This window comes from Pongo abelii, chromosome 21, assembly GCF_028885655.2.
Source record: "Pongo abelii isolate AG06213 chromosome 21, NHGRI_mPonAbe1-v2.0_pri, whole genome shotgun sequence".
Taxonomy (NCBI): Eukaryota; Metazoa; Chordata; class Mammalia; order Primates; family Hominidae; genus Pongo; species Pongo abelii.
The window spans coordinates 817169-889257 of record NC_072006.2 but is presented as its reverse complement, the minus strand read 5'-3'; positions in this window follow the sequence as shown (position 1 = coordinate 889257).

Sequence of the window (72089 nt, the reverse complement as noted above, 5' to 3'; positions counted from 1 at the left end):
AATATGAATTGTAAAAAATAATAATAATAATATATTATGGTATCTGTATTAGGCTGTTCTTGCATTGCTATAAAAAAATACCAGAGACTGGGGTAATCTATAAGAAAAGAAGTTTAATTGGCTCATGGTTCTAACAGGCTGTACAAGAAGCATAGCAGCATCTGCTACAGAGGAGGCCTCAGAGAGCTTTTACTCATGGTGAGAGGCAAAGTGGCAACAAATGCTTAACTTGACGAAAGCAGGAGCAAGGGGGATGGGGAGGTGCCACACACTTTTAAAGGATCAGATCTTGTGTGAACACAGACAGCTCACTTATCACCAAGGGGATGGCCCAAGCCATTCATGAGGGATCTGCCCCATGACAGAAATACCTCCCACCCCAGGCCCCACCTCCAACATTGGGGACTACATTTCAACATGATATGTGGGTGGGAATACCAAACTATATCAGTATAATTTTATTAAAATAAATGAAAATAAATTGTACCATTTTCCATTCCCACCATGTATGAATGTTCCAGTTGCTACATATTCCCATAAAAACTTGTCATTTTTATTTTTTAATTTTAGCCTTTCAAATGTATATATGTGTCTAATATAGCATGATTTTAATTTGCAATTTTTCATTGACTAAAATTATTATTTGTACATGCTTATTTCCATCCACATGTTTTCTTTGAAGTTTCTGTTCAAATCATTTGCCCATTTTAAAGTGAGTTGTTTATTTTCTTATTTTTGAATGGTGCAGTGCTTTCTTCATTCTGGATATAACATTTTTATCAGATATGTGTTTTGCAAGAGAAACAAAAACATATGTCTGGCTGGGCACGGTGGTTCATGCCAGTAATCCCAGAACTTTGGGAGGCCGAGGTGGGCAGATCCCCTGAGGTCAGAAGTTTGAGACCAGCCTGGCCAACATGGTGAAACCCTGTCTCTACTAAAAATGCAAAAATTAGCCAGGCATGGTAGCGGGTGCCTGTAATCCTAGCTACACAGGAGGCTGAGGCAAGAGAATCACTTGAACCTGGGAGGCGGAGGTTGCAGGAGCCGAGATTGTACCACTGCATTCTAGCCTGGGCAATGGAGCGAGACTGCATCTCAAAAAAAAAAAAAAAAGTCTATAAAAGATCTCTACAGAAAGTTTATAGCAGCTTTACTAATAATCAACAAAAACTTTAAACAATGTCTATCAACCAGCGAGTGAATAAACAAAATGAGATGCATCCACATAACGGAATCCTGCTGTGTCCTAATAAGGAATGAACTACTGAGACATGAAACAACATGCACGAATCCAAAAACTGCATTATGTATGTGGAGGAAATATTTTACTGTGTAACTTCTGTAACTGTTCGATTCTGCCTACGTGACAATCTGGAAAAAGCAAAACTTAAAAATTATATCAGAGGTTGCCAGGCTGGGATGAGAAAGAATGTTAATCATAAGAGGACACGGAAAACACCTAAGGTATTTAGGGTGATGGCAATATTCTATATCTTGATGTGGGTGGTTAAATGACTATTTTTGTCAAACTTATACAACTGTGCACCTTAAAACAGCAAATTTTACTGCATGTAAAATATATGTCTTTTTTTTTTTTTTTTTTTTTGAGACAGAGTCTTACTCCATCCCCCAGGCTGGAGTGCAGTGGCACAATCTTGGTTCACTGCAACCTCCGCCTCCTGGGTTCCAGCAATTCTTCTCCCTCAACCTCCCTAGTAGCTGGGATTACAGGTGCCCACCACCATGCCCAGCTGATTTTTTATATTTTTAGTGCAAACAAGGTTCTCCATGTTGGTCAGGCTAGTCTTCAACTCCTGGCCTCAAGTGATCCACCTGCCTCGGTCTCCCAAAGTGCTGGGATTACAGGCATGAATGAGCCACTGCACCTGGCTTAAAGTATACTTCAATAAACATGGTATTAAAAAAGAGAATAATATAAAACATGACAGTGGTAAATGATCGGGGAAGTGGTAAAATATGAATTCATATTATATGTAATTTATATCAGTACATAATTTATATTAGACACTAATAAGTCACAGATTTAGATATTACAAATATTCAGGGAACTACAAATATTACTGAGTGAAATTAAATAATACAAAATAAAAAGTGAGATAGACCTGGTTCATGGATTGGAAAACACAATACAGTAAGATATAAATTCTCTCCAAACGATGTATAGTCAGTGCAATTTCAATTATAGTTCTTAGCAGGTTTTTTTGTGGAATTTGGCATGCTGATTCTAAAATGGAGAAGAAAATGGAAAAGACCAAAAATGCTAAAAGAAATCCTGAGAATAAAGTTGGAGGACATAGATAGATATAGACTAGATAAAGATATAGGAGATATAGATATAGATGTAGATTATAGGCCTAAATGTGAAAGATAAAACAGTAAAATTTCTTGAAGCTAACAGAAAAACATTTATTTTCTTGGGGTGGGCACAAAAAGCTCAAACCACAAAGTAAAAGATCGATAAATCAGACTTCATTAAAATTAAAAACGTGTCACCAAAAGATAAACATTAAGACAAGTAAAGGAAAGACATGAACTAGAAAAAGACATTTTCAATATATATATGAGATAGGACTACTCTATAATATATAAAGAACTCCAAATCAACTAGTAAAAGATAATACAATTTCTAAAAATGAAAAAGTAGACTTGAACAGATATTTATAAAAGAGAATATCCAAACCACCAATATTTATACGAAGATTTGCTAAGCATCACTTGACATCAGAGAATTGCAAATTAAAGCCACAGTAAGATATTATTGCATACCCACCAGTGTAAATAAAGGTACTCAGTGTTGATGAGGATGTGGAGCAATAGGAAGCCTTATACAATGCGGGAGGAACTGTAAATTAGAACAGCCACTCTGAAAAATTCTTTTCTTTTTTACTAAAGGTAAATACACACATACTCTATGACCCAGAAATTCCACTCCTAGGTTTATACTCAACAGAAATGAGTATAACAAAATATATGTGCAAGAATACTGGCAGAAACTTTATTCATAATAGCCCCAAACTAGAAACAACCCAAATATTCATCAGCAGTAGAATGAATAACTGTGCTGTATTAAAATACTATGCAGCAATGACAAAGGATGTACTATTGATACATACAACATCATAGATGAAACTCACAAACAGGATAGGAAACCAAACACAAAACAGTATTATTATACGGTTTCATTTATATGAGGTTCATAATAAGGCAAAATGAATCTATGTGGATAAGTGGCAGAGTATCAGTCACCTTTCCTTGAAGCAATGGCTAGGGTAGGGCAGGAGAGAGGCTAACAGGGACCTAGGCAATGCTTTTTATCTTGATCTTGGTATTGTTTTCATGGGAGTGGTCACTTTGTAGAAATTTATGAAGGTGTACACTTAGGATTTACACTCTTTTCTGTGTGTATCTTATATTTCAATAATAACAAGTTTACCATAAAATAAAATCCTATGTGTTCCTGGAGGATAAATTGCAGTGCTGTGGAGGATGACCATTGGCCAAACCAACTTCCTACAAAGGCACAATTAGGGTTGCAGATATGGTATTATCAAAGCAACATTGTTTTGTAAGGTAAATCCTTTTCCCTGCATGTGTGTGGCAGCCTCAGAAACAGTGTCTCTTCACATGTTGAAGGACTTTAATTAGTATTATGTACGCAGTATTATTCACAAAAGGATTACCAACTTTTCATTAAAGATACGTTTCTTTTATCAGGGGACTCCCACCAGTAGAATAATGGTAGTTTACTGCTAGTGCCTGAGGACAACCCCACAAATTCTCAAACCTGTTGCTCTTTTCTTTCTACACAATCTCCCTGCCTAGTGTACTAGAACTCCCCCCTCAGAATATGGCTAGTTGGTTTTTATATCTGTTGGCCATTCTTTTTGACATTTTTGGTGTCTGACCATTACTTAACATTGCCTTTGTGTCTTGCTTCCTTCCAAAAATGCCTCTTTACAGACCAGGAATGGACACCTCACCACAAACAAATTGGTTATGTCCCTCAAAGTAGCTCCCTGGGCTGAGCCTTGGATGCTCAAGTCAAATGATTCATTCATCAGGACTCAGGAAAGTACAAGAAGTGAAGGTTTAGTGGCAGCTCACCCAAGGGTGGTTCACACCTGTTTCCATGGTTTGCAAACAACTTTTAAAGGGGTGGTCACAATCTTTAAAGAATCCAAATGCCAAACTTTAAGAGCAGAGCTGAGCTTGCTAACAAACTACAATTAGAAAAATTTCTGGTCTAGGAAGGACATGGAGAGATAGATCATTCAAGTCAGAAGTTCACAATCTCGTTACAGTCACGTAGCCTTTGAAAATCGAAGAAAACCTGTGGATTCTCTTGCCTCAAAACTGCATTTAAGATTTTGCATGGAACTTTAGGGTGTGTGTGTGTGTGTGTCTTCCAAAAATCTGTTCAACATCCAGACGTTCCACATGAAAAAGCCCCAACGTAATCAAGGCAGGTAAAGAAGGTCTGAAGAGGTTAAGTAGTTTACCTAAAGTGACAAGGGCGATGGCCTCAGAACAGGACCTAGAACGTGCATACCCTGGCTTACAGTCCACTACCCACACCACTACTCCAGAGTAAATAAAAACCTATATTTTTAAAGATATGGTTATTCTGGGGCAGGTTGTGCTGTCTTGAAATACATATTGATTAGGAAGTTGCAGCGGGGAGAAATGGTCTTAAATATAATGAAAGACAGTCATATTTTCTATTTGGAGTCTAGATTAGTTGCTTTTTTTCATCGTTTTTGTACTAGCTAGGTGAATGGGTGATTGGAAATATAAAATTCCTAAGGATGGGCACTATGTTAATCATTTCCTTCCAGTGTATCCAGATTAATATGAAAAAGAATAGAAGCCCAAATTTTGAGGACGCCATTATCTGTTCTGAAGTCTTTAATAGAAATAGATAGTAGAAACCAATTTTATTTATTTGATCATCTCATGCAGTTAGACCACCATGCATTCTTTGCAACTTTAAGCATCATATCCTTTTTATTGCTAGCAAAATGTTGGATATACTCATACCAGAATTGTTGGACATGTCTGTCATTCATATCCTACAATAAAGTAGCAACCTCTTAGTTTATTTTCAAGGAAGTACCCTTACATGGGGGCTATGAGATATCCTGTCTTGGGCACCCCTTCCTCCCTCTGTTCACATACAAAGTGGTCATGTTAATAAGAGTTCCTGGTAATGATATCATATTACCTGTGTTTAAAGTGCTTCTGTCTCTCCCTAACCATGTAACGCTGGGCAAGTTAGTTATCCTCTTTGAACCATGGTATCTTCATGGATGAATCAGGAATAATAAACAGACCTACAACATTGCTGAAGAAAAAATGCAATCAGGTGTGTGAAGCAATTAACCCAATGCCTGGGACACAGTAAGGCTGGGTCCATATTAGTTAGTGGTAGTATTAGGAACATCTCAGGTAAAGGCACAGAACCAGAGAGAGAAGGGGAGAAGTAACCAATGCCTGAAGCTGAAGACATTTTAAAGCAGCTTGGCTTGATCTTGATTCAAAATAAACAATGGAGACTCCTTAACCCAAATCCTCTAACTCTATTTACTTGCAAACAGAATGCATGGGCAACTTTCTACCAAAAAGTCTTAATTAAATGCAGTTTCCAAAGGACCTCATTAGAAGAAATCCATTATGCAGCATTAGCAATGGTCATAAGGAAGGATTCCAGTGTCATCCAACCCCTGCGATAATGATTTTCTTCTCTGCTGTAGGGGGTGATCCCTCCGGGGCTCTACCTATGGACCCAGCAGAGAGCTGAAGCTCAGCTGTTTGTCCAGCCTCCAGCTTCTGAGAAGAAAGGAGCTGGAGCTCATGACTGGACAGGAGAGTCCACGTTTTATAAGCAGAGAACATAGGGGCTTTCTCTGGAGAGACATTAGTTCTCTTTCATGGTCATTGTTTTGGGTTTTATGTCATTTATTTTTCATTCATGCAGTGGATTTCAGTCTTTTTCAGTCTTGCTAGTCATGGCTTAGACAGTGTTTTTTATTTTTTGCTATAATAAGAGGCTTGATAGGCACCAATTCTCTTCCCATTATTTTAAAAAATAAAACAAGTACTGTAATTCTTCTGTGGATGCTTTTGCTGCTTCCTTTGTGCTGCAGGAAATCTACAGTGACTGAGCTTAAATGTCTAGGCCTGGGAGACTCCCTAGAGACATCTGGAGGCTGACTCCACTTCTGGTTTCTTGACTCTTCAATGGTATTCCAGATGGGGGAGCAAACTATCTGCAGATTGGGTCACAAAATTCCACTCCAAAAATAAACAAAAGGCATCTTGCTTCCTACCTTGAAGTTGAGGCTCAAATTGCTTCAAACAGCCTGTTTACAGATGTGATTCCTTCCCTGATAAGAGCCTCAGAATGTTTTCTGTCCAAGCTGTTTGGGTTCAAGTACAGGGCAAGGCCCAGAAAAGGAAAGCTCACTACATCCCTGTGACCACAGCAAGAAGCTGTTTTTCCAGGAGCAGCCACCCTGCAATCCCCACCCAGCAGCTTCCCCAGTCCCCAGCACGACTGGAAAAAAGCACACACCCAGATCAATGGACTGCAAAACAGTGTTCGCATTTTCAACCCCTGTGAGCAATTGTCATCAGCTGTCACCAACCTTCCTTCCACTTCTTGGCTTACAAAAATATGTTAAGACGCCCTCACCCTAAAAAAAAAAATTAGGTCACAAGTTAAATTTAAAACTTTAAACCTTTGCCTAGATTCTGCAAACCCTACAAGCTATCCTACATGTTCTTCCTCCTCTTGAGAGTAGTCATCTACCTGCAAAGAACTATACTTTGAACCTTAGGTAGAAAATAGCCAAAATTTAACTGGCTTTCACCAGGTACTGTTAACCTAACACCACAATACATTACCAGTGTTTATTTGGAGGCAATGGAGGAGGGATGAAAGAATCTTAAGTGATCATAATTTTCTACTTTGTACTCCTCTATATTTTCCAAATTTATTCTACCAGGTTAGATTAGTGTTGAAAACATCATTTAAAAAAATAAATGGTTGAAATCTCCATCTTCACTTCCTCAAGACACTTTGATTCCTCAGGTCCTTACCCTCTGCTCATTGTGCCTGCCTTCATTGCATCCCTCACTGAGGCTAGCAAAGCAGTCCTGTGACCAGATTCAGCCAATGTCCCAGATGAACCTGTTGTGACACTTGACGCTTTCTCATTTGTACATTCTCTCTTCCATACAGCCTTTGTTTTCCTGGTTCTCCAGCCTTCTGTCCACTCTATTCAGTTCCCTTTTCTGGTTCAGTCACTGAACAAATATTTACTGAGCATTACTATATAACCAGGCACTCCTTAGGGCTAACAAAATTATCATGAACATGACACAATTTTTGCCTTTGCCCACCTCTAAAATGTTGGTATTCCCCAAGGTTCTATCCACCTCTCTTCTTATTTTGTATCCTCTCCCTAGGCCATTGCTTCCCTTGCTTGATTTCATTCTCTTCCTCAACCTTTATGGTTGAGGAAGTCCCCACTTCTCCTCATCATTCTGCTTCAGCTAAATATTCCAAAGACACCCCAAATTCAATGTATTCTGAACAAACTTCAACTGCCACCCTCCTACTCTTCCCCTACTTTGTTCTTCCTCCAACATTTGTTAGGCAGAGCCTGCCCAGCCTATTAGTCCAGCCATGCATTCTAGAGTTATCCTTTAATCCTCCAGCTTTGGTAGGTCCTTCCAAAAGCAGAACCTGAGACCAGAAAATGAGTACAAAGAGCTTACTTGGAAAGCAAACCTAGGAAGCAGGCATGGGAAAGCAAGGAGCATGAGGCAGGGAAAGAGAAAGAACCAATAAAGGGAGCGTGATTGAGTGGGTTCCTATTGTGGGTGACTGAAGTGTACCTCCACATAGGACTTTATAAGGAACTATGTGGAATAAGCTTCCAGATGTTCCCACTAAAGGGTGAGAGGCTGCAGCCTTTTTACAGATTCTTATTTCCCAGTGGCTAAGAGTTGCTGGAAGTAGGACAGGAGCTGGGTGTTCTCTGCACTTGCAGTGTGCACAGAAACCATCTACCCACCACAGCTGCAGCTGAAATCAGAAATGAGGCAAGGAAATAGTATAAGAAATGTCACATCTGCCACTTCCCTTTGTCTCACATTTGGTTTCCAACTCCTAATAATTCAACTTCTTAAATATTGTTTGTGTCTTTCTCTCCATCACTTCTTAGTTCAGACTCTCACATATTATCTGAACAACTGGAAGGACCATCTGACTGCTGCCAAATAAATCTGTCTAAAACCAAGTCTGGCCATGTAGATTCCTGTTTAGCAAGGTCATTAGCTACCTAATGCATGGACAGCCTACACAAATGGAGTCCAAATTTCTTTTGATGACATAGCTGGCCCTCCACATTCTGTCCCATAATTCTTGTTCCTGTTTACTTCCTTCAATTTCACATATACACACCCTTTACCTCAGCTATATTAACCTGTCACTCTTTTTTAAATGTGTCAGGACATTCCAGTTATTTTTCTTTGCACATGTTATTTGTACTGTGCAGTACAGAGACCTTTTATCCTTCTCCCCGGTGTCTTGTGAAGTCTTTTATGATCCAATTCAGCATCACCTCCTGGAATAGTCATCTCCAACTTTCTCAGGTGGCTTCTAGCCCTGTTTTCTCAAATACACTCTAAGTTTCCCCGTGACTTTTTTGTTTGTTTGCTTGATTTTAGGGATAGGTTTCACTCCGTTACCCAGGCTGGAGTGCAGTGGTGTGATCATAGCTCACTGTAACCTCAGACCCCTGGGAGCAAGCAAACCTCCCACCCCAGCCTCCCAAATAGCTCATGCCACCATGCTTAGCTAATTTTTTTTTTTTTTAGAGATGGGGTCTCACTATGTTGCCCAAGCTGGTCTTGAACTTCTGGCCTCAAGCAATCCTCCCTCCTTGGCCTGCCAAAACACTGGGATTGTAGGCATGAGCCACCATGCCCAGCCTCCAGTGATCATTCTTAATGTTTAATTATTAGGGTATGTCTTTCTCCTTGGCTAGACTGTACACTCCTCGGGGCAAGTTCCAGTTTAATTATCTTTGCATCCCCAGAATCTAGTTCAGTATCCATGGCAGATGTTCAATAATCATTAGCTGAATGAATAAATAAAGCACATATACCTCTTAGATGTGGCCAATCTGAGAAAAAAAAAAAAGGTGATTATGTATCCTGGTCATCACCTTGTAATCCTCTGAGGGGTGCTAATTATGCCTCATAATTTGAGCATTCTACTTCTTCATAATGTTCAGAAGATGCTGTGCTTTATGAAATGCTATAGGTTCAAATGATATAAATTTTTAAATAAGATTTGAGAGATTTTAATATTTAATGAAATACAGCCCAATTAATTTTTAAACATGCTTAGATGAAACCCATCATTATTCTCATATACTAGATAAATAAGCATTTCCCTACTTTTCCTTATACATTTGTTTCTAAAGGTTACAAAGTTTAACTAAGTAAATGGGGAACAGAAAGATAATTAATAACTAGAAAGAAAATGCAGTTCCCAATAGGAAAAAGCAAATGAAGGTTGCTTCTCAGCCTTATTTTACTCACTATACCAAAATATTCATATCATCTACATAAGTTTCCAAAAAATTCCCGTGATATAATAATCTCAATGTCACACCAAAGTGGGAGGAGTTTCCCCCATTTCTTTACTGGATATTTAAGATATAACTTTCCAGTTGGAAAGAATAAGGGCAATTTGAATGAGATGTTGTAAGAAATACTAAAGCCCGAAGCCCAATTTTTTTCTGACTATACTGTTTTAATTTGACTCTGGGGAAAGTTTTGCTGGTTGGAGACATATAACCCCAAATGTGTTGGTCAACTTTATTAAGATTTTTGAGTCATCTAAATATAAGGCCCTTGTCCCAGGACCTCAGAAACATTTCTCCAAAACATGCATATCTCAATTAGTCTCCTGTTGAGTCATGAATTTGTGAATTCTAGTAAACTGCCAAAGTGGAGTGAATCACCCTTGCCGAATCCATATCTGAATCCCAGAAAGGAGACTCAATATAGAAGTCAAGAAAATATGAAGGGGAGGGTTACATTCCTGCTAAACAACGCTTGATGTAGAGTATTGTGACAACTACTAAAATAAGAGTTTAGGAAAAACAGCAGGAATATAGAAAACTCAACTGTCCTTAATTCTCCATCGTCTTAAATAATGACATGGCCAGTCTCCAACCCAGGACTTGAGACCGTCTACAAGGTGAAAGCACTAAGCTGCCCTGGAGTTGGTACAAATGGTTTTCCTCCATGTGCCAGCCAATAGAAAAGCACCACTCACAAGGAAAACTCTGGTGGCTCACAGAGGAGTCCCATGGAAAAGATTTATTCCAAAAGTTCCTCCTATGACCATCGGGTACAAAAGAGTCACAGATCCTTCCCTGCTGTTTCCAAAGATTGAGGTAGTTTTGACTAATCAGGCTAAGAGAAGTTTAGACTAGGTCTTGGACCTTGAAGACCAGGAAAGGATGATCATCTTTAGCATGTAGGAAACAGGTAAGACTGTCTTTCCAAATCCCCACCAAAGTATAGTAAAGGATGTTTTAAATAGATAAACCCAAATAAGGGGAGACAATAGTAAATGAAATATTTTAACAAATTTTTGGAAGACAGAAGCAGGTGAAAGATGATAACTGACTTCACAGAGCTGAGAAAAATCACAACTAAATTGCCTATAAAAAGGAATACCAGAGAGAAGGGAGCAATTCACCCCCACTGAACTGTAAGACGCATAGCACATAGTGATATGGAAGGTGGGGTTCAGATGCAGGCCCAAATGCAGGAGGCATAGGTTTGAATTTGTCTATAGAAAGATGGAAATTTGCCCCATACCTGATCCCCTCATTCATTCAAAGCAGCTAAGGGATCTACCTCCCTCCTAAACCCCTAGAGGAGCAAGATGCAATAGTCTGGATAAAGAGAAGCCTGAGAGGAGAACAGAAGAGAGGAGCTGGGTTTATAGATAAGGACATGGAAGCAAATGAGCCATGTGCCCCACAGCCCCTTCCCACCCTGCTCACAGAATGCCAGTCACCAAGTGTTACACCACCAACTCTACCTGCAACCTCAGGACAGAACACTGGGATTCTCATTTGGAAAGGCTGAACAGTCCCCAGGAATAATAGCTTCATAGAGATACTTGAGGATCCCCTGGTGGAAAAGCTAACTCACCTGGTTACCTTAAAGTGAATCTCACTAGTCAACAAGCCTGCCCCGACTCCTCACCTACAAAATAGCAATCCGCTTTTTAGAGCACCACTTACATATGAATAGATATGCAAAGGTGATCAGAGAATTGACAAAATTGAGAAAACCTAACAGAAACAAGGATTCTAAAAAATAAACTGGAGAAAAAAATACCAAAAAAGCCATACTTAAATCTTCAGAGAGATGAGACATTATTGTATCTATTAAAATGTAGATACTATATAATAATGAAATGATCAAACAAGAAAGATATCTTGATTTTTTAAAGATAATTGAAGAAAATAAAATGATTATAACACAAAAATCCCCCAGAAAGCATTTTTTTAAGTCAAAGATATGAGAAAAGAGAGAATATATAAGAAAATAAGATCAGTCTAGAACTTGCTACCCAAAGAGCGGTCCACAAACCAACAACGTTGGTAACCCCAATGGCCAAAGTGGAGCAAGTGGAGTAGGAACTAGTTAGAAATACAGATTCTAAGGTGCCACCCAGCTCTATTAAATCAGAATCTGAATCTTAGCAAGATCTCATAATAGTGTCCTCCATATACCTTCTTAAGAAAGACAGTGGAAGATGTACTTCATTAAAATGAGATAATAAATCAAGAAAGAGAAAAACATAACGCTAGGCAATAATTGGTAAGGCATTATATTGGACACCTGTAAAATTAGGCAAATGATAAAAGAAAAAGAGAGATAATTATTTATTCTACAGAGAAAAGTTTGATGTGAAAGGAAATATAAACACCGTACACTTATTGCCTCAGCAGTAAATAATATTAACATAGTAAAAATCCTGATTTAACAAATCCACCAACATTTGTAAAACCATAATGGGAAGATCCTGCCCAAAGAAATGGATATGATGGTGTCAAGAAGAAGAAAATATCAGCCTCCATAATAGGTAGCCAACAGAAACAGCCTAAAATTAAGAGATCCAGAAATAGCACTAAAAGCGTATTATTTTACAATATAGCATTGAATAGCAGATAAAATAGTATTAAAGAGCAGAAAAAAGCTTTCTCTGTACTAGGACTACAAGCAAAGGTAAATTTGCTAGTTCTTCAAAATCAGGCTTTTAGAATTCAAATATTATTTCATTATTTACTATATACATTACTTACATCAAAATATATTCTTTCAATCTATTTAGGACAAGATCATTCAGGTAAAGCTACTTTTGCTAAAAGAAAAAATTAATAATAGGTCTAAAGTCAGCAAGCTTCCTACTTAATCACCAAAAAATTATCTGGCAACTAGAACCTGCTTTTGTCTTTTAGTAAACAGCTCAATAAGCTACCACCTGGGGTGATGCAGGAAGACAGAAATGTGCTCTATTTTGTGTAATTGCCATGGACATAGGTTAAGGAAGAAGACTAGAAGAGAAATACTGTGTTGACTCATTCAACAAATATTTATTTTGAATTCTGATGGTGAACCACAAAATATAATGCAAGATCCCTGCTTTCAAGGAACACATATTCAATTTCAAATTCAGTATACCCAGATAATCATAAGCAAAGTGGCACATGGTGTGTAATACAGAGAAAGATTGTATATGCAATGAGGACTATCTGTATTTTAAGACAGGATGTGTGGTGTTGCACAGTCTTTGGTCTCATAACGCCACAGTTTTCATCTCAGGTCTATCAGTTAGCTAAAAGACCCTTAAGCAAGTCATTTAACTTCTCTGAATTTCAGTCACTTTATTGGCATAATAGGATTAATAATACCATCCCCATAAAGTTTTGTAAGAGTTAAATGAGATGATACATTTAAAGGCACGCTGTAAATTCTAAAATGCTAGACATTTGCTGGGTTTATTATTCTACGCTCAAGCATATAGAGAAGGAATTGTGTCCCTTTCCCACTATTATTTGTATTCTTTAAATGTTTTATACTTTTATTTAAATTGTGAAACAAAAAAATCCTAAATCATGGCACCTGCCATTCTGATTACAGTAGAAAATAGATGAATATATCAGTAGAATTTTTATTTTAACCTGTGCACTCCTTAAGCTCATACAAGATTGACTCTAAGGATACTTGCATACATGGAAAAAGCAGGAAATTTGAAAAGCCCAAATAAAAGTTTATGTTTAAAGGAAAAACTATTTTAGGTCAAAATAAGCTATTAAAATAGAGCATCCTGAGCTTTGACAGAGTGTGCCAAGGTGCCCACTTTTTTATGCACACAGATGGGTTGGTTTGATCCAATTTTGGTTTTCAGAGTGTCTGGGAGTCAGCTTGCTCCCTCATACCTCTTCTTTACAGACTTGTAATTAATACCCTTGAAAGGATATATCCAGAGATTACACACTGTATAATTACACAAAAAGAACAACAAAATTTCTTCTTCATTACAAACCCAGCCTTCCAAAAGACAATAAATTTCTGATGCCTTTTGAGCCCCAGCACTCCCAGGCACAGGAAAGCTAAAGGGCGGTGGACTACTTACAGGGTGGTCTTCCATCCTCTGGAGATCACTTTCCAGAGTTAGGGAACCTCATCCAATCAGGTCAAACTGCCAGGATGCGGACCATCTCACGCTATTGCTGCCCCTGCTCCAGCCAAAAGAATGCAGACAGCCTGGTCCACCAGGCAAGTAAGAGTGTGCTGCCCCATAGGCCAAGCCAGGCCCTGCTTGTGTGACCAAATTGACTTATGTTTTCAGAAAAGTCCTGAGCTAGCTAATTTGGAGGAAGTCTGTTCCTTCAAATCATATTCTGTGCTTTATCTTGTTAATGGCTAATCCTACAAGTAATGGCACAAGCCATTAACAATGGCTACCCCCACACAGCAACCCAATCTCCTTAGTGACTGGAGCTGCCCACTGGCTCAGGGAGGCAAGAAGGAAAAAAAGGAACTGAAAGCTAAATTGGGATACTCCTTTCTAATATAATCATGGGCATGCGAAACTTCCCACAGAGATATTATGTTGAGCAAAAAATACCAGACTTGGCTGGGGGCAGTGGCTCACGCCTGCTATCCCAGCACTTTGGGAGGCCGAGTTGGGCAGATTGCCTGAGCTTGGGAGTTCGAAACCAGCCTGGGAAATATGGTGAAACCCCCGTCTCTACTAAAAATACAAAAAAATTTGCTGGGCGTGGTGGCGGACACCTGTAATCCCAGCTACATGGGAGGCTGAGGCAGAAGAATTGCTTGAACCTGCGAGGCGGAGTTTGCAGTGAGCCGAAATCATGCCACTGCACTCCAGCCTGGGTGACAGAGCAAGACTCTGTCTAAAAAAAAAATAGAAAAAAAAAAAAAAACAGGCTCAAAAAAACAGCACATACTAAATATTCCATTTATGTTAAGTTCAAAAGCAGACAAAGCTAATCTATGGTGAAGGAAGTAGGAACGCAGGCTACCTTTGGAGAGAGGAGCATTAGTGGGCATGATACATGTCTCCTTCTCTCTCCAGCCTTGTTAAGTAGATACAAGACATCTGGAGTGAGCAATAAGTAATAAATAAGACCAAAATACACAATGCAAACAAGGATAACTTATAATAAATAAGACCAAAATACACAATGCAAACAAGGATAACTTATACATCACAGGGATTCTCAAACTTTTCCACCTCAAATACCTCAAACAAGTATTTGAATGAGAATCCTCACATGGTATACAGAGATTGTGGGATACAGCCACACCCAAATAAGAAGCTTGAGTTTTTCATATTTCCCCAAGTTAAAGCTACAATTTAACTTCCTTCTCGTAACTAATCATAACACATCAGCATGTCAGATACTTGGTCAAGGATGTTCAGAGAAACACTGCACCACCTGCCATCACCTTACGAAGTATATAATGAAAAGGTGGCTTTCTTTTAAAGTGGATTTATTCCATGGCCTTGTCTTCAATGGTAGCAACCAAGGAAACTCTTCTGAAAATCTTTAATCCTAATAAGTCAGCCAAAACTGGGCTATTGCTTTTGTTGCCTGTGATGGTTAATACTGAGCATCAACTTGATTGGATTGAAGGATGCATAGTATTGATCCTGGGTGTGTCTGTGAGGGTGTTGCGAAAGGTGATTAACATTTGAATCAGTGGGCTGGAAAAGGCAGACCCACCCTTAATCTGGCTGTGTACCATCTAATCAGCTACCAGTGTGGCTAGAATATAAAGCAGGCAGAAAACGTGAACAGGCTAGACCAGCTTAGCCTCCCAGCCTACATCTTTCTCCCATTCTGGATGCTTCCTGCTCTTAAACATCGAAATCCAAGTTCTTCAGCTTTGGGACTCAGACTGGCTTCCTTGCTCCTCAGCTTGCAGATGGCCTATTGTGGGACTTTGTGATCGTGTGAGTTAATACTACTTAATAAACTCATGTATATCTCCTACTAGTTCTGTTACTCTACGGAACTCCAAAAATTGCCTAAATATAATATGGTATGGCCAAAAAGACATGCAGAAAATGTCCAAAAACCTCCCTGTAGCTCTTTTCCAATTCAAATTAGAACTAGCCCAAATCCACTATCATGGTACTGTCCAATTATCCTCTAACATCTAATGTAATTCCCCCTGCTCTAGTAATTCTATAGATAGAATTTTTGATAGGTAGGTAGGTAGGTAGGTAGGTAGGTAAATAGATAGAGGAAATGGCTTTTTCTTAAGCTCAAAAAGTGATTCTCATTTCAGCCTTCCATTTATGAGCAATCTAAGAAGTGAAGAAATTCACTATAGCCGGTACTCTAGAATGTGATCTGGACCCACTTATGTGTTCTATCATCCTAGATGAGGTTTAAATAACATCTTGTACACATACATGTGACTTGAGTTTCCTCATAGGATGGTGGCCTCAGAGTTGCACAGCTCTCCAAAAGAGAGCATTCCTAGAAACCAAAATGAAAATTTTATAGCCTTTTGTGACCTAGCCTCAAAAGTACAATATTGTTACTTTTCTGTACTCTGTTAATTAAAGAAGTCACAGCTCACCCAGATTAAAGGGGAGGAGAAATAGATTCCACCTCTTAATGGGAGAAATGCCAAAGGAGTGGCGAATTTAACACTGACACATGGAGGGAAGAGAAAGCATGTTCTAGACCACATTCAGGAGGTATGGCTTAGACACATAAGTTATCCTCTCTCTTGTCCCCAATCCTGAGATTATCACAAACTCAAGGCTGGTGAATCTCCTACTTCTGCCATTGAGACTCTTTGTGTAGCTGAAAAATTAAGGAAAGAAGGCAGAAGAGATCTTGTCACAAGTGGCACTGTTATTTATCTTATGGAATTTATTTTGGTGATAGAGAAAAGGACCTGAATCTACAGAAAGATATTTCCCCAAACATTCAGGTGAAACCTGAAGTACTCTTGTTAAAGCTTAAACCCTTACATTCAAAACCCTTCCACTCCTCCTCACCCCACTGCCCAGAAATATGGTGGTCAACGTTTCCTATTTTAGTACTTACTTTATTGGCATAATAGGATTAATAATACCATCCCCATAAAGTTTTGTAAGAGTTAAATGAAATGATACATTTAAAGGCACCCTGTAAATTCTAAAATGCTAGCCATTTGCTGGGTTTATTATTTATTATTAACTGAGCCCTACAAAAAGATGTGATAAATGGCTGAGGTAATAGGGTCATCTGCCTAAAGCAGGGTCCAGAAGCAGAGAGTATCAGAAACACTATACCTTCTACTTGGTTTTGTCTACAATAGCTCTGAGGAAAGAAATAAGGCAATGAAGCAGAACCATATAACTATGTTTCAGCCTTGTCAGTTCATGCCATTTCCAATGCTTTGAAGTGGCTTGTCGTAACCTAAACTTACAAATAAGCTTAAGAGTCGAATTTCCCCCTTAGAATAGAAGAATCCTGGGGATCTTTTTGTATTGGGCTTTTCTGAATTATAAAGGTGAATTGAGGGCATATAATTTAATCTTAAACCATGGCTGAAAAAATGCTTTTCTCCCAAAACATGAAACTCAGGAGGTCAGGGAAGGATGGAAGGAAGAATTGGCTTTAAAATACAATTTTCTTTATCTGGTTACTTCTTTAGAAAAAGCCATAAGTATGAGACTAGGTAGAGAGAGGAGGATCAAAGAGAAGTCAGAAATATTATTGTACCAAGCAACCGCCCAAGTGCAAGATGGAATTACACAAACATTAACAGTTGCATTCTTTCTTCAACATTGACAACTTTCCTAACACTGAAGCAATATCCACATTTAATGGTCGCAGGCCTATGCTTTGGGACTGTGAATTGATGAGTAATATGGAGGGGGAGAGGGAGAGAGGGGAAGGAGAAACGTAACAGCAAAAATAACTTATTTTTCTCTTCCTGTCTATTCTTTTACATTAACAAAACTGAAAAATGGGGAAGGGAGGAAAGGGGCTCAAAAGAAAAACAAAAAACAGCTTCACAGATAGCATCTACCTTATTGAAGTTTCCAGACCTAAGATGCAATCCATTGAAGACATTTTATTCCTTCATTTTTTTTTTTTTTTTTTTTTTTTTTTTGAGATGGAGTCTCGCTCTGTCGCCCAGACTGGAGTGCAGTGGCACGATCTCGGCTCACTGCAAGCTCCGCCTCCCGGGTTCACGCCATTCTCCTGCCTCAGCCTCCCGAGTAGCTGGGACTACAGGCGTGCGCCACCTCGCCCGGCTAATCTTTTGTATTTTTAGTAGAGACGGGGTTTCACCGCATTAGCCAGGATGGTCTCGGTCTCCTGACCTCGTGATCCGCCCACCTCGGCCTCCCAAAGTGCTGGGATTACAGGTGTGAGCCACCACGCCCCGCCTATTCCTCCATTCTTAAAATGTCCTGAGTCTTAAAGCCAATTTGCAGAGTGGCTTAGCAGGACCTAGGAATTCTCCTCCCAGGATTGATTTGCAAAGAATGCCTGTCAGTGGAATCAGTCACTAATGTCTAGTTTCTCATTCAGATTCAGATACTTGGACGTCCCAAATTAGCTCCCACAACGGCCATTGGGTGCTTGACAATCTCACAATCCAATGGCCGAATTCCCCATGGATTGATTCCAACCGGAGATCCTACACGTGATTCTCTGATAAAGGAAGCTGAACCACCAGGAGATAGCTAATAAGGGATTTATTACAGAGATTTGATTTACACAATGGTGGGAGCTGGTTAAACAGCCTATACAAGCCTATACTTTCTGCACCTGGTGCTGACATCTAAAGTCAGCAGGATCAGCAATCAGAAAGAAAGCATGGATGTGGAGTGGGGAGAGCAAAGACAAACTGGAACCAGCAAGGATGGGCTAGAATCCTCAGAGATAGATCAAACCTATATTACTCTCTCAACTCTTTCAAACCTCCACCTTTGATGACAGTGTGTCCTGCCGGACTTCACTCATTATGGAACTGGACTCTCACTGGGCCCAGGAGGTGGGGCAGCTGAGGGAGGATCCACAGGAGCCATAGGAGCTGCAGGACCAGCCATGAGGATGAGCCTGTGGATAAATGATGGCATGCATGAGTGGCAACTGCTCCAGGTGCCATCCACAGACCTCCCAAGGATAAAAATAATTTGGCTGTTGCTTCACTTCTGCCTTCCAAATCTTTCACAAAATGTCTCTTGTGTCTCATTTTAACTCAGAACCATGCAAGGAAGGGAATTCTGAGGAATGCAATTTCAGTCATGCCAAGTTGACACAGTACAAATCCACCCCAACTTGATTGATTTTCTAGTATCCACCTGTCACCCACCAAGCTGGCTTCACTTAATTGTCTTCTGTGCCATATGACAGGCAGATAACTTTAGGAGCAATGAGAGTAGAAAAACACAAAGACTGGCAGGAAACAGAGAGTGACGATAGAAGAGATGGGAGCAAGAATTAAGAAGGAAGTGACTACCCAGTGTATTAGAAACAAGAAGAAAGAGGAAGAGTCTCTTGGCTTCTCACAGCACAAAAAAATGATAAAATAATCATAGCTAATTAGTTGTCTGGGCTTGGAACAAACATCAATGCACAGAACATCTTAACTAAAAGGTTGCTACAATGCCTACAAATCTCCACTCCCAATCTACTATACCATGCCCATTAAACTAAGGTCATCCAGTGAGAAATAGAGGATCCTAGGGTCCTAGTTTCCTGCCTTATCATATTTACTGAGACTGGAGATCTTATAATGTCACCCAAAACCACATGCCAAGTAAGTATATGATAAAATTTTAGCCTGGGCTCGAGGAAACCATTTAAAACAATTAAACTGAAAAATAAAAATTCTTCTCTAATATTTTGAGTATTTGATCTCATCTTAAAGTATAGTCACCAGCTGTATCTACTCCAGTCCCCCAAGTCCAACATTCCCATAATGGATCCCATAGTTAAATTCTGCCTGGATTCCCTGGGGAGCTGAGTCAGCAATCCAGGAAGCCTTAAAAGATAATAGAAGCAAAGCAGAAAGCATCAATGACTGCATTTAGGCTGTGTACAACAACCACTTGGTCCTCATTAGCCTGGGTCCAATTACTCTCAAGATATGGGTCACAGCTTATTTTCATATGTCCATGACACTGTGACTCATGCTCTTGTTGAATTTTTAGGCAGGAAATCACTATCGGTGGTAAATTACTACCAAGTGTCTTCCACTTTATTACCTCATGACAAAAATAGGCAGAAAAGGAGCATCATTGTTCACATTTACTGGCTACTGGCTGTGGTGGGAAAATGGAATTAAAGAAACATGAAGGAAAATAAACCTGGACATCTCTGCTCCAAAAGAAATATGGCTTCCCACAAAAATTAGTAAAATATGCATACTGCAAGATGTAGCCCTCAGGGTGTGTGTGTGTATGTGGAAGGAGTGGGAGAGAGAAAAAAAGATAATGTATAAGTGTGCAACAAAGGAGTTAGAGAACACCCAACACTCTTCTGAGGCAGATAGATAGACTGGAAGTAATTTCAGAGATGCAGGTCTAAGGTGCAATTGTAACGTGGTCAAGAGAAAATAATCCATTATACTGACTCAATGTAGAGGTTTGGAGAAAGGTAATGGAATTACAAGCTAGTAAATCTTAGATCACATGAAAAAATAGTTCAAAGTTGACAAGGTCCATCAGGAATACCCAGAGGAAAGGGGATGATATTGGCTTTGTACGTACAAGCACTATGTTTCCCTATAATGAAAGAGAGCAATGCTTCTCAAAGTGTAACCCCAGACCAGCAGCAACAGCATCGTCTGGGAACTTCTTATAAATGCTAATTCTTATCCTTCTCAAACACACACACACACCCCACACACACATGATACACTCTGGGAGTGGGACCCAAATCAACATGATTGTGACCTAAACTAAGGTTTGAGGATCACTAGTTTAGAGTGTGTGGATTTACGTTGGCTCAGAAACATTGCTAAGTCTAAATGACACCTGGTTCTGTTTCTATGGTCTCCAACAAATACCCAGGAGATCATTTGACTTCCCAGATAGTTAGCTTGCTTTCAGGGAGCAAGTGCCCTAGCCAGGCTGACTCAGGCATTCCATTCCTCTTGGTGTTATATTTCCCAAGCTAAATTAATGAATTAGCATTCTGATTTTTATAGATCAGTCACCTGTGGCATGTTTCTGGCCTGAGCCAACACCTCTATCCAAAACCTGATGTTCAGGAGCCCTAGTGACACCACCACCCCCTGGTGCATACACAACATCAAAATGAAAAATGGGGAGCTTTTCTGAAGCAGAGTTCCTATGCATCAAACAGAAAAACTATGGCTGCTCTAGTGTCGGCTGGAGTGAAAAGCAAGGACTCTGCTCCCACTGTCTCCCCGTCTTCTAAGACACACTCCCCAGAAACCTCAAACTCCAGGGCCATTTGAAAACTAAGTATCCAAGAAAGGAGAATCTCTCAGGATGGCTTACCAGACCAAACAGGACTTAGGTCGGGCCTGGAAGGATGAGGAGGATATAGAGAGTCAAAGCGGACTTTATGGAGGGGTGTTGCAGAGGAAGTAAGGATTCTACCTGTTCAGAATAGAGGGCAACCATTGGGCAGTGAAGGAAATCAAAATATTTCACCCCAAAATATATTTCCTTGACATATTTTGAAATGGCTGCTGCAGGGCCAGCAGACTGAGGTGGGGAAAATTTGTATTCATAGAGAATCCTCATTAGTGCAGCCAGGCCTTCTCTTTCTCAGACTTTCCCAGATCTAGGAACGATTGAGAGTCTGACACCTTTAAGTCTGAAAAGAAGAGTTTTCCATCTATTCTCTCTAAGGAATTCTACCTGTGAGGCTTCATCTATATAACAAGACCACCTTTGCTAGCCAAGCCTCTCTCTTTTTCCTTCCTGTATTAGTTCATTCTCATGTTGCTAATAAAGACATATCTGAGACTGAGTAATTTATAAAGGAAAGAGGTTTAATTGACTCACAGTTCCACAGGGCTGGGGAGGCCTCAGGAAACTTACAATCATGGCAGAAGGCAAAGCAAACATATCCTTCTTCACATGGCAGCAGCAAGGAGAAGTGCTGAGCAAAAGGGGAAAAAGCCCCTTATAAAACCATCACATCTCATGAGAACTCATTCACTTTCACAAGAACAGCAGCATGGGGGTAACCACCACCATGATTCAATTACCTCCCACCGGGTCCCTCCCATAAAACAGGAGGATTTGGGGAACTACAGTTCAAGATGAGATTTGGGTGGGGATACAGTCAAACCATGTCACTTTCCTTAACCTGCCTTGCCACTAAAACATGTTTTGGGCCACGTTCTGAGCCCACATTCTTTCTATAACCTCAAGGTGGTAGATAAAGTTCTATACTTTATTGGGAGGTTGGGTCTTCATTCTGAAGCCTCCTGTGTATACACATTCAAAAAATTAGTATGTCTTTTATTAATCAATCTGCCTCACATCAGTGATTTTTTTTTCTTTTTTTTTTTTTTTTTCCTGAGATGGAGTCTTGCTCTGTCTCCTGGGCTAGAATGCAGTTGCATGATCTCAGCTCACTGCAACCTCTGGGTTCAAGTGATTCTCCTGCCTCAGCCTCCTGAGTAGCTGGGATTACAGGCATGCGCTACCACGCCTGGCTAATTTTTTTTATTTTTAGTAGAGACGGGGTTTCACCATGTTGGCCAGGCTGGTCTCTAACTCCTGACCTCAGGATACACCCTCTTCAGCCTCCCAAAGCATTGGGATTATAAGCATGAGCCGCCATCCCTGGCCACATCAGTGATTTTTTCAGTGAACCTTCAGAGGGTCAAGTGGAAAGCTCTCCCTTGGACACAGCAGGGACCAGACACAGAGTTGAAGGAAAAGTGAGGCAAAGGTTTGAAGGATCTTAAACTCTGGATGGGAGAGTTCAGGTTTGAATCAGTTATCAGGGGAAGCCCATGTAAATGTCTGAGGGGACAGGCGAGGGGCAGGCAGACAGGCTTCATCACTTAGTAATCCCCACGAAGTTCCGAGGATGCCATGATGCTGGTTAGCAAAAAAACATCTCACCACATGATTGCAGGAAGTTCTTGTTGGGATGTCTTGAACCTGAGCATCCCCCTAAAAATGTATTTAGTATTTATGCTAGTAACTCCATCATGACCTTGTTAACAAAAACCACCAAAAAAGAGTTGACTTTTTTTAATCTAAAAAGGAAAGTTAGAAAACTTTGAAAGGGCTATTGCTAGCCTCTGGCAGTGGCCTCATTCACAGGTCATGTGGAGGTTTTGAGTTCCTCACGCTACCGCAGGCTGTTTGGCATTGGGCAAGTTACTGAACCTTTCTTTGTCTGATTTTCATCAACAAAATAGAAACAATATCATGTCACAAGGCTGTTGAGTTACTGGAAAGGGGTCCCGATCCAGACCCCAAGAGAGGGTTCTTGGATCTGGGCAAGAAGGAATTTGGGGCAAGTCGACAGAGTAAAGTGAAAGCAAGTTTATTACAAAAGTAAAGGAATAAAAGAATGGCTACTCCATAGACAGAACAGCCCCGAGGGCTGCTGTTAGCTATTTTTATTGTTATTTCTTGATTATACGCTAAACAAGGGGTGGATTATTCATGTGTTTTCTGGTAAAGGTGTGGGGAACTCCCAGAACTGAGGGTTCCTCCCACTTTGAGACTATATAGGGTAACTTCCAGACATTGCCATAGCATTTGTAAACTGTCATGCCACTGGTGGGAATATCAGTTAGCATGCTAATGCATTGTAAAAATGTAATGAGCAGTGGGGAGGACCAGAGGTGACTTTCGTCGCCATCTTGGTGTTGCCAGGTTTTGACTGGCTTCTTTATTGCATCCTGTTGCAACAGCAGGGTCTTCATGACCTGTATCTTATGCTGACTTCCTATCTCATCCTGTGACTAGGAATGCCTAACTTCCTGGGAATCCAGCATAGCAGATCTCAGCCTCATTTTACTCAGCTAAAGATGGAGCTGCTCTGGTTCAAACACCTTTGACAGTTGTGAAGATTAAATGAGAAAGGAAACACAAAACATCTAGCTTGATACCTAGTAGAGATTCAATAAATGTCATCTAAATCTAAATATGAAAATTCTAGAGACAAAATACAAGATACGTCACACCCGAAATTTTCACAATTCTGAAGAAAAGAGAAAAAAGGTCAGCATTCACTGCCACATTATGGCATGGAAATTATATCATGCTTAACCATAGATATTGAAAAACATCTGGGGAGCCTGATCATTTCTCCAAAAATTATCATTTTTATGGGCATACTCAGCTACCAAAAGAACAGTGAAGTCCATAGCAGAGCAGTGGTGACTTCACCTCCACTTGAGCTGGGTGCGTCCACAATGAAGGAACACTGACCAGTGCCAAGTCAATGCAAAGCCCAGTCCCACAGGAGCAGGTTTGTTGCCTTCAGGTTCCCGTGGCAATTATCTGTGATTGGCTTTCTTGGGTGGCTTGCTTTGTACTGCCAGGATGAGCTCATGGAAGAGGGAGGTCATTTGAATGTACCCAGCACCCCTAGGTAATTAAAATCCCAAAGCAGATGAGAGTGCTCCATTCCACAGACACTAGTCAGCACACCGTGCCTTCATCAAGGAGTTCTTAGTTTTTTTTCTTAAAACGGTTGGTGGAATGCTAACAAAACTGAGCAGTCCCCCTAAGCATCCGAAGCTGAATTGATTCAGGTGATGTCCATATCAGGAGAGATGCAAACACATGACGAAATCCAATAGAAGTGGGGCCAAAGGCAGCTTAATGAGACACATGAAATGAAATGGTAACCTTACTGTGCAGAAAAATATGAGGAGTAGCTACTGTTTGGGGCACTTTTATAGAACATGAGCACCATTCATCAGAGGTCACAGGCTGGCATGGCTGCAAAGATCCTGGCAAACACTTGACCGCATGGCTCATCGAAGTCCATCTTCTCTGCATGTACGTTTACTCCACCTACTCCTTTCTTCTCTATTTGTTTAAATTGCCAAAATGGCAAAACCATAAATTGTCAAACATATTTTTAAACGCTTTTTTGGTGCTGAAATTATGTTATATGTATTTCCACAAAAGTTACTTGTATAATGAACAAAACTACTACTTTTCAAAATACCAATCTTATGTACGGTGACATTTATCCCCTTTGTTTTAAAAAAGATTTAATTATTTCATTTCTCCTCCAATGACTCTGAGCCAATATTGTTTCCCTATCTGACATGTCTACTTCCTTCTTTTCTGCTAGATTCTCCCACATATCAATGCCCAGTAAAAATTCACAATTAAAGCCTTTGTTGACTTTTCTTATATTCATAAATATTGCCTTTCTCTGAATCCCTTACCCATTTTCCAAAGTGTGTTCCACAGCACATTAATTTAATCCCCTAGTTTAATTTTCCTGTTTAATTCTCTAGAAGAGTTTTTTAAAGAAATATGCTTGATAAATGCTTCCCATTATCACCTTTAGACAGCCACAATTCACAGTTGCACATTAAGGTCTCTGAAATTCCTTTTCTCATTCTCCCCCTTCTTATTTGACATGATACACAATACTCAGTACCATCCAAAGAGTAAACTAACAAAACTCTCTTTAAAGAAGAGCAACACAGTTGAAACTCATTCCTCTAATAAATCCACTTTGGCAGATACATTTGTTAGAAATTAGCGGATCTTTGACTTACTGAAAAGTCTAGCAGGACAAAGAGGTTGTTAGTGCAAAATAAAATGTATAGAAAATTACAAATTTGTTTTCTATCACTGTGAACACATCAAGAACCCTGGGGGATGTTGTGATGTAAGGAAAAGCTTCATCCTTATTCTGTTTGCAGAGCATAATCACATATTAGCTTATATAGTTAACTGTCTTTTCATGGATATGTTAGAAAAAAAATTTTCTCCCATTTTTACTTTGGTTGATAAAAGAGGAAATTGGAGTCATGAGAGGTAATGGGAAGATAGTTTCTTCACTCCCTCTACTCCCGCTCACTTCTCTTCCAAGGGAAACAGAGTGACCATCTATCTCAATAATGAGACTCAAAGACTTGTGATCCCTTCTGAGATCTCCTTCTGGGACCAACCTACTTACATTATGTGTGCTCCCAGTGGAGAGTAATCTCACTGAGATAGGGCTTCTGTGTCTGCCACTTGTGTCTACTGAGTAAGGCTATGAGTAAAATCAGGGAGCTAGATTGTGTTAATAACTACATGGAGCCATGTAGTTACAGCCTGGACAGCAACAAAACTGATATATTTTATCCTAAACTTAATTCTGCATTTATTTCTCAACTAGTTCAGAATCTCAAGGAGGAATGTATACAGTTAAAATCGCTGAAATAAACCCCAACAAATATAAGAGCACAGATCTTCTTACATCTCTCTATCCCCTCACAGAACATGGCCCAGTGTCTTCCACCAAGACGGCGCTCAATACGTATTTATTAAGCCAATGAATGAGTAGTTAAAAAAAATAGTATTTCTTATTAATGTCCACCCCTCACCACATCTGCGAAATGGTACCTGCTTCTCAGTGGCCCCAAAATGTCATGAAGTGGCAAAGAATGGAACAAAGACACAACTTCAAGTATTTAAAGACATGACCAGCAGAGAGAGGTTCACAGTGAAAGCTAAAAGAACTTTCAATTTTCTATGAAATTTATTTTCTGACTTTCTTTCTCTGGCTAGATTTCTAAACAAGTTAGAGATCTGCTAATGATTGATAAATGTGTGTGGCAGGCCAACTGGAGGATTTGGGTATCTTTGCCAATCCTAAAATCCGAGACCTTCAATTCAACTGGGTAGTTGGCCCAGAACAAGCTTGAAGACAATGAAAGGACAATTTTTCCCTAAAACATCTAATCCTACTCCACCATAGTGCCGGAAATTCCTACCACTAGGGACAGTGTGCTAGGTTAAAGCATCACCAGTGTATCCACATAGATTACAGATAAATGAGCCAGCACTTAGCTGGTAGTATACTCTGAAAGAAAGGAATGTAACTGAAAAGGGAAAGGTTTTCAGAGCATAGAAAGAGTCAGTGGTAGATACAGTACAATGTTAGGTGCTCTGGAGCCAGACTACTTTAGCTCAAATCCCAGCTCTATCAACTACTAGCTCTGTGACTTGGGGCAAGACATGAATCTCTCTTCACTCACTTTGCTTATCAGTAAATTGGGGCTTGGTGAAAAATAAATGCAGCAGAGCAGAGCCAGAACAGAACAGAACATGCATGTGCTGTGTGTTATTAGAAAGGAGACAAGGCAGCACATGAGTTACTCTTAGCAACAGCAGATCAGGGTGGCATCCTAAGACACTGAAAGCCAGGAGAGGAGGCAGGTGACTCCTGGGAAATTCACTAGAAAGAAGAAAAACATAATAAAAAAATATCAAAGACCTCTGCCATCTTTTTGTCAATTGCAATCTGTCGAAGCTTTTCTGTTGTCAGAAAATAAAGAAAAACTGGAGACTAGTCCACTGGCTTTCCAGAACTTTATTTCAGCTTCTTTGTTGTAGATAAGAATTTAGATATCATGCACTCCATCCAAAGAGATTTGATTCTTAAGAAATCATCATGAACTCATTTATAAGCCAGCCCCATTGAACAAAAATTTGAGCACTTAACATGTGCAAGACAGTTTTCTAGCTTTAAGAGAGACAAGGCAGATCCCGTATCAGTAATAAGTCAATTATGAGTGAGGTCCAGAAAAGAATAAGGAAAATATATCCAGAACTAAAAAACAGAAAATTATAACAATAGCAAAAGTTAAACTAAATATCTAAGTGAATAAAATAATTTCGCAAGGGTTGACAGCTCAAAAAAAGGAATATACATTTCCTAGAAGCACAATATGCTTTCTTGCAAAGAATATGCCCAGCTCTAGAACAGCACAGTTAATGGAGTATTGTCATAAAGCTGAATGAATAAAATTGAATCCCAATGCCAAGCACAGCACCCGGTATTGAGAAGGTGCTCAATAAATCTTTGCTTAAAATTGGCACAAATAATATATATGTGTGTGTGTGTTAAGTGTCAAATAATATTTAGTCTACAATGATTAGACATAATGTCATAAGATCTTAGACTTCCAAGCAAGACAATAGCTGGCATTAGGAACAGAATCCAGTCTGTGCCTCTAACAAAATAAACATAATGTTCCAAAGACAAAAATTGTAATTGGACTTATTGTTCAGGAGGTAAAAAGGATTTGCAGAAATTCTTACTCATAGTACCCTAGTTTGGCTTCACTTGAAGGCAGACCTTGAGACAAAGACTTCGGTTCAGTTAGTTTACATGGGAGGTGATCCCAGGAACTAGAACAGAGGAAGTGGAGAAAACGAAAAAGGAAGGAAGAAATGCTGATAAAGGAGGCATTGTTGAAGTTACTGCTATAGGTAAGGGAAGTGATGCCACTAGGACCTCCCAAGAAGCATCCCAAATGCTTCCAAGGATTGTTTACCTAAGAGATGGAAAGCCGGGGCATTAATCCTCCTGCCACCCTCCCCATTGGCTAAGGTTTGACCCCAAGGGCACTAACTCCACATGCTGGGGCTTCGCTTGGAGCTGCCAGGTGTGGGAGAAGGTACTGGGATAGTAATCAGCTACACACCTTGAAGGAGAACACTGACAGCTGGAGGAAGGGCCTGCCACAGCTGCAGCTAAAATTCAAGGCAAGCTAAAGGGATGTGATGCAAGCAACAAGGGTGGTCTCCTATAGTACCTTTTCTGTATAGCTTTATCAATAATCTAGGTTATTCCACAGATAATAATCAAAGGTCATTGGATCTTTGATGTCAAAAACGTCAAAACTCCACCCTCTGCAAATGCCCTTTCTTCCTTCTTAGTGTAATAGTCCTTTCTCTCTTCAATATGCTGCTTATGACTCTTATTTTCCTTTTTTTAACAAAAATAAGCCTATTATATGCTAACATGAACATATGCTTAATAAAAAATGAACATTTTTTTTAAATCTGTGAGAAGAGTGGCACTGTTTTACCTTTATTGTAAAACTCTTCAGTGTTTTTCTTTTTTCAACTTGTATTTTAGGTTCAAGGGATGTATGTGCAGGTTTGTTACATGAGTAAACTGCATGTCTTTGAGGTTTGGGTTACAAATGATCCCAACACCCAGGTAGTGAACATACTATCCAACAAGTATTTTTTCAGCCCTCAACCACCTACCACCTTCCCTATCTGGTAGTCCCCAGTGCCCAGTGTCTATGGTTCCTATCTTTACATGCATGTGTATACAATGTTTAGCTCCACTTATAAGTGAGAAAATGTGGTATTTGGTTTCCTGTTCTTGCATTAGGTTGCTTAGGATAGTGGCCTCCAGCTACATCCATATTGCTGCAAAGGATGTGATTTCATCCTTTTTAATGGCTGCATGGTATTCCATGCTATATATGCACCACATTTTCTTTATCCAACCCACTGTTGATGGGCACCTAGGTTGATTCATGTATTTGCTATTGTGATTAGAGTTTCAATGAACATACAGGTGCATGTGTTTTTTCAGTAGAGCTAATTATTTTCCCTTGGATAGATATCCAGTAGTGGGATTGCTGGATCAAATGGTAGTTATATTTTAAGTTCTTTGAGAAATCTCCAAACTGATTTTCACAGTGCCTGGACTATTTTGCATTCCCACCAATAGTATATAAGTGTTCCCTTTTCTGAACAGCCTTCCCAATATCTGCTGTTTTTTGACTTTGTAGTAATATCCACTCTGATTGGTATGAGATTACATCTCACTGTGGTTTTCATTTGCATTTCTTTAGTAATTAGTGAAGTAAGAATTTTTTCATCTTTGTTGGCCACTTGTATATCTTCTTTGAGGAGTGTCATTTCATGTACTTTGCCCATTTTTAATTTTTTTTGGCTTGTTAAGTTCCTTATAGATTCTGAGTATTAGACCTTTGTCAGATGCATGGCTTGACAATATGTTCTCCCATTCTGTAGGCTGTCTGTTTACTCTGCTGGTAATTTCTGTTGCTGATGATTCACATTTTCTAAAGAGCTTTCCAAACTAAGTTCACCCAGAGCAACCCATCTGCTTCTAGAACATCTCTGCATCTACTTTGTGTATGTTGTAGTTTACTTAAATAATATGGGTTGTTGTTACCTGGTTTGAATTTAGGGGAGTCAAAGTATATCCCCTAACACAATATCTGTAACAAAAGCATCTTCCAGCAATGCCAGCCAGCATGGCAGATTTTAGTACAATTTTATTCCATCAGTATATTAGTTAAGTTAGCATTATATGTCACAATGAACAAATGCACTATGGCTTAAACATGACAGAAGTTTATTTCTCGCTCATGTTAAGCGCAAAATGACATGCAGGCAGCATGCTTCTAAGACATGCTGGGTTCTGGGCAACCAGGGACCCAGCTACTTCTATAATATTGCTCTGCCATCTTCAACATGTGGCTTCCAACATCAGAGGACTCCACTGCATACAGAAGAAGGCAAAAGAGTCCAAGAGGATGACACGGAGGAGGTTTTGGTGGACCTGTTCATTCCATTGGCTAAAATTCAGTCAAAGGGTCTCATAAAACTACAAAGACGGCGGAGAAATAGAAAGCAAATGGTCTTCATCAACAATGGGCTGTGGTCAGTCTTAGCCACAGTACGGTTTTCTGACTTTTTGTCAGAACTCAATGTATGTTTTCTTTATGTGCTTGATTTTACTTTTGCTTCATTTGAATGCAACTCTGAAACTCTGAGACTGGAATACTCTCCAGACCCTTTCAATCAGGGCTAAGGACGACAGGGCCCTAGTTAAGCCTCTGTTAACACACTTTTCACATCTTGTATGACTGCACCACTGGACTGTGAGCTCTTTGGTTACTTCAACCACATCATTTTCATTTTTGAAATGTTAACCATGCCAGGCATGCAGAAACACTTATTAAAAGTTTATGAATAATTGAATGAAAGAATTTTGTCTGTCACTCTCTGGAGTTATTTGTACAGCCCACTGCTGATATCTATTGAATGTTACTTGTTCTAAGTAAGACATCGTCATATCGGTATTATCAAGTAAGAATTCATGTCCTTTGTAGGGACATGAAGCTGGAAACCATCACTCTGAGCAAACTATCACAAGGACAGAAAACCAAACACCACATGTTCTCACTCACAGGTGGGAACTGAACAATGAGAACACTTGGGCACAGGGCAGGGAACATCACGCACCGGAGCCTGTCATGGGGTCGGGGGAGGGGAGAGGGATAGCATTAGGAGATATACCTAATGTATATGATAAGTTAATGGGTGCAGCACACCAACACGGCCATGTATACACATGTAACAAACCTGCACGTTGTGCACATGTACCCTAGAACTTAAAGTATAATTTTTTAAAAAGTATTTTTTATTTCTTCAGTAATAAAAAAAAAAGCAAGAGAAAAATTGAAAGTAAGACCACATCTGAGTTCTTCCACTGGGCCTTTCCATATTAGTGTACCCTTGGCTTCCAGCTCAGGCCATCTTTTGTTTTCTCTGTATGCGCAGTCTCCCTGTGTAATCTCATTTGCTCTTTTATCAGTTATTTATTGCCACAAGAATGCACCCATCACTCAAAGGCATATGACAATAAGCATTTTTTTTTCACTGCTCTATAGGTTGTCTGAGCAATTCTGCTAACCTGGGCCAGGACTATTTATTATCCAGTGGATTTACTCCTGTCTTAGATGGAAAGTCAGCTGCAGGCTAGCTGGTCTGGAAAGGTCTCAGCTGGGATGACTCCTCTCTGCTCCACTTGGTCTTTCATCATCCAGAAGGCAACGTAGGTTTGAGTTGGTTCTCAGAGAGAACAAACAGAGGCAGGGATTTGAGAAAGAGAGGAAATACCAAAGCTTGTTTTTAAAGGATATGAGCTAGTTCTAATCACCATGTGAAAAAATTTTATAAAGCAAAAATAGCCAGAAAATTTTATTCTAAAAAGAAAGTGCTGAGGGGAAACTAGCCCTCTCAGAAATTAAAACATAGTGTAAAGCTAGAATCATCAAAAGAGTGAGGATCAAGTGAACAAAATAAACATTCAGAAACAGAGCCAAATAAAAGTAGAATTTAGTTCATGATAAAGATGATGTTTCTAATTAGCTTTTCCAATATGGTCTCTTCAGTAAAAGGGGACTTCATAAAACAAACTAGCCTTCTGGAGAAACAATAAGACTTCATCACTGCATCACATTTTACAATAAAATTCCAAATGGATCCAGTGTATAAACATTAAAAGGTAAAAAATAAAAGAACAATAGGTAAGATTTTTATAAATATGTCAGATAATCTGAAATCACAATAGATTGATGTATTTAATCACGTAAAAAACAAACATTTCTGCATGCTAAAAACAAACTTCATGATCAAAGTAAAAAGAAAAGCAACAAACAGGAGAACATATTTGCTACTCATGACACTGAAAAAGAGCTGATTTCCTCAAGAAAAAAATAAGAGGTAAAAAATACAAATACAAGGTGTGAAAAAAGAAAATACAAAAAAAATTTCAACCTCATTCATAAAAAATGAAACACCTTTTTTCTTCCCTCATATCAGCAAGGATCAAAAAGTTTGATATCATTGTGTTGATAGAGTACGTATCGGGGTCACCAAACTTTTTTTTAAAATAAATGTTATTGTGTTTATTTGTGGTTTACAACATGTTATGGGATACATATCCTTAGTAAAATGGTTTCTATAGTAAAGTAAATTAATATATCTTTTTCATCTCACACAGTTACTTTTCTTTGTGACAAGAGCAGTTAAAATCTACTTAACAAAAATTCCAATACAATATAATTTTATAAACTGTAGTTCTCATGTTGTACATCAGATCTTTCGACTTGTCGATGTCACATACCTGTTTGTCTCCTTTGACATCCATCTCCCCATTTTCACTCCTCCAGCCCCACAACCCTGGGTGACCACTCTTTTCTTCTCCATCTCTATATATCTGTCCTTTTTTTGTTCAGATCCCGCACATGAGTGAGATAATGTGGTATTTTTCTTTCTGTGTCTGGCTTATTTAGCAAGATACTTAGCATAGTATCTTGCAGGTTCATCCTTATTGTGAAAATGGCAGGATGTCCTTCTTTTTAAATTTTGAATAATATTCCATTGTATGTATACACCACAGCTTTTTAAAATTTTATTTCAGAATCGGGGGTACATGTGCAGGTTTGTTACATGTGTACATTGGGTGATGCTGGGGTTTGGGTATCCAGAGAACCCATCACCCAAATACTGAACATACTACCTAATAGGTAGGTTTTCAACCCACACCCACCTCTCTCCCTCCCCTATTTTGGAGTTCCCAGTGTATTGTTTCCATTCGTGTCCACGTGTATGCATCTTTTAGCTCCCATTTACAAGTGAAAACATGCGGTATTTGATTTTCCATTTCTACAGTAATTCACTTAGAATAATTACCTCCAGCTCCATCCATGTTGCTGCAAAAGACATTATTTCATTCTTTTCTACAGATACATAGTATTCCATGTTGTGTATGTACCACATTTTCTTTATCTGATCCCCTGTTGATAGACACTTAGGTTGATTCCACGACTTTGCTATTGTGAACAGTGCTGTGATAAACATAATTTTCCTTTTTTAAATGTAGTTTTGTGATTTAGGAGTCAATGTTATTTGGAAATGTTTCAGGAAATGAATTTGGAATTTTCCTTTTTGTAAAACTGTGCTCTGAAAAGGTAAAATAATATTTGATGGCTTAAGATTTGGTAAAATTCTCCTGTGAAAATATCTGAACCTGGTGCTTTCTGTTGGCAAATTCTTTTAAAATGTAAAATAAAAATCTGATGGCAATTGAATTGTGTGTATATCTACTGGGGCCAATGTTTGTAAACTGTATTCTTCTAAAAACTTATTCATTTTTTAGCTTTTCAATTTGTTTGTAGAGAATTGAGCAAAGTAGTTTCCTATTCCTTTAAGTTCCTCTGTTTTGATGACTATTTTCATCTTATCATTTCTAATTTTTGTGGATTTACTTTCTACTTTTTCTTAACTTGTATTTTGGTTTCAAGGGTGCATGTGTAAGTCTGTTACATAAGTAAGTTGCATGTCACGGGACATACCGCAGTTTCTTTATCCAATCATCTGTCAACAGACACTTCCATTGCTTCCATATCTTGGCTATTGTAAATAAGAGAAAACTTTTTCTGTAAAACACCAGATAGTAAATATTTTTGGCTTTGGGGGGGCCACATGCTCTCTGTTGCATCTACTCTACTCTGCTGTTTGAAAGCAGCCATAGGCAGTTAAACAAATGGACCTGGCTGTGCACCAACAAAATTTCATTTACAAAAATAGGCAGCCTTCGTTTGTTCACCCCTGGGTAGCTAAATGAGCATTCACATAAAATGCAGGTGGCACTTTAAGTCAGCACCACCTTTGTGGAAGGTAGTGTGGCATTACACGTCAAAGTTCAAGTGCACGTATATTTTGACCTAACAATCCTAAGTCTAGGCCAACAGCTCATAGGTATTCTCACACATATGTCAAACGATATAACAGCAAGGATACTCAGTGCAGGCAAAAATTGAAGACAGCCTAACAGTCCACTAATAGGGCCTGACTGAACTAAATCTGACACATCTATACTGTGGAATCATATTCAACTGTGAAAAACAATAGGGAGGCCTCAATTACTAATATGGAACAATCTTTAAGGTATAAGGTTAAGTGAAAAAGCAAGATGCTGGACAGGAACATGTCTATCATTTGAGTGGTTATAAACACTCATACACACATGTATTCATAAATGCATGAAATACATATCACTGGAAGGATACTCATGAAACTCTAAGAAAGCTGCCATCTAACGAGAGGCACTGACTGATGGGGGACAGGGCAAAAGTGACACTAACGTTTCACAACATTAATATTTTTGAACTCAGAAATCTAAGCTATGTTCTCCTGTTACTCATATAAAAGTTAAATACAGGGGCTGGGCATGGTGGCTCACGCCTGTAATCCCAACACTTTGGGAGGCCGAGATGGGCAGATCATGAAGTGAGGAGTTTGAGACCAGCCTGGCCAATATGGTGAAACCCCGTCCCTACTAAAAATACAAAAATTAGCCAGGCATGGTGGTGCACACCTGCAGTCCCAGCTACTTGGGAGGCTGAGGCAGGAGAATCTCTTGAATCCGGGAAGAGGAGGTTGCAGTGAGCCAAGATCGCACCACTGATTCCAGCCTGGGTGACAGAGTGAGATTCTGTCTCAAAATTAAAAAAAAAAAAGTTAAATACAAATGAACTATATAATATACTTAACATAAATTAAATATAAATGAACTTTCACTCAGCCGGGATTGTTTAATTGTAGATTGGCAAGTTACATGGTGAAAATGAATCTCTGAAAAAAAAAAAAGTGCCCAAGAAACCCATATTCCAGATCGTTCTTGCCTAGGCTTTCTTTCTCAGGTCTTGTTCTTTCAACTTCAGTCATTAGGATCTCTTACTGCTTTTGTTGTCTCAAAGACTCTATTTCTCTTTTAACTAATGCACCCAGTGTGTCTGAGTCACCCAGCCCTGCCTTCTCTGCCCTTTCTTGCTGAGGGTTCACTTGAAGTAAAGTGGTCACTAGGGTTCCTTTGTCAAGTGGAGTGGGTCTCAGCTTGCTGGCAAATGCAAATGTCAAAAACACAGGTCAGGCAAGGCCACCTCTGGAGGAGCAAACCCTGGAGGAGCAAACCCAGACTAGCTCCCATCAGTCACCTGATTGGGAAAGGACATCTTTCACAAGTCTTCTCACCCACCTGGCTCTAGTTTTGAAAGGTTGGGATGGAATCAATGAGAAGATCATCATGGGAACAACGTCAGTACTCCCTTAATGACCACAGAGACAGACATGATTGTTGGATGATGACACTGTAAGGGCGGCTGATGAAAGAGTGCTAATGTACATTCAACTCTACCACCCCAAAGGTTCCACACCTTAGCACCTGGCCTCATGTAGCCATGGTCCCACCCTGAGCCACTTCTCCCTTTCCCCCAGTCTTCTCTATTAAATGCAATGGCCCACTCTTTGTAATTTATTGAGGAAGGAGAAGCATAAGGTCTAAAGTCAAGTACCCCGGTAGCCCAGTCTGAGGCAGGTATTTATTGAGTGTGAGTTCTCAAAAGGGGAGTGAGGGAAACAGGGGAGGGCATGAGGAGGAGCTGAGTTCGGATGTGGCCTCAGCTCGAGTCCAGCCTCAGCCTGGTCCCATGGGAAACTCTGGAGCACAAATGGTACCACAGAGTTAGACTCCCTTATGGCTTCACACTAAAATGGGAAGGGAAAGGCATAGTAAAGGGGCTTCTATTTGACTGACAGCAATCCTCAGGAAAAGCAGACAATACACACAGCAGCCAGGGAATACGTCCTCAGTCTGGTAAAGAAAACCTGGCCGTGGTACTAGCAGCATCCACTGCATTCCATGTGCCTTTGCCTGACTAATGAACCTTTGAACAGTTGTGGACAGCTGCTCTGACAATGAGTTTCCAAGGGCAAGTCATGGATCCACCATCCACAGTCTTTGTCCATCACATAACCAATGTGACACTCGATTAATGCTATAGCAGGCATTATCCAAGAGTTAGCAGCTTTTGCATAAAGTAGTAGTTTGCTAGGGCTGCCATAACAAAGTACTGCTGAGTGGCTTAAACAATAGATATGTATTGTCTCATAGCTCTGGAGGCTAGACGTCCCAGAACAAGGTGTTGACAGGGCCATATTCCCTATGAAGCCTGTAGGAAAGGATTCTTCCTTGTGTCTTCCAGCTTCTGATAGCTCTTGATGTTCCTTAGTTTATGACAGCATAACTCCAGTCTTCACATGGCATTCTCCCGTGTGTGTGTGTGTGTGTGTGTGTGTGTGTCCAAATGCCCCCTTTTTATAAAGATACCAGTCATAACGGATTAGAGGCACACTCTACTCCAGCATGACCTCATCTTAATTGATTATAACAACTCTGTTTGCAAATAAAGTAACATTCTTAGGTACTGGAGGTTAGGAGTTCAATATTTGAATTCAGGGGGTCAGAGAACACAATCTCTCCTATAACATGTAACTGTGCAATCATATTAGTGTTTTTACCCAAGAGTTTTGGCTTCTTCTCTAGATCTGTTCCTACTATACATCCTTCTGCCTCAAGTCTGGTAAATATAATCCAGCCTTGTGTGACCCATTATTTGATTGTAACCCCATGTTTAGCCTTAATTAGAATAACTTAACTATGTCAATTCCAAGTTAGGGCCCAAACCAGTCCTTCTTCTGAGTCATGGCAGACCTACCTTTGGCAGAGACACAATGCAAAGACTCCTCCCATTTGGAGCTTCCATCTCGCTTTGGTCACTTTCTGGTCAAACACTGAGCAGAGAAACCATCTTCCTGAAGATAAAAAGCTTTATTCTTGGAGGTATGGAAGCAGAGGGAATGAGCTCTATAGAACATCTTTGGCAAAATATTTGCTTTGTTTGTTGATGTTTCAATAACGTCAACTATAATGTACATAAAATTTTTTATTAAGAAAAAATATGAACTTTGAAGGACCATGCAGAAGAGTAAATTCATATTCCAATATGTTGAATATTGAAAGAAAGGGAACATAGGCATGAATCATCATTGTTTCTGGCTACTCATCAAAAGGTCAAATGAAGTCACTGGAGGCACACCTGTGCAGAGGTGCGCCATTAAAACTTCTCTCTGGAGAGAAATGCTAGGGAGGTATATCAACAAAAGTCTTAGGAGAGTAGGCAGCAGATTTGCTATGGATCACTAGTGGGTAAACAAGAAGGCACGTGGGCACATGATAGTCATTAAATGACAGGTAAGAGTTACATATACAAGTGAAATGATAAAGTGGCCCCCACTAGTAGATGATGTCTGTGTCCATTCCCAGCAGCCTTCACTTGGTCCTACTCTCCAGCCAAGTGTTTTCCTCACCCCCGTTTAGACTAACATCTCATGCCGTCATCTAGGCCGGAGACTTGCTTCAGTATCAAGGTGATGTCACAGGTGCCTGACAATTAGGCCACCTATTAACGTGTGCCTGTCTTGAACTTCCTGACCCATCATTTGGCCCTGACCTCTGGAAACAGTTCACACCTTGCTCCCACTTGCCTGCCCAACCTACTGCTGGCTGTGCTAACCTAGGCCTTTGATCTTCAACACTGTATTCTTACGACTTGAAGTTCGGTTTCAAAGCTGAACTTCCAGCAGACTAGCCACGCATGTAGAAATAAATGTCATATACTACTTCTTCAAGACTTTAAAGAACAGTCTCAGGAATTAACCTTCTATGTATGTATCCACACCTACAAATAATCAGTACACCAAATTGTGTTTTATAGGTGGGGTAGATTGGTTGCATGAATGGTTCCAATTCTTCACACCTCCCTGTATCCACACCCTTTGTAACATTGTACTGCAACTCCCACTCTGGCTCTGAGCTGGCCAGGTGTCTTGATGTGGCCCAGGGGATGTTGGCAGACATGCTACAGAGGCTTGAAAAAGCACTTGTATGTTTCTACTCTTGCTCTTATTCCTCTGCCATTGCCATGAGAACATTCCTGGGTTAACCTGCTAGAAGGTGATACACAGAGAGAAAATCTGAGCTGTCCTGTGCTACTCATCCCTGCTGAGGCCATCCCAGGTCAGACACAACCCACAGACCCCCAGGCATGTGGGCAAGTAGAGCCAAAACCTGAGGAACCACCCAGAAAATCTGCAGATTTAATGTATCTCATCTGGGGACACAAGTTTTAGATGGCTTGTTATTAACACAATAGCTTACAAAATATCTTATTACACACAATCCCATTCCACAGTAATAAATCCACTAGAACATAAACTCCATGAGAGAACATTCTTTTCTGTTTTGCTCATTGATGTTTCCAAAGTACCTAGGGCAGTGCCTGATACATTGTAGGCTTTTAATAAACATTTATTGAATTAAGGAAGGAAAAAATGAATAAAAATAATAGTGGTATTAGTAATAACAATAGGAACAATTTATATAGACTTTATTATGTACTAAGCACTCTTCTATGTTTTTAATAAACTGTTTCATTTTATTCTTTTCTCAATACTGTAAAGTAGCTATTACTTATTCTATTTTAAAGATGAGAGAAATTGAGGTTTAATGTGATTAAGCAACTTGCTCAAGATCACATATCTCAAAAGTGGCATATGCAGCACTCAAATTCAGGACCACTTCAATTCAAACTCCACATTATTCAAAGAAAATGCATGGGATTGAAATATTAAAGCTATTTCATAGGTACAGCTAGAGAATTTGAGTGACTTGACCAAATTTTAAAGCAATAAATTACAAACTGGTCCCAGAACCTTCTATACCCAGGTTCTTCTCAATAATCATAAAATTTGGAGTGAAATAGTATAATTCTGAGCACTCCTTACAAGAATATAGAGCTATGATCAGAGAATTTGATGAAATTCAGAAGCAAAATTAATAAAATAAGGCATATACAAAATAGTTTTTTGTACAGGCCAAAGCAAGACATCCATATAAACCTTAACTGATATTGTTAATAAAAGTAACAAGGAAGAAAGACTGGATCCAGGTGGAAATGAGGATACTTGTCTTCTAATTTTCCTCCTACAATGACAAAACAGAGATTTTAAGGAATGTAAATGAATAACAGCAGAAATAACCAAACAAAAAGGGTCTAAGGATGTGTTAGTCAGGGTTCTGCAGGGAAACAGAACCAATAGAATGAGTGTGTGTGTGTGTGTGTGTGCGCACACGTGTGTGTCTAGGGAAAGAGGGAGAGAGATTGATTATACGCAATTAGTCACATAATCATGGAGACTAGTAAGTCCAAAAGCTGCAGCATGGGCTGGCAGGCTGGAAGACAGCCCGGGACAGTAAATACAGTTCCTCGCTAAAGGCAGTCGGCTGGAGAAAACCTTCCTGTGAAAGGATGCCAATCATTTTGTTCTAATCAGGCAATCAATTGATTGGATGAGCCCCACCCATATTATAGAGAGCTACTTACTCAAAGTTCACCAATTTAAATGTTCATCTCACCCCAAAACACCCTGTAAGTTAACATATAAAGTTAACCATTACAAGGAGGTAACTATTAAGTGAGAAGTTCTGAAGAATTACTAAAAAGGAAAAGGACTAGATGGACAAAGAAGCATAAGAAAGGAAAAACACTGCCCAAATTATACGAAAGACATCATTAAAGAGAACCCGTGGCATTCATCGAGGCCATTAACTAAAGGCAAGCTATTGAAAGAGCTGGATCAGTTGGACTCATCTCTGTCCCTCCCCTATACACATTAAGGGTTCACCCCCTGGCCTTGGGGATCACATTTTAAACAAACTGAACCCTGGTAAAGGATCTTAGTGTGAATATTGGGGCTGAAAATAAAGGTGCTAAATTACTTCAGACCTTTACAAAGACATATAGTTGCTTATAGTAGCCTCTAATGATCCTTTGAATTTCTCTGGTATAATTAGTGATGTCTCCTTTTTCATCTCTGATTTTATTTATTTGACTCTTCTCTCTTTTTTTCTCAGTTAGTCTGGCTAAAGGTTTGTCAATTTTGTTTTATCTTTTCAAAAAATAAACTTTTCATTCCATTGATATTTCGTATTGTTTTCTTCTTGGCAATTTCATCTATTTCTGCTCTGATCTGTATTATTTATTTTCTTCTACTAAATTTGAGTTTGATTTGCTCTTTCTTTTCTACTTCTTTAAGATGCATTGTTAGGTTGTTTATTTGAAGTTTTTCTACTTTTTTGATGTAGGTGCTTATAGCCAGAAACTTTTCCCTTAGTACTACTTTCTCTGTATCCCATTGGTTTTGATATGCAAAAATCCCCAACAAAGTCCTAGCAAACCAAATGCAACACACATTGAAAAGATCATTCATTATGCATTCAGGGATGCAAGGATGTTTCAACATACACAAATCAATCAATGTCATACATCATACCAACAGAATGAAGGACAAAAGCCATATGATTATTTCAATTGATGCTGAAAAAGCATTTGATAAAATTCAACATCCCTTCATGATAAAAAAAAAAAGCCCTCAAAAAAACTGGGTATAAGAGGAACATACCTTAACACAATAAACGCCATACATGACAGACCCACAGCTAGTATCATACTGAATGGTGAAAAACTGAAAGCCTCTCCTGTAAGATCTGAAATGCAAAAAGGATGCCCACTTTCACCATCATTATTCAACATAATGTTCGAAGTCCTACCTAGAGCAATCAAACAAGAGAAAGAAATAAAGGGCATCCAAACTAGAAAGGAAGAAGTCAAAATTATCCTTGTTTGCAGATGATATGATCTTATTCTATTTGGAGAAATGTAAAGACTTCACCAAAAAACTATTAGAACTAATAAATGAATTTAGTAAAGTTGCAGAATACAAAATCAATATATTAAAAAAGTATCATTTATATATGCCAGCAGTGAATATCAGAAAAATAAGAAAGTCATCCCATTTATGACAACTACAAATAAAATAAAATACCTAGGAATTAACTTAACCAAAGAAGTTAAAGATCTCTACAAGGAAAATTACAAAACATTGATGAAAGAAATTGAAGAGGACACAAAAAATCGAAAGATACTCCATATTCATGGATTGGAAGAATGAATATTGTTAAAATGTCCATATTACCCAAGGCAATCTACAGATTCAATGCAATCCCAATCAAAATACCAATGACATTCTTCACAGAATATTTTTTATCCTAAAATTGATATGGAAGCACAAAACACCCAGAATAACTTAAGCTATTCTGAGTAAAAAGAACAAAACTGGAGGAATCACATACCTGACTTCAAATTATACTAGAGAGTTATAGTAACTAAAACAGCCTGGCACTGGCATAAAAACAGACACATAGACTGATGGAACAGATCAGAGAACCAAGAAACAAATCCATACACCTACAGTGAATGCATCTTTGACAAAAGTGTGAACACACATTGGGGGAAAAACAGTCTCTTCAATATGGTACTGGAAAAACCAGATATCCATGGGCAGGCAAATTAAACTAGACCCCTATCTAATCATATTTAAAAATTGTGTCAAAATGGTTAAAGACTTAAATCTAAGTCTTCAGACTACAAAAATACTGTAAGAAAACTTTGGGGAAACTCTTCAGGACATTGGACTAGACAAAGATTTCTTGAGTAATAATACTTCACAAGCACAGGCAACCAAAGCAAAAATGGACACATGGGATCACATCAAGTTAAAAAGCTCTGCACAGCAAAGGAAAAAATCAACAAAGTAAAGAGATAACACACGGAATGGGAGAAAATATTTTCCAACTATTCATCTGACAGGGGATTAATAACCAAAATATACAAGAAACTCAAACAACTCTATAGAAAAAATCTAATAATCCAATTTAAAAATGGGCAAAAGATGTGAATAGGCATTTCTCAAAAGAAGACATACAAATTAGCAAACAAGTACATGAAAAGGTACTCAACATCATTAATCATCAGAGAAGTACAAATCGAAACTACAATGCAATATCATATCATCTCAGTTAAAAATGGCTTTTATCCAAAAGACAGGCAACAGCAAATGCTGACTAGGATGTGAAGAAAAGGAAGTCATTGTACACTGTTGGTAGGAATATAAATTAGTACAACCACAATAAAGAACAGTTTGGAGTTCCTCAAAAAACTAAAAATCGAACTACCATATGATCCAGCAATCTACTCTAGGCATATAAGCAAAAGAAAGGAAATCATTTTTTGAAGTGTTATCTGAAATCCCATGTTTATTGCAACATTATTCACAATAGCCAAGATAAGGAATCAACCTGTGTTCATCAACAGATGAATGGATAAAAAAAAAATGTGGTACATATACACAATGGAGTACTATTCAGCCATAAAAAGAATGAGATCCTGTCATTTACAAAAATGTAGATGGAACTCCAGGAGGTCATTATGTCAAGTGAAATAAGCCAAGCACTGAAAGACAATCTTTGCATGTTCTCGCTTATTTGTGGGAGCTAAAAATTAGAGCAATTAAACTTACAGAGATAGAGAATAGAATGATGGTTAACAGAGGCTGGGAAAGGTAGTTGTAGGGGCGGGAGTGGAGATAGTTAACGGGTACAAAAATACAGTTAGAATGAATAAGATCTAATATTCGATAGCACAACAGGGTTAATATAGTCAACAATAATTTATTGTACATTTTAAAATAACTAAAAGTGTATAATTAGATTGCTTGTAACACAAAGAAAGGATAAATGCTTGAGGTGATGGATACCCCATTTACCCTGAGGTGATTATTACACATTGTATGCCTGTGTCAAAATATCTCATGTACACCATAAATATATACACCTACTGTGTACTCACAAAAATTAAATTTAAAAAAATCTTACCCAAAGTCAAATTCTTAAAAAAAAGGACATTTGCAGCATATATGATTGACAAAGGATTGGTTTTCATGACATACAAAGACTTTTTTTAAATGCATACAAAGAAAAGATAAGCAACTCAATGGAAAAGTCAGAAACTCACTCAAACAGGCACTTGGAAAAGGAAATATAAATGGCCCATAAACATATAAAAAGTTGAACAACTTTATAAGTAATTAAGGAAATAAAAACTAAATGCAAACTGCGACACCACTTAATACTCATAAGATTGATGAAATTTATTAAATTGGAAAATGCCACATGTTGATAAGGATATGGAACAAAAGAAAACCTCATACACAGTTGGGCAGAGTATAAGAATATCTTTGAAGAACAGTTTGCCATTACCTGGTAAAATTGAACATTTTATTCTCTAAGACCCAGGGTACTGTCAGGGTGAGTTAACTTTGTAATAAAGTTAATGAATAAATTTCTAAAGCTACCTCAAATATTAGAAATTTAACATAATAAAAGTTAATCCCTTGCTCACGACGTGGGGCAAGGGAGCAGTATGCTAATCCGCATAGTCATACATGGAGAGAAAGTAAGGATTGCTGCATGGACATTTTTATGGACCAGAACTAGACATTGCAAATATCAGTCTGCTTATATGTTCCATTATCCAGAACTCAAAGGCCTTGTCTAACTACAAGGGAAGCTGAAAAACATAGTCTGTATTCACAGGAATTGAAAACATGGATATTGGTGAGCACTAGCAAATTCTGCTACCATCAGAAGTTCCATTTCTAGCTATTTACCCTAAAAAATGTTTCCATAAATATTCTATGACATACATTATAAAAGTTCATAGTATAATTGTTCTTGATGACAGAGGAAAAAAACTGAAAACAATCCAAAAGGCCATCAAAAACAGAACAGGATAAACTCATAATGAAGGAGAGAGTAGGAATGATTCTAGGTGCAAACTGCTTGAGAAGGCAAAGTGATAGAATAGAGGATTGGCCTAAGATAGGAGCAGGAATGCCTCTTGCATCACAGTAAATGAGGAGAGAAGCAAATAGATTGGCAAATTCCATATTTACAAGATGTATTCTCATCCAAATGTATCTAATTTCTCTGTAAAATATGAGGCAAATTTGCAAGCTAAGATGCAGTGAGGTAGGGATGATGAAAAGAAGCTACAAAATAGTCATCACTGAGAGTTGGGAACTAAATTCACCAGGGACGTGTAGCAGAATTGTCTAGAAGAATTGAGTGCACCTTTGAGATTTGTGGTCATAAGTTGAAGTGAGTCCAGATGACAATACCATTTGATTTTCTCTAGTTACGTTCAGCTGCTTGAGCATAAGGAGAGAATGAATAGACAACTGGGCTTAACTGAGGGGCAGTTTTGCAAAGGAATATGATAAAGAGAGAGAACAGAACCATCAAAAATGTTCTCATGGGAATGATTATAATTTTATACCATGAAATCTGAGTTGGACAAAGGCCGAAGTAAGAAGTTGAAGGGGGTAATAGATGATGCAAAATAACAGATGAATGGGGCCCTGAAAAAAGGTGACATGAATGGTAAAGGCTAATGCCTAAAGTATGGGAGATTTTAAATTAAGATTTAAGTTTTTGTCATCTATCAAGATTTTAAGTGTACATAGACTTAGCCAGCACAGGCCACTTCTTGAAATGTATCATATTGCAATATTCACACACGTAAAAACCAAGTATGTAATCACTTGTAAAAAGTTAGAAACAACCAAATGTGCAATGATAGTGCTTCTTGGGATACCTTCCAAATAAGCTACTTGCCTTCACTTCCTTGTCTAATGGGTCACTTCTGGAAACACCCAAACTGAGAACCCCTGCAAGGGAACTTAGCCCCCTCAGTTTTACTCAGGAAGACTGACAGTTACATTATCAATTGCCATACTTCCTTTTTTACTTGGATTGCTGAGAGAAAGGCTTCCCCTGTTCCCTGACAGATATTTTACAAATTAACTATCATGCAAAACTTCTAACATAGGCCAAACTATAAAGACTGTGGAATAGCTCATAATTGGATTCCCTTCCTTAGTCCTAACTTACATAAATTATTTCAATGGGATAAAATGGGCTCAGCCTTGCCAGGCCATACTCTCCTAATGACTGCTTATCAGATCTATACGTTTACAAAGGAAGTATTTTCACATAACAAACAACCAGACTGTGGTCTTCTGAGGTAGTGCTGTATGAAGGTTCCATGCTATAGTGGGCAGCGCTGAAGAATTAGTAGAAAGCTAACAATCTTTCCTAATAAAGACAGGAGAGTTGAAGTTCTAGAGAAAGTCCAAAGTGGGCAGTGGAATCTCACAAACATAGCGAAATATGGATGAATATATGAGGGAACTTTTGGAGGAAGGAAGTCACAGGCATCTTTGAAAGAGGCATGTGAAAGTCGACAGCATATGAGGTTATACAAAGTTAAGCAACAGTATGATGCACAAGAGAGTGAATACAAACAGAGAAGACAAAAAGCACTGAGTCCAGGAGTACTACAACCTTAAGAGATCAGAGGAGTAAGGAGGAGCCAGCAAAGGAGACTGAGAAGAAGCAACAACAAAATAGAAGATAAAGCATCAGAGTGTAGTGTCCTGACAGTCAAGTGAAGAGTGGTGTTGAATGACGCTGATAGGTCTAGTAAGATCAAGACTAAAAATTGACCACTGGTTTTTAGCAATTGCTGTCATAGGTGACTTTTCTTGTACTTTTAACCTTGACAAGAGCAATGTGTGTGGAATAGTGAAGGTGATTGTATATATTTAAGAAAGAACAGGAGGAGGAGAACTGGAAACATCAAATATAGACAACTCTTTAAAATAATTTTTCTGCAAAGAGAAACAGAGAAAGTATTTAGTGAGAAGTGGAGGCATGAGAAGCGTTTTTCTTAGGATAGAAAAATAGGAGTGCAATTATATGCTGATGAAAATGATTCAGTTGAACTGATGAGTCAGGAAATAGATGGGAAATTTTGTAGAGCAATGGAGTAAGATTTGGTGTTTCAAGTGAAGAGTTTGGCTTCAGATAGGAGTGTGGATAATAAGTGGACTAATGTGCAGAATGAAAAGGATGCAAAGGCTGGGCGTAGATAATGTGTACTGGTAGTCTGTGGAAGTTCTCTTTTAATTGTCATGGGAATTTAGACTCAAAACAATTTTACTTAAATTTCAAAGGATATGATGGCTCAACTGACTTCTTCATTACTTCACATATCTGATTGCCATATAAATACAAAAATGGTGGCATATAATGGTTGTCAAATATCTAGAAGACAAAAGGTAATAAATTGAGATGGTCTTCCTTGAAAAATCATTGACAAATGCAAATTTGGTTGTTTGATGAGTGAATAATAAATCCTCACTGTAGCAATTCAGTGGAGAAAGGAATTGCCTTTCAACAATTGGTGTTTAACAACTAAATAGGTGGAAAAAAATATGAACCTCAACCCCTACCTCATACCACACATATAAAGTAATTCAAATTGTATTGTAAACCTAAATATAAATTCATATGACACAACTGTAAGGATTGTATCATATGAATTTAAGGATACAATTGTAAGGATATCTTCTCTATAAGAAATTTAAGGATACACGCTGGGTGCGGTGGCTCACGCCTGTAATCCCAGCACTTTAGGAGGCCAAGGCAGACGGATCACAAGGTCAGGAGATTGAGACCATCCTGGCTAACACAGTGAAACCTTGTCTCTACTGAAAATACAAAAAAAATTAGCCAGGCATGGTGGCGGGCACCTGTAGTCCCAGCTACTCGGGAGGCTGAGGCAGGAGAATGGCATGAACCCGGGAGGCAGAGCTTGCAATGAGCTGAGATTGTGCCACTGTGCTCCAGCCTGGGCAACAGAGGGAGACTCCATCTCAAAAAATAAAAATAAATAAAAAGAAAATAAAATAAATTTAAGGATACAATGAATTTAAGGATACAATTGTAAGGATATCTTCTCTATAAGAAAATATAGGTGAATATTTTCTTAAACTTACCATAGACAAAGATTTCTTAGGACATATAAAACATTCATCATAAGAAACTTATAATTGGATTTTGAAGTTATTAATTTGTGCTCTTGAAAAAACATCATTAGATTGTGGAGAAAAGGAACACTTACACACTGTTGGTGGGAGTATAAACTAGTTTAACTATTGTGGAAAGCAGTATGGCAATTCCTCAAAGAGATGAAAACAGAACTACTATTCAACCCAGCAATCCCAAGGTTTATACCCAGAGGAATATAAACCATTCTACCATAAAGACACATGCATATGAATATTCATTGCAGCATTATTCGCAATAGCAAAGACATGGAACCAACCTACATTCTCATCAATGAAAGATTGGAAAAAGAAAATGTGGTACATATATACCATGAAAAATTATGCAGCCATAAAAAAGAATGAGATCATGTCTTTTGTGTGAACATGGATTGAGCTAGAGGTTATTATCTTCAGCAAACTACACAGGAACAGAAAACCAAATACCACATGTTCACACTTATAAGTGTGAGCTAAATGATAAGAACTCATGAACACAAAGAAGGGAACAACAGACACTAGGGCCTACTTGAGAACGGAGGATGGTGGCAGGAAAGAGAGTAGTAGAAAAAATAACTATTGGGTAATAGGCTTAATGCCTGGGTGATGAAATAATACATACAACAAACCCCTGTGGCACATTTACCTATAAAACAAACCTGCACATGTATCCCCGAACCTAAAAGGTTTTTTTTTTTTAAAAAAGACATTATTAAGAAAAGTAAAAGGCAAGTCATAGACTATGTAACAGTAATCATAATACACACATCTGGCAAAGAACCTGTATCCAAAATACATAACAAATTCCTATAAATCAATAATAAAATGTCAAACAATCAAAATGTTTAAATAGACAAGAGGCCTGAATACCACTGCACAAAAGGTGATATATGAAATGGCCAATAAGCACATGAAAAAGTGTTTAACATCACTCACATCAAGGAAATTCAAATTAAAGCCATAAAGAGATGTACCATCACACACATTTGAGAAAGGTGAGAATTAAAAAGAACAACACTAAAAGTTGATGAAGATATGGAGCAACTGGAACAGTCATGCATGTTCTCCCCTCTCTTATGATTCATCCTTAGTGTGGGCTGGGCTGCCCACATGTGCAGTGCCCTCCTGACCCTTAGGAGGTGAGCATGTGCAATGTGTTTAGGAAGTTGTATGCATCCCCATCTGAGGCATTCTTCCCTTTTCCAGTGGAGTGTCCCCTGGAAGGTCATACATCACCATTTTGTCTCTTAATGTGCATGCCCAGGAAGTTGCTTCCCCCTCGCTTCTGCATTAATTTAACACAATAATGTTAACAGCTATGGATCATCAGAAGACCATCTCTCCCTGGCACCCTGACGCCAGCTGCCGAATTATTATTTTTATAGAAACAGTGTGATAGTTGTCGAATGATCACCTGACATTCCTAGTTGGCAGGGGAAAAGAGCCCTCTCCTGCCCCGCTTATGCCTGTCTGACTACCTGTAACAAAAGCAGCAGAACCCTCACCCTGAAAATAGAGGAAGAGGCAAGATGCAGATCCAATCATACCAAAGAAATAGGAGAGGACAGTCCATACCTCCATGTGTGGCAGGATATATAAGTGGGAATGTGAGGGATACAGAGGCAGACAGAGATTGAATCTCAGTTATGTCACTTCCAAGGTGTTTAACCTTGGGCAAGTTGCTGAAGCTCTCTAATACAGGTTCCTCAGCATTGTTAAAAGAAAAACTTTAGACAAATAAATTTAACAACAGAGTTTAATTGAGCAAAGAATAATTCATGAACTGGCAACCCCCACCACCTTCCAAACAGGATACATTCAGAGGGACTACAATATTGCTGCATAGTTGAAGATGATTTATGGACAGAAAAAGGAAAGTTACATACAGAAAATGGAAATGAAGTACAGAAACAGCCAGATTGGTTATGGCTCCACATTTGCCTTATGTGAACATGGTCTGAAGAGTTGGCCATCTCTGAGTGGTCAAATTGTGGCTGCTGGGATTGGCTGGGATTCGGCTACTTTTTAAAGAGTAGGTTACCGTCTGTTTACAATCCAGGTAGGGTATAGATCACTATGGAGAATGTTTTAGGCTGAAGTTGCAAAGGAGGCAGCTTTAGGCTAGATTTAATTTAACAGCATAAAATATGATGACTAACGACCACCTATTTGGGTTATGGTGAGAATTAACTGAAACAGTATAAGACTTCACAAACTGTAAAACTCTATACAAATAATAGTAGTTGCAGCTACTCATATTGGTAACATATTGGATTGAAAACTGGGGAGGGATGAAAAAAGAAAATCCTATATATTATGAAGTGCCACATACAAAATATAAACAAATGTACTTAGTTATTAAAATAATGTATGAGAATAAGCAAATTAAATTTCACTCATTGTCACTCCATCTTTCTTCCTCTAGGTGGGAAGGACTTCAAAATGTAAAGATACTCCATAGACTAAATCCCTTCCTAAAAGGAATTTTGTTTTGAACTGAAGGGATCATAGAAACAGTGTTTTTGCTTTTACATGCCAATTTTGAATGTGATCTGACACACACCCATCTATAAGGTGCAGTGACTTACTAGTTAATGAAATGCTTCAGGATAGTTCCTGGGTATGAGCTACCCACCGATCCATTCAGCTCAGAAGTTTTGCTCCTAGAATGTCTGAACTGTGAGCCAATGATCTATCCACTTATGAGTTCTGAAATAACATCTTCCCTGATTTCATAGGGGAAGCCACGTTTCTTTTTCAATAGCACACATTTCATGGATTAAGAATGCCTGTGGAACTGTTTTAGCATGAGAAATGATTAGAAGTTGTCTTTTCTCTCAGAATATTGGCACAGTTGACGTCAGATTTGGAACATGCAGCCTCAAGAGGCACTTCATCATTATCTAGAACAGTTAGGGGTGCTCTATTAATACATCTCCTGATGCACAACACATAGCCAGGATCTGAGTGTGTCAAAATGTGATCTCAACCCTACCAGAAAATGTAGATGAGTATAACTTTTCAAAATCAATTATCTCCTCACTTCTGTATTTTCAGTCTGGTCATATTGGAAATATATTTGCCAAAACACTGATGCATAGTTCCATATTTTCAGAATAAGTATAGACATAAAACTTTAGAAGAAAAATTGCTTTAAAAGAAAAAAACTCTGATTTGCAAACTCACTCCTATCTGTTCAATGTCTTCTCAATCTCTATCAGTCTTTTGACCTTCTCCAACTAATAATATTCCATACCCTTCTTCCCAACTGAATCACCCCGAACCCCCTAGACACATTCATACTTCTGAGATACAGAACTCGAACTTGAGTCCTTGGTATCGTATTCCTGGAAATTTCACAAAGCTCATTTGAAAAACCAAATCCCTCCTCTGAGGCTCTATCACCAGATTTATTTTCCTTTATGATGTTTATGGTGTGCCCAAATAGCCAAAAGTTATAAAGAGGCAGAGCTGTCCCAAAAAAGGCAGAAGTCATGTGACATCTACAGTTCCCACTGTTTGGGGGGGCTGAGAATCTGGTAAGCGGTGCACCTTGATCCATACCCACATGCTGGTCTTTCCACCTTGGATCCTACCCACCCTTGTCCCACACTTGCACTTCAACCCCTCCCTTCCCCCCATCACTCATTTATCAGCCTCATCTGTAACTTCCCTGGCTTACTGCTGCTTGCCTAAATCACGCAGGGTCCCAGCATAAGTTCTGCTCGGATATTTCAACTCAGTCGTGTGCTGGAGCTGACTCGTCCGGGAAGAGTCAACTGCTAATTCCCAGGAATTTTGCAAGTTAGTTATTAAACATAGTCATTATTAAAAATTAAATTAATTCACTAAAAACAAAAGTAATGATAATCAAAACACATCTCTCATCTCTCTTCCTCATTATTTCACTACATTTCACTATTATGTATAATCGTGAGATTATTTACATCTATTTTATCTTTATAGTGGAACTACTGAGCATCTTTTCCCAACTCTGTGTCTCATGGAATCATTTTGGGCCATGGTGAGAATATTTACCCCACAGAAATTGGCAAATGCTACGAATCTGGACTTTTTTGTTTTTCTGCCGGAGACCCAGTTGTTAAACATTTACCAGCACACCACTACTTCAACTGAAGTTGGAACCAATGGATCTATTTGGGTTAAGAAAATAAAATTAAGGAAACCAACTAGAGATGTTGAGTTGTCTCCCAGAGACTAGCAACAGAGAGAAGCATTACTACTCTCAGAGCTGAGTGAGTGATAGCAGGCATCAGAGAGAAGCACCTGCCTAGACAGGACCATAGTCCCAGAGAGAACAGCTTCTGCCAGAGAACAGTTGAAAGAAGGGAGGGTACATGGCACACAGAGTAAATGCTTCTCTGTCTTCCCCACCTTTGTTCACAGCCTACTGGCTGAACCCTTCAGGAATCCAGCCAGCCAGTTAGCCTGGGCCCTGCAGTCCACAGAGGTTGTGGCTTGGGTTCACTAGAGATGGGGGTTAGTGCGCAGGACACTTAACAGAGAGTGCTCTTGGGATGACCAACCCTGGAAGGGAGAGGAAGGAAACAGGATTGGGCAGAGGAGGAGGTGGCACGTTGTACACACCCAGCTAAGGCCTCAGATGAGTCCATGCAAGCTCTGAAGCTTGAATGATCCTTCAGATTTCTTTCAAGTTGGAGCAAATGGTCAGGGGAGGAGGGGTGGCCTTTATAGCCCCTCAATAATCAGTCACTGGACACAGCTGCCCCTGAAAGGAGGCACGAACTTAGATGAGACATTTTCTTCAGGAGACACAAAATCCCAAAAAAGGGTTGACATGTGAGGTTGGTCTTCCAGCATTTAGGGGACTAAGTCCTTCATTTCTAGATGAGGGACCGGGTGGGGAATCACAATATACACTAGGCAGGAGTCAGGGTCCTAGGATTCCAATTTGGGCCAAAAAGAGAATGGATCTGGAAGTGGTAGAGAGAAGAATGGGGAATGATCACACATCATGCTGCAAAGCTCAACTTGTGAGTCAGCCTCTTGCAGAAGCAATGTGTGACCCTCCTGCTCATGTACTGTCATAATCCATATGCAAACGTTCATCCTTGTTCTCAACAGACAGTATTAGACAAGTCTGTTGACTAATCTGTCCCCCTGTGAGCTCTGTGACCACAGGAATTGTACCTTCTCCATCCTTGTTCCCATTCTGGCCTAGCCATTAACAAAGCTTAAGAGATCCATCCCTCATAATCACGAAGGTGTCTTAGATGAAAAAATAAAAATTTACCCAGAGAAGGAGAAATCAAGTTGTTACAAGAAAAAAAAATCATTATCCTTATGACAAGACTCCACAGAATACTGCTTTCCAAATCATCATTGCTGATGTCCCTGGAAGATTTCCAGTTAGTTAGCAAGGCTAATTTGTATCTACCACCATCAACTGATTTTCATCAAGGTATGTGGGAAGAGGAGGGGAATAAATTCAATGCAAAGAAGTGTATTTTTTTAAGATGAAATGGAGTGGGGGTAGGGCATTAAAGGGGTGCAATGCTGTGATGTGGCACTAGTATAATAAAGACTGGTTTGAGCCTAGGCATCCTCTGAGTTTTCCTCCAGAGGCAGGTAAGAAGCAAGACATTTGAGAAGCAAGACTTCTGAGTGTCCGTCTTGTCTAGCTGGCTCACCTGTTCCTCTGGCATTGGCAGAAGCCATGTGTCTCTGCAGTCAGCTTTGAATCACCACACTCCTCTCTCTTTCATCCATGCCTTTGGCCCTGCCAGAGGCTGTAGGGGATTAATCTAAGTATCCCAGGCAAGAGGGGAATCTATTGAGTTTCCTGAAACCTATATTTGCAAGGATAAAAAAAAGGCACTAAGTAGAGGAAGAAATTTAAAACTTGAATTGATTGGTCAAATGAAGACAAAAAGTAATGTTTATATTTTTGAAATAGAAAAATCCATGTCGATGGGGTGTGTAACTGATCTGTGAAAACATCAGGTCTTGCTAGGTTGTTATGTACTTCATATGTAACAACTTTACGTGGTGTTTAATATTCATGATAACTCTAGGAAGTATAAACTAAACCCATTCTCATCACTATTTTACAGATTTTTTTAAACTGAAGCTTTGAGAAGCTAAGTGATTTGTCCAAATCTGTGTTTGATCCCAACTCAGAGTCACTCAAAAGAATTAATGGGAGGACAATTGAGATAACTTCTGACACTTGGTGCCTTGGAGGAAAAGAATGATGCCAGCTTTCACTGAATAGCACTGGAAGACTACTTGGGGCTTGGGTGAAGGGTACATCACCTAAACCAAGGAGACTATCTTAGTCTATAATAAATATCTCCTCTCCCACCCCAATAAGGTTAGGTGGAAGCTCTATAAAAGACAAAAAATCCTATAGTCTTGAGCTTGATGGGTCTTGGTATTAATGGTATTTGAGAGAAACCCAGAGAGGAGGATTCATGGAAAGTAATCACTGCACACTCAGTGTGAGGAGAAACTGGGTCGCCATCCTCATGTTCCATGGAAAAGAGGACTCTACCCCTTTTCCTCTTCAGAGACAGCTCCAATCTCTGCAGAGGAGGAGCTTCCCTTCCCAGTGTACACTCAGACAGAAAGTTTCTTGGGCCATGGTGGGGTTACTGTGTTTAAAACACCGTCTGCCAGGACCCGCCTTTTTTCAGCTGCTCTCAGACTGAACATTTAGGAAGGATATTTTTAGAGTCAATGAGAATTGTTAGAGGTAATTTATACCGCAAAGAGATCCAAAGGAACTTTTGAACAACATAGTTTGTGTAAACCAGGGATGGTCTCAGTGAATCACCCAATTATTTTGAATAAATAATAGCTAATAATAGTGTATAGTTTTATGTATCAGGTGTTCTGCTAAGCATATTACAAACATGATTTTATTGCCTCCCTATAACAACCCTATTTATAAATAAAGAATTTGAATTTTGGAGAGGATAAGTAACATGCCCAAGGTCACATAGCTATTAAAGAGCCAAGAATCCATTGTAATTCTGAAGTTTACATTTGTAATCAGCAAATTGGTATGGTCTCTTAGAAGCTTAGAGAAGACCCAGCAGCAGGAAAAGTAGAAGGCTATAAAGACCCCAGAAAGCAGGACATGGCAGTAAAAGTGATACCCTGACCCACATAGTAAAGAACCAGTGTGTTTCTAAAATGTGGAAGTCAGTTTGTTTGTTTGTTTTTCATACAATTTTATGTCACATTATCCAATTGTTAGTATTTCTTCCATTTAGAATCCGAATTAGAGGCAAATAACAGTTAACTGGTCGAGCACTTTCCAGGATGGTGACTTTGAACAATCCAAAAATCATAAACTCCTAAAATTATTCCATTTAAGTGTCTCCAGTCACTATCTGTTAGAGATGTGAAAATAATTTATTACAGATGTGAAGTTTATCACTACCCAAATGGTGATATAATTAGACAACAATCCAAACAAACAATGTCACTGAAAAAAATCACTTTGGTGTGATGTACTAAAGCCAGGTCCTGCTAGCTCACAAGAGCCAATTGTTAAATTTTTAGGAATTTTGTGAGCTGATTATAAAATATAACCACAGTTAAAAGTTAAATTATAGGCGCTTACAATTAAATAAATTATATTAAAAACAAAAGTAATAAACACTCAAACCTCCTTATTCCCTAATGATTTTATTACATTTTCCTATTATCTATGCTTTTGAGGCTAAATCCAACTATTTTTTTTTTTTTCTTTACGGGAAGGTCTCACTCTGTCACCCAAGCTGGAGTGTAGTGGCATGATCAAGACTTACTGTACCTCAACCTTCTGGGCTCAAGCAGTCCTTCCACCTCAACCTCCTGAGTACCTGGGACTACAGGCACATGGCCACCATGCCCAGCTAACTTTTTAATTTTTTGTAGAGATGAGATCTTGCCATGTTGCCCAGGCTAGTCTTGAGCTCTCCTGGCCTAAAGTCATCCTCCCACCTCAGCCTCCCAGTGTTGAGATTATGAGCATAAGCCACCACACCTATCCTATTTCCAACAATTATATCTGTATAGTGGAAATTCAATGTGATAGTTTGCTACTATGCATCTCTTCCCAGTGCCATGTTCAATGATATCACGTTGGTAGCTTAAAGCTGACCATGGTGGGGGTATTTACACCATGGAAATTGTCAAATACTACAAATCAGGATCTTTGTTTTCTTGCTTGCTGGGAAGCCAGTTGTTAAACATCTAGCAGCACACCACTACCTGTTCCCATGGGGAATACTGCCGCGCTAGGAAAAGCCCCGTCAGACTGCTCTGCATCTCCAGGAAGGCATAAATTGCTGGTAAGCAGTACTATGATACTTTTCTATTGCTTTATTAAAAAGACCCCCAAAAGTTAGTGGCTTAAAACAATACACATTTATCAGCTCTCACAGTTTTTATGTGTCAGGAATTTAGAGGCAGCGTAGCTGCATGGTTCTGGCTTGGAGTCTCTAATGAGGTTGTAATCAAGGTATCTGCTGGGGCTGTAGTCATCTGAAGTCTTCTCTGGGACTGCGGCATCTGTACTCAAGATGGCTCACATGGCTGGCAAGTTGGTGCCAGTATTAGTAGGAGGTCTCAATTCTTTCTTACATGGGTATCTTCACAGGGCTGCTTGAGTTTCCTGACAGCATGGTGACCTGTTTCCCTCAGAGCATACAATCTAAGAGCCCAGGACGGAAACTCCAATTTTTTTCTGTGTGATCTAGCCTTGAAAATCACACACCATCATCTCTGCTATACAGTATTAGCCATACATAGCAGCTCTGACATGATACAGAAAGTGACTACACAAGGACATAAATGCCAGGAGGAGAGGAGCTTTGGAGGCTGATGACCACATGAGGTTATTCAGCAGGAAGGACAACGAAATCACTCCTCTAACTAGGTGGTTTATATAACACAAATTTATTTTCTCACAGTTCTGGAGGTTGAAAGTCTGGGATCACAGTGCCAATATGGTCAGGTGCTGGTGAGGACTCCCTCCCTGGCTTGCTTTTTGCTTTGCACTCACGTGATAGAGAGAGATAGCTTGCTGGTGTCTCTTCTTATGAGGACACGAATTCTGTAAGATCAAGGCCCTACTTTGGGACCTCACTTAACCTTAAATACTTTCTCAGAGGCCCCATGTCCAAATGCAGCCAAACATTCAGTCCATAGCAGACATTACTCTAACAAAGGCTCATTTTACAAATGAGAAAAACCAAGGCTTCAAGAGACTTGATGTCCCATAAGCAGTAGGCCTTTACTAAAAATAAGGGCTGGTGATTCATTCTAACCTTAAAATGTTTTTTAAATAATGAATATCCAAACTTTCACACATTGCACATTTGGTACAATTGCCCATTTCTCACCCCCATAGTGGTGATATGAACAAACATTATACAACAATAAAGACCACAGAAATAGGCCTGGCGTGGTGGCTCATGCCTGTAATTCCAGCACTTTGGGAGGCCGAGGCGGATGGATCACAAGGTCAGGAGATGAAGACCATCCTGGCTAACACGGTGAAACCCCATCTCTACTAAAAATACAAAAAATTAGCCGGGCGTGGTGGCGGGCGCCTGTAGTCCCAGCTACTCGGGAGGCTGAGGCAGGAGAGTGGCATGAACCCGGGATGTGGAGCTTGCAGTGAGCCGAGATAACACCACTGCACTCCAGCCTGGGGGAGAGAGCGAGACTCCATCTCGAAAAAAAGAAAAAAAAAAGACAGAAATAATGGAATGAACAAAGGGCCAGATTTGGAGAACAAACATACAAACTCATCACTCTGTAGTTTAATGACTTAAGACCCATTAATTATCCTCACTAAACTCATGCCTCCATATCTGTAAGATGGGAATAATAATGCCTGTTTCACACAAGCCTTGTGAGACCTAAATAAGATAAGGCTTGATAGGGCACCCGGCACATTTCCAAGCTCTCAATACTTAATAATTGCTGCCATTTATTTCATAATTAAACAGCAATAAGATTCTGAATAGGAAAACGAAATGGATTAGCACAGAATGTGAGGCTGTACTACCCACCTACTGGGTCATACAGGTTTCCACTGGACCTGTGGTTCAGATACCCCTAGGTTCCTTAAGTCATTGCTTTGCATATTCAGCTGATGACAGGCAGAAAACATCCAGAGAATATATGATAAATAAAATAATCCTTCTGCAATATCTATTTAGTAACAACTATATGTATGGCACTGTACTAAACATCGATTAATTATTCCAACTGTCTAGAAAGCAAACACCTAGGTGGGATGGCAAGGCAGGAAAATTATCCCCCCCACTCCAGGATAACATGGGGCTGTAATGATAAAGGCTTATGTTCAGCAACTGTTGCATTTGGGGGTCAACCTCCTATTTCTTACCTGAACAAATATTACCCATTTCCCTAATCTTCATTCTATGGCTAGAAGTTCTCAAGCAATGAGGATCCAAAGTCACACAGGAGTATTTTTCACCATGGCTAATGCCAGGAATGCTAGTCACAATTTCTACAAAATCATCCCTAGAATGTTAGAGCTACAAAAATTGCAGAGCTTTCCAGCCCAATCTTATCATTAGAAAAATATGCCCAAGACAGGTAAGTGATTTTCACCAATCAAGCAATGCTAGAAAATGATAGCATCAAATTTAGAACTAAAATAGCTTGCTAGATCTCCATTTTTTCTTATTAAGGAGTTTAAATAACTGCTTTTATGACCTCATCATAATCAATGAAACATATGGTGATTTCTAAGCACTGTCAATGTCCTATAGCCAAAGACTACCAGGAACCACACCACAGTGAACCATGGACCATCTCAGAGAGGGTGTTCAAAGGACTTATAGAATTTGGGCTTCTGAAAGGTTATTTTAGAGAGGGTTCAAGGAAGTGGGACTTCACTGTAGGTTGTATGCTGTCAAAAAGTGGGGTAAGGGCCAGGCGCGGTGGCTCACGCCTGTAATCCCGGCACTTTGGGAGGCCGAGGCCGGCAGATCACGAGGTCAGGAGATCGAGACCATCCTGGCTAACACGGTGAAATCCCATCTCCACTAAAAATACAAAAAATTAGCCGGGCGTAGTGGTGGGCGCCTGTAGTCCCAGCTACTCAGGAGGCTGAGGCAGGAGAATGGCATGAACCCAGGAGGCGGAGCTTGCAGTGAGCCGACATCGTGCCACTGCACTCTAGCCTGGGCGACAGAGCGAGACTCCGTCTCAAAAAAAAAAAAAAAAAGTGGGGTAAGAAAATAAATTGTATGTAGAAGGAAAGAGGAATGAAGTGAGGAAAGATCTGTGAGTGACAAAGCAGCAGCAGTTACTTGCATTAGCCAGAAAAGGGAGATGTTTGGTCTTTTTTGCAGTTGGAATGATGTTGCTTTTGTCCATGCTCTGGCATGATTATGAAGTGGTCCTGATTCAGCTTGCTTCATCAGGTTCACAGAATGGCCTTCACTGATGTCAGTGTTGTGTAAAATTATTTATATTCAATAAAGAAACACCAAAGCTCAGTTATGAGCGCCAGGGCGGCTCCTGGGACTGGTTTTCTCTTTCTCAATATACATTGAAAAGGACCAAAGGGAAGAAGAAAGGAAGGAGGGAGGGGAGTTAGTTGAGTCTAACTATGTCCCAGACACTTTATCTTATTTCATTTTCATTCTATAACTGAGGAAATGTATGTTTCAAGAGCTTAACAGATTTTCTGAGGGTCACACAGAAGCTAGTAATAAAACTGAATTTCCCATTAATATGTTTCATTTCTATACAAATCAGAGAAATGAGTCATAGACTCATAGACAAGTCACATAAGCTTCTGAATTTGAAATGTGTTGCTTTAGAATAATACACAAATTCTACGTTGTCTTACCTGCCTCTCTGCTGACAAGTATTTCTCAGCATTTATGTACAAAACCCTCCAATCTGTTGGTCTGAAACCCACATACCATTGTTGATAGCGTCATATTTGGAATATCTTCTCCCAAAATAGTCAATCCTCAACAATAAAAGTGAGCAATTGCATAAATAAACAAAACATCAGAGAATCTTTAAAACAAAAAAGGATTCTAATTTGAGAAGATGAATTTGCCACAGACTGGAAATTCCAATTGGTATTGGTTTTCAGTTAATTCCAAGGCAAGACTGAGTCCATGAGAATGCTCCCACACCCAGCACAGGGACATTATGACAGGAAGTCAGATAGGATTAAACTTTCCCATAGATAATCTACAAAGTGAATGACAACATGCAGTTTAAAGTGAAGCTAAAAATAGAAAATCCCACTCTCTTGAGTCTGTAAAGGAACATATGATAAGTTAATATCTTGACATTATATCTACACTCGAAGTACTAGAAACCATCACATATTTACATTAAGGTGGAAACAGTTTATCTATTGGGGTTGCATGCATTGTTTCAGGTTTTCAATGTTTAATAATAGATGAAAATTATTCACTATTGTTGATATTCTGAGACTGATTAATAAATTAATAAATCTACACCTTGGAAACACTCTTCTTCTAGAGCAAAATGTATGGCAGATTATAAATCCCAAACAGAATTGACTATATAACCATAAGTATATTTATTGCTATGGAAAAAAATGTGTTAATTATATTCTTTTTAGTCAAGGAAAAATGACTTTCTCTACTGAGCCATAAAATGCTAGTATTAGCATTTTGGTGTTAATTCAGAAGTTAATTTTAGCACTTTTTATTTTTAAAAAAGCAGGCAAGTATTTTGAGTTCAATGAACCTAAATCCAGATTTCTCTTGTAAAATCAGTTTAAGCCAAACTAAACTCTCTATTTAAAGGAATATGGTAAATTGACTAAAACCTTATCTTTAAACCAATTCTAATACACCCTCTAAGTTTTAGCAAGAATTCTCGCATGTAAGCTATAAAATATAATCATTTCAAGAGTTGCTTCTTTTGTACTGGATGGTAATAATATCTTCTCCTCGCAGAATCTCACCACACAAAATTTCAAAGGCAGGAAGAAAAGGAGAATACCTGAAAGACTAATTACAGAGCTGGAGAGATACATGATAAAGCATTAAAATAAATGAAATAGATGAATTATCAGAGGGCAGAGCTGAAGACAGATGAACCATATTTAGTACACTAATCCCAAGTGTTTATTTTGCATTCTTCTGGCCTTTAAACATGACAGGTTGTGATCAATTGCTTCCCTTGAAGGCTGGCTGTTTTCCTGACCTAGTATTTAATTTCTGTTTGATGTTCTTCACTTTGTGTCAATGTATGAACTACTGTTAAGATATATAGCAGTGGTTAAAATAATTCATCCATCTGCTTATAATTAAAGACCAAGTTAAATGTAATGACAACTTTATCTAGCAAGTTATCATCTAAAAAGGAGATTGTCCCCACAACAATTTCTCCAGCAGATGAACTGTTCCAGTTAGTAGTAGCTCAAAATTTTTCCTTCAAAGGATGGGGATTTTAATCAGTGATGTCACTGGATAAGTGAAATGGGAGAAAACACAGAAATACCCTTTATTTATTTTTTGTATTAACAAAAATAGTTTCTCGCTGGCTAGCTCAAAGCTTGGAGTAGAAAAGTGGCTCTTGACTCGATGATTTTCAATTAATCAGTCACAATGATGAGAGGTGACTGGGAAAAAAACTCAAGTGCCCTAAATTTTTTAAGGAAAATAATCAGACCAGCTTTATGGTAAAGTAATTGCTGAGTACACTGCTATTTTAGAATGAACAACAAATCTCTCAGAGTATTTTTTAACTTATTGCTATTCTACAGTAAACAGAGCACACTAGTTTTATATACATATATAGATAGAGATAGAGATAGAGTTTTGTTGTTTTTTTTTTTAAGACGGAGTCTTGCTCTGTCACCAGGCTGGAGTGCAGTGGCGTGATCTCGGCTCACTGCCATCTCCACCTCCCAGGTTCAAGCGATTCCCTTGCCTCAGCCTCCCAAGTATCTGGGACTACAGGGAGGCACCACCACACCCAGCGAATTTTTTGTATTTTAATAGAGATGGGGTTTCAGCATGTTGGCCAGGATGGTCTCGATCTCCTGACCTCGTGATCCACCCGCCTCGGCCTCCCAAAGTGCTGGGATTACAGGCGTGAGCCACTGTTCCCGGACTAGTTATATTTTTTAATAATTTTTTAATACAAAAATCAGGGAGGAAACATCTAAATTATTCACTTAAATTTCCTACCACCCTGAAATAAATAAAATCACTGATTCATACTTTGTTTAACGCCTTTCTGCCTTTTCTCAACTAGATATATATACATATATACACAGATCTATACAAAATTAAAATCATTATTACACACTGTTTTTGAAAGCTGCTTTTTTTCCTTTTTTTCCACATACCTTATGAATATTTTAATATATTTAAAACAGTATAAAAAATGAAGCCAATTGTTTTATATTCAATAGTATATGAAAACCAAGATCTTGCCTTAAATATCCCTTGATCATTCTCTGATGAGCACAATTTGATTAGCTACCAAAAAAGCTAAAGAACAAAATGAAAATGATGTAAAAATACACCTGGAAGAGGCTTTTGGCATGTTTTCATAATCATAATTGACCATCACAAATTTAATAGGATTGCACACCGAGAAATGGCTCATAAGTAACTTCATTCAAATGACTTTGCCAAGTCATGTGACCAAGCTATTTTAGACTTTACATGTATTTTTCTATTTAAGGTGATGCTTGAAAACATATCCTCTGGTGACCAAGAAATCAAATCTTGAGAAACCTACCAGAAAATATTTTAGTTTAATTTATCAAAGGAATTAATATATAGATGTTCTGTTTAGAAGATTAGTAGTTCAGAGTCCTCAGTATAAAATAAAGGGTAAAACATCATGCCTGATATACTGCACCAAACATTGTAGGTAATTTAAGAATGTATGTTGATCATTAAAAATCTGCGTTATTTTTGTTACCAAGTATTTTGTGTTAATATTTGGGGGCTAAAGTAAGGTGTCCTCAAGAATTTAGAAATAACAGATTATCTTCAGAGATAAATATAAGAGCAGCCTAACATGAGACAGTGCTTATAGAGATCAAGTCACCTGATTGGCTCACAGGCTAACAGGCTTGACTATAACCAGATGGAACACATTACAGTAATATATTCTAAAAATCAATGTGTCAATCAAAATAGGGATGGATTGGACAAGACGGTTTATTACCAGTGCCCAGCAAAGCATAATCCAAGAGAAACGAAGGTCTAACCATTGGAGTTGGTGCGTTTCTTCCAATTCCAATGTAAGGGCACTGCTAAAGTATAACGGGATGCAGGATGCAACCAACAGACATCATTCTGTCTTGCGTCACTGGCAAGGCTAACTTGTTTACTAGAGGTGGCTGACTACCTTGGTCCACTGTCGTTTAGGATTTTTCATCTAACTCTCTTTGTTCCAACGTTGTACTCCCCAGATGACCTTCAAATTCTCAAATCAGTTGGCTACAGAGAAAGAAAGGGAATTGACCTTCTTAATGTGAACATTTCTGGTCTTTACAGCAGTGGTTTCATGTGGTAAATGAACACAGTGAGAAACCATGTAGTTTGATGATAGGGAAAAAATAAACTCATCATAAATCTCCATTATCCTGTTCCATATGTGATATGGTTTTGATCTGTGTCCCCAACAAATCTTATGTCAAATTGCAGTCCCCAAAGTTGGAGGTGGGACCTGGTGGAAGGTGGTTGGATTATGGGGCTGGATTTCTCATGATGGTTTAACACCATCCCTTAGTGCTGTTCTCATGAAAGTGAGTTCTGCCAAGAGCTGGTTGGTTAAAAGTGTGTGGTACCTCCCCCTCTCTTCCTCCTGCTCCAGCCATGTGAAGTGTCAGCTTCCCCTTTGCCTTCCGCCATCATGGTAAGTTTCCTGGGGCCTCCCAGAAGCCGAGCAGACGCCACCATGCTGTCTGTACAGCCTGCAAAACCGTGAGCCAATGAAACCTCTTTTCTCTATAAATTACCCAGCCTCAGGTATTTCTTTATAGAAATGCAAGAATGGACTAATATAATGTGATGGCTCCATTTCTCACTGTGGGTTAATAAATTATTATTCTTAGCCTCATGTATTCTTAGTAATGAGAAGTCAATATATTGAAGCCTGATGATCTTTGAATGGATAGGAAGCAGGTCAAAGGCCTGGCCAATCTCCCCTTAGAGACCTCTGACTTTGCTTTAGTTTCTCTCATCTAACACAGACATACCTCACATTTTTGTACTTTCTAGATTGCTTGTAGCAGATATTGCATTTTTAATAAATTAAAGGCTTGTGGCACCCTGCATTGAATTGAGCAAGTTTATTGGCACCATTTTTCTAACAGTACCTGCTCACTTTTCGTGAGCTTACTTTTTGTCTTTGTGCCACATTTTGGTAACTCTCACAATATTCAATCTTTTTCATTACTGAAGAAGCATATCTGCTAGAGCAATCTGTGATAAGTGATCTTTGATGTTACCACTGTAATTGTTTTAGGGTCCACAAATTGTACCCAAATAAGATGCCCAACATAATCCGTAAATGTTGTATGTGTTCTGACTGTTCCACTGGCCATTCCCTCATTTCTCTCCCTCTCCTCAGCTCTCTCTACCCACTGAGAGCATCATATCGAAGTTAGGCCAATTAATAACACCATAATGACCTCGAAGTGTTCAAGTGAAAGGAAGAGTCTCATGTCTCTTCCTTGAAATCAAAAACTATAAATGACTATGCTTAGTGAGCACGGCATATCAAAAACCAAGATAGGCCAAAAGCTAGGCTTTTCGTGCCAAACAGCAAAGTTGTGAATGCAAAGGAAAAGTTCATGAAGGAAATGAAAAGTGCTACTCCAGTGAATCCATGAATGGTAACAAAGCAAAACAGCCTCATTGCTGATATGGAGAAAGTTTGAGCGGTCTAGATAGATCAAACCAGCCACAAAATTCCCTTAAGCCAAAACCTAATCCAGAGCAAGGACTAACTCTCTTCAATTCTGTGAAGGGTGAGGGAGGTGAGGAAGCTTCAGAAGAAAAGTTTGAAGTGAGCAGAAATTGGTTCATGAGGTTTAGGGAAAAAAGCTATCTCCATAACATAAAAGTACAGAAGAAAGCAGCAAGTGCTGATATAGAAGCTGCAGCAAGTTATCCAGAAGATCTAGCTAAGATCCTTGATGAAGGTGGCTACACTAAACAAGAAATTTTCAGTGTAGACAAAACAGCCTTCTATTGGAGAAGATGCCATCTAGGACTTCAGAGCTAGAGAGGAGAAGTCAATGCCTAGCTTCAAAGGTTCAAAGGACAGGCTGACTGTCTTCTTGGGGGTTAATGCAGCTGGTGACTTTAAGTTGAAGTAAATGCTTATTTACCATTCTGACAATTCTAGGGCCCTGAAGAATTAAGCTAAACCTATTCTGTCTGTGCTCCAGAAATGGAGCAACAAAGCCTGAATGACAGCACATCTATTTGCAGCAGGAATTACTAAATATTTTAAGCCCACTGTTGAGACTTACAGCTCAGGAAAAAAGCTTCCTTTCAAGATAGTACTACTTATTGACAACGCACCTGGTCACCCAAGAGCTCTGATAAAAGATGTACAGAAGATTAATGTTGTTTTTACACCTGCTAACACAACATCCATTCTGCAGTCCATGGATCAAGAAGTAATTTAGTCTTTTAAGTCTTACTGTTTGTGAAATATATTTCATCAGGCTATAGGTATCACAGGTAGGGATTCTTCTGATGGATCTGGGCAAAGTAAATGAAAACATCTGGAAGGTACACACTATTCTAGATCCATTAAGAATATTAATGATTCATGAAAAGAGGTCAAAATACCAACATTAACAGACTTCAGAAGTTTTTTCCAACACTCATGAATGACTTTGAGGGGTTCAAACTTTCAGTGGAGGAAGTCACTGCAGATGTGGTAGAAAAAGAAAGAGAACTTGAATTAGATGTGAAGCCTGAAGATGGGACTCAATTGCTGTAATCTCAAAATAAAATGTAAATGGTTGAGGAGTTGCTTCTTATGGATGAGCAAAGAAAGTGGTTTCTTGAGATAGACTCTACTCCAAGAAAAGACACTGAACATTGTGGAAATAACAACAAAGGATTTAGAATGTTACATAAACTTGGTTGATAAAGCAGTGGCGAGGTTTGAGAGGGTAGACTTTAATTTTGAAAGTTCTACTGTGAGTAAAATGCTTTCAAACAGCATCACATGCTACAGAGAAATCTTACATGAAAGGAAGAGTCAGTGGATGAGCCACACTTCATTACTGTCTTATATTTTTAAATTTCCACAGCCACCTTAACCTTCATCAACCATCACCCTGATCAGTCAGCAGCCATCAACATGAAGGCAAGACCCTCCCCCAGCAAAAAGATCATGACCTGCTGAAGGATCAGATGATCATTACCATTTTTTAACAAAGTATTTCTTATTTAAGGTATGTACATTGTTTGTTTTAGACACGATGTTATTGTACACTTAATAGACTACAGTATAATGTAAACATAACTTTTATATGCACTGGGAAACCAAAAAATTGTGTGACTCATTTTATTGCTATACTCATTTTACTGCAGTGGTCTGGAACCAAACCTACAATATCTTAGAAGTATGCCTATACCTACACACATAAATGCACATAGAGACCATCTGGCAGTGCAGGGGTGAGCTTGTATTTGAGACAACATAAGCAAGACTTGAATTAGAGCACTTTAAGAACCTCCAACATTAAAATTGGAGCATTTTACTACATGAAGTATTCTCACTCCTAGTTACATGGTAGAAGAATAAAACCAAGTTCATGGATAAATTTTATACTTTGAATTGTTTAAACTACCAATACACAGTAGTAGTGAAAGTACTAGCCAGTTCTCCCACACTCTCAAATAAAGTGTGTACCTGACTCATACAACAAGGCTATTCAGGGCTCCATCCAAGAAGCCAAGAAGTTTTTCTAAGAAGTCTGATACCTGTTGGCTACAGAGACCCTGAAGGAGAGTTGCAACTGTTTTATGAAAGCAATGGGAGGGCACAGCAAACTGGACCACTGTACGTATTGAGACAATGCTGGGGACCTTGATAGAAGTGAGTCAAGGATACTGCAGGAGTGTACAGAGACCTGAGCATAAGACAAAGACAGCAATTATTCTCCAAGTTACTACAGCCAAGAAGCGACAAAGTTGTCTCAGGCCACCCAGAATGCCATGTGCCCTTTGAAGAAAAAGATAGAATGGGAGAAGGACACTTTGCTATCCTCAGGACCCTCTTGTCCACACCCAAAAAATTTGAAGCTCCAGTGGGAATCCAGTAAGATTCAAAGGCTCTCCTGATGACAGGGGATCTCGCTCCTTCTGTCTATCAAAACTTCCCACACTCAAGTTTTATTCTTCAGTTTAAGTCTATCAATCCTATTAAAATGTAAATGTTCCAAGTTTGGATTTGAACTTAACCTGGTGTATTCAATATGGAACTCAAGGGGACATGGAGGTCAGTGACTTACTAGAGTGGAGTTAAGCAATAAAGAAAAGACTTCCTGTGGGTTGAGGACCACAGGGGTATAAACTGTTCTCCCAAGGAGGAGTAGAAAGTGGCCTCTTACATCACCAGACCCACGGTCTCTCATTCACAATGTTGTGAAAACATACTTGACACTGATTTCATTTTCCAAAATAGCTTATAACAGAAGCTGTAACAGTTCATTATTTTTCTTCTGACAAAGGCTACAATGTAATGATTTTCAAGAAAAAATACTAATCTTTCTTAGTTACACAATAAAGTTTTTTGTTACTATTCTTCATGTGTTAGAATGTAATGAGAAAACATTTTGGAATGATTTGAGTTCATTGTAATTATTGTTCATTCTGAAAGCTTGGATGAGTGCAGGTGACAAGATCTAACTTGTTTCTGCTTAAACTGGACCAGGTTTTAAATTAGGTCCCCCAAGATGAAAGGCTAATGCCTCAAAGACCAATATATGTTTAATCATTTTTAATGTAAAAGCAACATGTAAAAGAAAACAATTTTTAATTGTTAGCAACATGAGTAAATATACATAAAGAAGGTGGCTTTTTTGTCCAAAACAATCATTTCAACAAGGAGAAGTACAAAAATATGAATCCAGTAGAAAAGTGAATCTTCCCCATTAGGGTTTTCAACAAAATAAGTTTTGCCTCCTTCCTCCCCTCATACCAAGCCCTGACTCCATTTTTCCAAGTGCTCACCAATAAGAAATAACTCAGAAATTTAAAAAAAATAACAAATCTTTACCCAATATAAACCCAGTTGTGAATTGATATTCTAATAATAACAATATGCTCTGTATTTTTGATAATGCCAAACTGAAGCTTGGCAAACATCCAGGGCAGGGAGAAACGGTGGGCACGGGCATGAGCTATGTTTCTGTTTATATTCCCTTCCCAAAGCTATGATTTAAGCAGGGGATTCTGCCTTAATCACAGACACTTAGTAAATGAAAGTGGCTTATATTTCTCAAGTAAGTTTGAATCTCTTTGGTCTGGCAGTAAGTCAAGCTTCCCAAATATTTTTATGTAGAACCATCTCCAGTCACATAAAAGGCATAATTAGACAATCAAATAAAGATCTATAAGACTACCTAAGGAACATCTGGGTAGTTTGTTAACTAGCTGATATTTAGTCCTCCAGTTATATTACAGGCTTTATGTAACATACATTTTAGAACTAGTATAATATAGGTTTTATGTGATATACATTTATAACAAGTACATATGGTATATATTTTATAACTAGCACAAGTATGCATGTGGTATTCATTTTAGAACTAGTATAATATAGATTTTTGTGGTATATATTTTATAACTAGTACATATTATAACAATAGTCCATGCTGTAGTATACTATGGCATGTAATATCAATATTTGAAGATAAATAACAAAGATTATATAATCTCATATTCTTTCATCAGTAAAAAAGCTATAATGTTTAGAAAATACTTCAATAAGCTACACTCATTATTGTTTCCTATCTGGAAAAAAATGAAATACTATAAAATTTCTATTCCAAACAGAACAGAATCTGGTTCAGGCCAGTACCAGATAGGTTTGGAAATACTTTCAGATAAGCATCTAGCTCTGAATCTCTGAACTCTACAATATCAACCATTTTTATAAGCCTGTTGATACATTCAGATACTTAAATAAGATACAGCCTTCTGATGCCTAACCACAAGATATATACATGCAGAAAATGAGGGGGGAAAGGTCACCAAGGAATGATATAGATTATACTAGAAACTGATCCATGAGCTATAACTGGGAAGCTGGAGATGATTTACATGTTTAAGGACCAGATGATTAAAAATAGAGGATAAGCTTTATTTATGCACAGTCATTAGCATTTTCTGAATAATATAAACATAATCTTCCACATTACAAAGGTGACTTTTGATTCTCAAGAAGAGATTTAAGAATCTGTTTGGGGCCAAGCGTGATGGCTCATGCCTGTAATCCCAGCACTTTGGGAAGCCAAGGCAGGAGGATAGCTTGAGGCCAGTAGTTCAAGACTAGTTGGGCAACATAACAAGACCCCAACTCTACAAAAAACTTTTAGAAATTAGCCAGGCATGGCAATGTGCATCTGTAGTCATAGCTACTTGGGAGGCTGAAGCAGGAGGATCACTTAAGTCCAGGAATTCAAGGCTGCAGTGAGCCATGATCATGCCACTACACTCCAGCCTGGGCAACAGAGTGAAACTCTAAAAAAAAATCAAATTAAATTTTAAAATAATTTTAAAAATTAAAAAAACCTGTTTGGTCCCTAGCCATAGGAACAAGGCTAGATTACTCCCTCTCTCTAAAGCCATTGAAACTGGCCTTTGTCCAGCTGGAAAATGCAAACTAGGATACCAATTCAGATGCAAATGCACCACATTCCACATAAAAGTGGTTTAGTAAAGCAATATTGGCTTTCATCAAGAGATCAGATCAAGATGGTAAATGCAGTATTCCTGCTGCCTCCCTATCAGGGCTGGCTCTGTGGACATGTGGCATGTGTAGCCCCACTGGGACACACACTCAGGAAGAACCTCACAATTGCTTTAATGTTTCACTATCACTGTCATGATATTCATAATAATTTTTTCTTTGAACATGTGTTTTGCAAATGAAGACTGACAGGACAATGGAGCACCCATGTGAACAGAGGAAGCATACACACTCCAGGCAGCAGTGCACACACACACACCACATAGACTCACACCCGGAGATACAGCAGTCAGCAGCAACTGGAACAGCTGGCCTAGCCTCATGGGACTCACTAGCATCCTGGGGGCAGGCTGGGGTGATGCAGAGCCTGAGAGGGCAGCCACACTCAGACCTGGGCCCAGATTAGTGGTGGCATGGTGGTGATGGTGGCAGGTGCAGCAGAAGCAGCCCCATTAGTGTCCCTGTCCCAAAACAGGTGAGACTCTATGTTCCAGTGTTGGGACCATCAGTGGGATGCCAGCTTGCCATTCCATCCTTGAAGCCCAACCCTATGCATCAGCACAAATACTAACCCTCCAGCCTGAGAGTCCAGGTGGGAACTGCCACTTATCAGACAGTAAACCCTGTTAGTAAACAATTACCAAGAAAAAGTACACATGGACATTACACAATAAAACATATCAGGGAGTTATTATATGTTCAAAGAGGTATTACTAATTTTGAAAATTGCGGCAATGTTGCAAAACAAATATCCACAGGCTTAGAAATAGAAATTAAACGTAAAGATTGTCACATTCAATGGAAAATAACACTATTTTTATATGAAGCTTTGGATAAATTTGTAACAAAGAAGACAATTCTCTCATTAATTTTTCATTAAAATTGAAGATGTAATGATAGAGTGCACAAAATGGCATTGTGAATTATATACAATCATTACACCACTTTTAATTCCTTGTACAGACCTCCACCAATTCCAAAAATAGCAGAGGAAATGTCAAACTATCATTGTATAAATTAACAAAATTAAATTTGGAGTTACACAAAACTGATTTGTATGAAGAGTTAAATCTGTTTAGAAAAACTACTTCTTAAGAGTCATCAGCTATAGATACATTAAAATTTGTGTTTCAAAATAATTCATCAGAAGTTAATCCCAATGTTGCATAGCACTAAAATACTTTTAACAGGTCCAATGACAGTTGTATCTAAACAATCTCCTCCTCACAATAAAAAATTATCTAAAATTATTTGTGATCTTGCATTTGTCAGGACCAACTCGTGCTATTTTTTAATTATATCAATTGAAAACAAAATTTCTAGAAGTATAAATTTTGATGACTTAATAAATGAATTTGCAGAAAAGTAAAAGTCTTACGTTCAATGAAGATGTCTTCTTAAAGAATTACTATTTATTTGCTACACAGAAGTGTGATACCTGTATTAGTTTCATAGGGCTGCTGTAACAAATTACCACAAACTGGGCAAACTAAAACAACACAAATTCATTCTGTCACAGTTCTGGAGGCCAGAAGTCCAAAATCAAGGTGTCAGTAGGGCGGTGCTCTCTCTAAAGCTTCTACCCTTCCTTGCCTCTTCCAGCTTCAGGTGGCTTCAGGTGTTCCCCGGCTAGTGACAGCATAACTGCAATCTCTGCCTCTGTCTTCACATGGCCTTCTCCTCTGGGTGTCTCTGTGTCCTCTCCTCTGCTTCTCAGGACACTAGTTATTGGATTTAGTACCTACTTTAATCCAGAGTGACTTCATATTAATCCAATTACATCAACAAAGACCCTGTATCAATACTATGCTGCCATAAAAAATGATGAGTTCATGTCCTTTGTAGGGACATGGATGAAACTGGAAACCGTCATTCTCAGCAAACTATCGCAAGGACAAAAAACCAAACACCACATGTTCTCACTCATAGGTGGGAATTGAACAATGAGAACACATGGACACAGTAAGGGGAACATCACACACCGGGGACTGTTGTGGGGTGGGGGGAGGGGGGAGGGATAGCATTAGGAGATATACCTAATATAAATGATGAGTTAATGGATGCAGCACACCAACATGGCACATGTATACATATGTAACTAACCTGCACGTTGTGCACATGTACCCTAGAACTTAAAGTATAATAATAAAATTTAAAAAAAACAAAGACCCTGTATCTAAATAAGTTTGCATTCTGAGGTTCTGAGTGGATATGAATTTTGGCAGACAGTATTCAACTCACTACAACACCAAAAATATTATTTTTTGCAATTGTTCAGTTTACGTTGCTCCTCATCTATCACTATTACCCCATTATGTTTTATAAGTGATAAACATTTTTAAAGAAAAAAGCTTTATTATTTTTCAGTTTTGCAAGACGAAAAGAGTTCTGGAGCTGGACAGTGGCAATGGTTGTACAACAATGTAAGTGTAATTAACATCATTGAGCTGAACACTTTAAAATGATTAAGATGGTAAATTTTATACTATATGTACTTCACTGTAATTTAAAAGATCAAAAAATTAAAAATTTCAAAAAGAAGAGAAGAAATAACGTTTTAAACACAGATTAAAAAGTGTTAGCAATTTTTGCCTCTGAGGGCAAAGTAAAATTTTTTTTTAAGTTTCCAGTTGAGCGGAAGAATGATGTTATACAGGAAAATTTAGTGACCTAGGAAAACGCTAGTGATTTTTGTTAGTAAAATATTATAAAGAAAAACTTTATATTATAGCATGTTTAACGACACTTTTTTTCCTACTTTTTGGACAAGATATCCCGCTTTTTAACTTTGCACTAGATTCTGCAAATTATGTAGCCTGCCCTACTTCCTGTCTTATTCCAAAGTCCTAGATGTCCAAAAACATATGAAAAAACAAATGGCCAGGAGCAGTGGCTTATGCCTGTAATCCCAGCACTTTGGGTGGCCAAGGCAGGCAGATCACCT